The 72,089-nt window shown below is 39.9% G+C and overlaps 1 protein-coding gene across 4 annotated transcripts; it reads right to left on the bottom strand.

The window, feature by feature from the left end:
• Positions 1–19,769: 19,769 nt before the first annotated feature.
• On the bottom strand, positions 19,770–55,237 carry MYB (MYB proto-oncogene, transcription factor). 4 transcript variants are annotated; one of them, XM_043888488.1, is made up of 16 exons: positions 54,992–55,237; positions 50,499–50,616; positions 48,724–48,795; positions 47,120–47,212; positions 46,657–46,877; positions 44,744–44,978; positions 42,790–42,870; positions 42,243–42,347; positions 40,726–40,980; positions 39,305–39,667; positions 37,690–37,832; positions 36,541–36,655; positions 36,325–36,450; positions 35,347–35,457; positions 32,505–32,612; positions 19,770–21,091 (listed from the first exon to the last, which is right to left on the bottom strand). In XM_043888488.1, the coding sequence occupies exons 1-16, from the start codon at positions 55,012–55,014 to the stop codon at positions 20,975–20,977; spliced, it is 2,286 nt and encodes a 761-aa protein (XP_043744423.1). In that variant the 5' UTR covers positions 55,015–55,237; the 3' UTR covers positions 19,770–20,974. The 4 variants fall into 4 exon arrangements, with proteins under 4 accessions (XP_043744423.1, XP_043744420.1, XP_043744421.1 ...); XM_043888485.1 differs by lacking the exon at positions 39,305–39,667; XM_043888486.1 differs by lacking the exons at positions 39,305–39,667; positions 54,992–55,237 and adding an exon at positions 53,234–53,415.
• Between the last annotated feature and the right edge of the window lie 16,852 nt (positions 55,238–72,089).

The following is a 72,089-nucleotide window of genomic DNA, read 5'->3' as shown; positions in this document are numbered from 1 at the left end:
TCATGCCTGGCAGAATCTTCACTCTAAGATGGCAGTCATCTTCTACAGTTATAGGTAAATGTTCCTCAATTGTTTCCCAACAAAAGTTGGGGAACTTCTGGGGACCTGGGAAACTTTATTTCCCTCTGACTGTGTTATCTTCTGCTTTATGAAAACCCATCTTTGGAGTGGTGGAGAGGGTGAATTGGATGAAGGCAGCCAAAATGTACAGACTTCCATTTAGGAGATAAATAGGTACTAAGGATGTCATGTGCAATATATTAAATATTATAATATGCTGTATGTTATGTGGGAAAATTGTTGAGAGTAAATCCTAGGCATTCTTACCATAAGAAAAATATTTTATTTTTCTTTTATATATCTATATGAGATAATGGGTGTTCACTGAACTTATTGAGGTATCATTTCATGATGTATGGAAGTCAAATTGCTATGCTGAAGTGCTGTGTGTCAATTACATCTCAATAAAACTGAAAGGGTAAAAAAAGAAAAACTTTTGCAGGCTGCCATTAAAGCCCCGAGTCAGAGATTCTATTGGTGGGCCGGACCCAGACAGGTAAGCCCTTTAAAAAAAAAAAAAAAAAGAAAACTATCTTTATAATAAGCATACTTATATTTGCCTATCCCTCGATTTTACAAAAGGAAGAAAGAGAAAAAAAAAAAGAAAGGAGAGCAAGTCAGACCCTACACTTGATAATGGTGCCCGTCAGCATCTTTCTGTTGAACACATCATCTTCTCATTTTGACACGCATATGGCAAACGTTAAGGTTGCCTCCACCTCTGCGCCTTAACTGAAACTTGGTTTTGCCTGATGACAGTGTTCCTTATAACCAGTTCTCAAGAATAGAGTACTCATATTCCCTGTCCTCTTTAAACTTCACACCTATAAACGACAGAGTCATATGTTGCTGCACAACAGATTACCACAAGCTTAGCAACCTCAAGCAACGCCTAATTATTAGCTCACAGTTATGCGGTCAGCAGTTGAGGAGGTTCTGACTGAGTTCTCTGCTTAGGGCCTCACACACAGGCTGAAGTCAAGGTGTCCACCCAACTCAGCTTTATTTGGGGGTTCTGGGGAAGAATCTGCTTCCAAGCACATCCAGGCTGTTGGCAGGATTCAGTTGCTTGGGGGTCCTCATTTCCTTGCTGGCTGTCAGGTGGAGGCCTTTCTCAGCTTCTAGCGACTTCTCTCTCCTGGCGTGAGGCCCTGCTCTATCTGCAAAGCCAACAAGGAGTGTAAATCCCCATCACATTTTCTGACTTCCTCTTTTGCTACTTTCTGGAGAAAATTCTCTGCTTTTAAAAGGCTTACCTGTCTGGGTCCAGCCCACCAATCTCTGGCTTGGGGCTTTAATGGCAGCCTGCAAAATCCTTTCAGAGGAACACCTAGGTGAACGTGCGATTGAACAGCTAGGGCACAGATGTCCTGAGGGAGAGGTCGTCTTTGGAATTCTGTCTGCCATGGCTACCGACTTAGAAGCACTTTAGCCTCTTTGAGGGTCTTGTATTAACGTGGAAACTTTCGCAGCTGGGATGTGTAGTTTCTCATAGGACAACCTCAGCTTTTGAAGTTTATTTGTGGCTCACTGGATTTTTGTCTGCTATGCTTCTTCATCTTATTTATGTCTTCTTTGTGTTTTGCGGAAGGTTTAGAGATTTCATTTACGTTCTTGTGAGGCTAAAAAATTCTTTAAAAGTTATGTTTGTATAAATTTATATAGGATCTAGTTATGTTTTAATAGAAAGACATTTTAGAGTAGATAATCCCTTATAATGATGCATTCAATGCCCACAGATTCTTTAATTAAATGTGTGTGTGTATCAATGATACAGCATGGCTACTGAGCAATCAGAATGGATACTAGACATGAATGCCCAGTACAACAACTAAATAACAGTCTTGCTATGGTGGCTCTGTGGGTAAAGAACCCGCCCGCAAGGCAGGAAACATGGGTTCAATCCCTAGGTCAGGAAGACCCCCTGGAGAAGGGCAGGACAATTCACTCCAGTATTCTTGTCTGGAGAATCCCATGGACAGAGGAACCTGGTGTGCTACATAGGGTCGCAGGAGTCAGACATGAATGAAGCAATGGAGCGCACGCATATGCTCTAATATCAAGGAGGTATGTTATAAAGTGCTGTGAGAGACTCAAAGATGAATACAAAAAGATGTGACAAGTCTCGTGAGGAAGAACTATGTATGTAAAAGATAATAGAAAAATTTGTCTTAAAAGGGAGATAAAAATAAAATGCTTTGCGTGGGAGGGGAGAAAGATTGTTTCCAGCTAAAGCAATCCAGAAGATTCCATGAGAATACTACTCATGAGATGAGGCCTGTGGAAAACAGGCATCCCAGGCCTTTCACAATCTCACCTAGGGAAAAACCATTTTTCAAGACCTTGATGGAGTACCCCTATAACATATATGTTAATGTTTGTGCTGGCAAACTATTAAAGATAACTTTTGTGTCTGATGCAGGTATAATCCTATTTTCTGCATTAGATCTAATTTTGATTATTAAAAGATAAACCATGACAATAAGACATCGATTTTGTGACATCAGGAGACTCAGAGACTAGCCATAAGGCTATCTATTGCTTATTAATCTCTGTCTAAAGTAATATAAAATATCCAGATATCATCACATTGTTTTTTAATTGAAGTATAGTTGACTTTCAATAGTATCATAGTTTTAGGTGTACAACATAGTGATTTGATATTTCTATAGATTATATTCAATATAATGTAATTATAAAATATTGTCTATAGTTCTTGGGGTATACATTATATCCTTGTATCTTACTCATTTTACACAAAGTAGTTTGTATCTCTTAATCCCTTTCACCAATCTTGCCTGTCCCCCTAGTCCTCTCCCCTCTGGTAACAGCTAGTTTGATCTCTATGTCTGCTTCTGTTTTGCTATATTTGTACATTTGTTTTATTTTTCAGATCCTACATACAAGAGAAAAACACACAGTATTTGTCTTTTTCTGTCTGACTTGTTTCACTAAACATAATACTCTCCAGGTCTATCTATGTTGTCACAAATGGTAAAATTTCATTCTCTTTTATGGCTGAGTAAAATTCCACTTTATATATATATGTACACACACACCACATCTTTTTTATCCATTCATTGGTTCATGGACAGTTAACTTTCTTTCATATCTTGATAACTGCGTAATGCTGCTGTGAATACTGGAGTTCAGTTCAGTTCAGTTCAGCCGCTCAGTCGTGTCTGACTCTTTGCAACCCCCTGAATCACAGCACGCCAGGCCTCCCTGTCCATCACCAACTCCCAGAGTTTACTCAAAATCATGTCCATCGAGTCGGTGATGCCATCCAGCCATCTCATCCTCTGTCATCCCCTTCTCCTCCTGCCCCCAATCCCTCCCAGCATCAGGGTCTTTTCCAATGAGTCAACTCTTCGCATGAGGTGGCCAAAGTATTGGAGCTTCAGCTTCAACATCAGTCCTTCCAATGAACACCCAGGACTGATCTCCTTTAGGATGGACTGGTTGGATCTCCTGGCAGTCCAAGGGACTCTCAAGAGTCTTCTCCAACACCACAGTTCAAAAGCATCAATTTTTTGGGCTCAGCTTTCTTCACTGTCCAACTCTCACATCCATACATGACCACTGGAAAAACCGTAACCTTCACTAGACGGACCTTTGTTGGTAAAGTAATATCTCTGCTTTTTAATATACTGTCTAGGTTGGTCATAACTTTCCTTCCAAGGAGTAGCATCTTTTAATTTCATGTCTGCAGTCACCATCTGCAGTGATTTTGGAGCCCAAAAAAATAAAGTCTGACACTGTTTCCACTGTTTCCCCATCTATTTCCTATGAAGTGATGGGACATGTATCTTCATATTAGTGTTTTCATTTTCTTGGGATTTATATCCAAGAGTAAAATTGCTGGATCATATGATAGTTTTACTTTTAATTTTGTGAGGAACTTCCATGCTGGTTTTTTTTTACAGTGGTTTCACCAATTTACATTCCCACAACAGCGCACTTGAGTTCTCTATTCTCCACATTCTTGCCAACACTTATTCCTTGTCTTTCTGACAGTAGCCATTCTGGCAGGTGTGAGCACATTGATTTTTCATAGCTCAGGGCTCTCATGTTTTGATTGTCAGTCCTGAAGCAGAGGATTTGGTTCATGACTGCACATCCTCTTTAAAGAGGAAGATATGTTGACCCTTTCAGCAGCATCTTTCGGGGTAAAAGTGATGGATGTGTTGGTCGCTTTGATAGATTGCAAATGTGGCTACAATTATTTGGCTCCCTTTGCAATGTGACTTTGTAGCTCTTCCCATCTAGATGGGGGGCCTATTTCCCCTCTCCCTGACTCTCAGCTGAACTTGTGACCTACTTTGAGCAATAGAATGTGAAAGAGGTGACATCGTGCCTGCTCTCCAGAGAAGGTGCCTGCTGGTCTGCTCTTCTGGAACTTTCTGGAACCACAAGTAAACAAGCCCTGTACCCCATGCAGCCAAATTCAGAAACAGAGCTGGATTTCAGGTGCTTGAGGAAGCACAGCTGAGATCAGCAGAAGTGTAGGTTCCCAAGAAAAAAAATAGTGGCTGTTATTTAAAGACACTAAGTTTGGAGTTCCTTTGTTATACTATCATAGTTCCATTTCTCTTCTGAGGCAGGTTAAAAGGGCAAGTCACTCCCTGTTCTTTAGTAGCAATATTACATAGGGATCTGGGACAAAGATTTCTTTCAGGAGCTTTGCAAAAATATTTCATTTGTTTCAATAATGTGCAAATTTTCTTTCTGTGATAGATACACATAGATTCTGGGTAATTAAGAACTACAGCTAAACATCACAATATTTTATTTCCCTCTTTTTTTCTCTAAAAGTGGGGGAAAAAAAAACATTAAATGTGTAGTAAGCTCCAGGTACTTCAGAAGAAAAATGAAGTGTTTAATTAAAAGTCTCCTGAATGTCTAAGCTTCCCAAAGGCTCCAGCAGTGCTATTACATTACATGGCATTAGCCAAACTGAGTGGTCGGGAGGGGAAGGGGAGGGATGGTGTCTGAAACATCTGAAAAACATGAATGTCACTTTAGTTTTTGTGATGCTAATAGTGGATTTCTTTTTCTAAGTAACATTTATAACTTTTAAATTATAAGATGTGGGCACTATTCTTCACTCCTGCCCTCCCAGCTCATTTTATGCACAAGGATACAAGGCTCTGAGAAATTAAGTCACTTGGCTTAATGATACCGGTATGTTATTTTCCCACTACCATCTGACACCCAAACCCAAGCTTTCCCCACATGTTAATAAATGATCGCTGTTGTTTTGTAGTTTAGTTGCTTCAGTCATGTCTGACTCTTTTGCAACCCATGTATTGTAGCCCACCAGGCTCCTCTCTCCATGGGATTTCCAGGCAAGAATACTGGAGTGGGTTGCCATTTCCTTCTCCAGGGGATCTTACTGACCCAGGGATAGAACCTGTGTCTACTGCATTGGATTCTTTACCACTGAGCCACTTGGGAAGCCCAATAAATGATTAGTGGTTTGAAATTTGACAGTATGTTTCACTTAAGATCTTTAAAATGTTAATAACTTTTCTTCTTCCATAACATCCATGTTTTCATTTGGAAAATATTGAATAGAGAAATAACTGTTATAACAATATAACATTTAATTTAAAAACCGCCTCTACAATCTTGCAGCTAACCTCACTGCTAACATTGTGTTCATCTTCCCACCCACAACTTCTGATTTGTGAATATTTTAGACATTCAGAAAAGTTGAAAACATTTTAAAGGAATCACCCATTTTGATTCTATAATTTACATTTTATAATACTTGCTTTACTATGTCATCTACACAGTTATCCTTTCTTATCCATCCTCCAACCAATCTTTGTGTATTCCCCTTTAAAAGGATGGTTCTGGAGCCCAGGACAAAATGCTGTTAAGAACATTGCTTTGTGAGCAAAGGTTTGTCATCTCACCTTGGCACCAAGTTCTGCAGACAAAACCACTGATGATCTGAAAGCCAACTTCGAAGGAAGGCTGCCAATAAAACAGCCAACTGCAGTCAGTTTCAAAATGACTTACGTGGTCTGAATGGAGGCCTTACCTGCCCACTAATAGGAAGGGTTGGCAAGAATGCAACTCCTACCCATTGGCGTAGAGGATGTTTTTTTCACTGCAGCTCTAATCCTCAGTCATATGTTGGCTCTTTCCCTTTATTTCCTTCTTTTCTTCTTTTTTGTCTTTCTTTTTTCTTACCCATTGGGACTTTCTTCTCAAGAGTGATAGAAACAAAAATAAAAAGCCATGGAAGGAATCATGGAATCACAGGATATAGAAGGACAGGAGAGCACCTGACTCTGCCAAATGGGCCAGGTCCCTGAGATGAAGGGTAAAGATCACTGAACACAGAAAGCTGAAAAAAAAAAAAAAAAAGCCATGCACAGTGTTGGAGAAAAGAGGAGAGGCAACTCCAGAAGAGTGACAGAGCTGGAGGTTAAGGAAAAGTGGTCAATACGTGCTGCCAGGAGACTGGATGAAGGGCCCTAGAAATACTTCATCCATTACTGTTTTAAAACCATAATGCCCACATAGGCTGGTAACTGATTTTTTGTTGTTGTTCCTGGAACATGCTATTTATGCTTTGTTCCATTCATTAAATACAAGTATTGAACCAAAGGGAACCCGTCTTACAAATGGATTTGAAATCTCTGGCTTTGGGAGGCCCAGAAATTCCAGTGTATGCAGAGTGTTTTTGTAAATCTTGTGGGAAGTTTTGTGGCTGCGTGACCCTGGCTGCTGGGAACTTCTCCACCGTGAAGCCCACTGACTCCCCCCGCGACTGAAACCACAACCATCCTTTCGGGGGATAAACAGATAAGTAAATGTCACTGCTTACCAAGGGAGCAGTCAGAGGGGAGTGTTGAGAGGACTAGAAAGAGGGAACTCTGGAGGAACTCGAACAACTGTCCTACAGCATGAAGAGTAAGGAAAATCCTTCTTGACCTAAGGTTATCATAGATGTGGTTGTTATTTAAGGATTTCACCAAGCACAAGATTACTTGGACCCTAGCTTGTAAAATGAGTGTTTCCACTAACAGCAGAAAACAATTCAAAAATAAGCTTAGGACAAAAAAATCATGTCATTTTATTGTTAGAGATAATATGAGGCTCTATCTGTTGTGAGAAAAGTGGACCAGGGCTTGGAGAGACATTCATGGTAGGAAGGGCTATAGAACCAGAGTGGCTGGGAGAGAATAGACACTGAACCTTGGGAATGGAAGGCTACTTAGGGCAATTGGGCCATCACAACTGCCTTGACATCCCATAACCATCTAGCTCTCTGAAGCATCTGAGTCTGAATGTGTCTTTTTAAAAAATATTTATTTATTTATTTATTTGGCTACACCAGGTCTTAGTTGTAGCTCGGGGGCATCTAGTTTCCTGACCAGGGGTCAGACCCAGGTCCCCTGCTTTGGAAGTGCAGAGCCTTAGCTCCTGGACCACCAGTGAAGGTAATCTCTAGTCTTTATAGTCTTAAGCAGCTCAGACAACTGAAAAATGATGACCATCTCTCATTCTAAGCATTCTAGAAGATCTTTGTGTGTGAGAGGAGCAGAGAAATGAGCCGTATCACTCACACCTCTGTGTTTTTCCTCCTAGGAAGTATTAGGATCTCAGATATATTAGAGATAATATAATTTTATGGTATATTATAAACCTGTATTTGTAGTCAGTGGTTGCTATAGACTGAATCATGTCCACTCAAAGTTTATATAAAATTTATCTGTTGAAGCCCTAAACCCCCTTGTGACTGTATTTGCAGACAGAGTTCTTAGGAGTGAATTAAGGCCAAATGAAGTCATCAGAATAGGGTCCTAATCTGACAGGATTGGTGGCCTTTTCAGAAGAGGAAGATAAAGAGAACTCTTCTTCTCTTCCTGTGCATACACTGAAAGGCCTTGGAAGGATCCATGAGAAGGTGGCCACTGACAAGGCGGGAAGAGGACCTTCTCCAGATCCTGACCGTGCTGGCACCCTGATCTCAGACTTTCAGCCTCCAGACTGTGAGGAGCCTCTAGACTTCAAACAAAATAAATTTCTGTTAAGCCATCTCGTCTGTGGCATTTTGTTATGGCAGGCTGAGCTGACTAATACAGTGGGAACAAGACCAAAGTAGGAACCTAGATCTGACTCCTGGTCAAATACATTTTTTTGCTCTTTTAAAAAATTTATCCACCAGTTCTCTTTCATTTTTGTTCTCTTTCTCTGACTTTCTACCCCTCTCCATCTGTTTTCCCAAGTGAGTGTTGTGTTCTTGCATCTCTTCCAGCTGACCTCGGGATGACAGAACTTGGCAACATGGAATTTAACACGGGTTTTTCAGAGGTCCAGAAACCATTACGCAGAGAATTCCTGTGTGCTGCTACAGTAGCCCGTGTTTTTCTTTGTAGGACTCATCTTTGCTCTTGAAGATTTGTATTTTCCGTAGAGTGGAAGCTCCATGAGGACAGAGGCATTTTAACTTGTTCATTGCTATAGCTCTAGCCTCTAGCACAGAGAAAAATCATCATCTGTACCTTCTGTCACCATTCTCCCATTTATCTGGTTTAGCAAGCATTCACGAAGGACTTACTACAACCCAGGCTTTGTGTCACGGTAGATAGTAACAGTATGTGCTCAGTGGCCTCCGTCATGTCTGACTCTTTGTGACCCTATGGACTGTAGCTCTCCAGGCTCCTCTGTCTGTGTGATTCTCCAGGCAAGAATACTAGAGTGGGTTGCCAGTTCCTTCTGCAGGGGATCTTCCCAACCCAAGGGTCGAACCTGCATCTCCTGAGTCGGCAGGCGAGTTCTTTACCACTGAGCCACCAAGGAAGCCCCTGTCATGGTCTAGTGGTTTTCAAAGTGTGAATCCTGAACCCAAAGCATCAATATCATCTGGGACCTTGTTAGAAATACAAATTCTTGGGCCGGGCCCCAGACCTAGAAATCAGAAACTCTGGGTGTTGGGCATAGCATCTGTTTTTTCACAAGCCCTTCAGGTGATTTAACGCAGGTTCAGGTTTGTAGTAGTGGTGACATCAGTCATTCATTCCATTGCCCCCATTCTTCTATCTCAGTGGAAGAAGTCCTTAATGCCCAGCACCTGGGTATTGCCAACAGCCCTTAGTAACTCTGAGCTGCTAAAGCCTAACTCATTGTGCTCAGGCACATTGGAGTCATGCTGGGGTGTTTCCCAAAGGTACTGAACACCGGGCTCCTCTTTTAGAAGCTCTGCTTCAATTAGTTCTGCCTGTGACCTAGGCAATAATGTTTTAAAAGTCCTCCAGGTGATTGTAATATGTAGTCAAGCTTGAGAACCACTGAAATAGTTGGAAGACTAGGAAGGGAAAGAGGAATTGAAACTGAGCACACTGAAGAAGGTTGAAGTTTTAGATTGAGTCACATGAGTTGCCATAGTTATAGGTCAAACTCAGTCAAATATTGGCAATTATATGTAGTTTAACCTATTGAATGTTCTCAACCCCCAAACAAAAGCAGTCTTGGCACACCCAACCAAAGGGTCCAGAAATAAAGAAATTATTATAAACTCAATTTGTTCAACTGAAGCAAAATCCACTATGTTCACCACTAATAATAGAATTGCTGAGAATTCCCTGCTGGTCCAGTGGTTAGGACTCTGCATTTTCACTTCTGGGGCCTGGGTTTGATCCCTGGTCAGAGGAACTAAATTCTACAAGCTGTGTGGCGCAGCAAAAAAAAAAGGAATTGCTACTGTGATTTTTGATTACTTTTCTCAAGAGCTGAACTTTTCTGCAAAGGACTTAATAATAAATATTTTAGGATTTGCAGGCCACATGGTGTCTCTTACCTCTCCTGAATTCTGCCATTGTAGTAAGAAATCAGTCAGAGACAGTATGTAAACAAAAGGGCACAGCTGTGTTCCAAGAAAACTGTATTTACTAAAACAGGCAGATTTGACCAGGGGCCATAATTTGCCACCTCCAGTTCTATGTTATGAATTTTCTATAACAGTGTTAGATAAAAGTTGTCTAGGACTTTTGCATGATGAAACAGCTGCCTATTGACTTAAGTAAAGTTATACAAATTAGCTATAAGACACAAAGAGAACCTCCATATGTCAAGTAGTTTTCAAGTGCCACAATGGAGTGTTGTTGAGCTCCTTGGAATAGAAGGACTCCCATTTAAGCAGCAGTTGTGAGGTGTTGGGACAGAGATGGAGGAAGTCCCAAAGTGTGGGAAGCAATTTTCCCTTCCTATACAATTAATGTTTAGCAAATATTACTGTATTAGTTTGCTAGGGTCACTGTAACAAAGAGCCACGGATTGTGTTAAACATCAAAAATTAATTTTCTCACAATTCTGGAGGCTGGAAGTCTGAGAACCAGGTGTTGGCAAGGTTGGTTCCTTCTAAGACCTTGGCTTGTAGCTGGCCATCTTCTGCCTGGGTCTTCACATGATCTGTGTGTGTCCTCATCTCTTCTTCTTATAGAGACACAGATGCTATTGGATTAGTATCTACTGGGATGACCTCATTTAACCTTAGTTATCCCTTTAAAGTTTCTGTTTACAAATATTGACACATCCTGAGGCACTGAGAGTTAGGAGCTCAGCACATAAATGGGAGGGGAGGCATATGTTCAGCCCATAACATTTATCACATGCATTACCTTCACGACTAATACACATGTCAAGTAAGCTCTCCTCTAAAATCACTGTAGTCTCTAGACAGTGTCATACTGAGAGAAGTAAGTCAGAGAAGGAGAAACATCATATGACATCTCTTATATGTGGAATCTGAAAAGAAATTATAAAAATGAACTTACTTACAAAACAGAAAGAGATTCACAGGCTTAGAGAATGAACCGATGGTTGCCAGGGAAGGAGATAGTTAGGGAGCTTGGGATGGTCATATACACACGGCTGTATTTTAAATGGATGAACAACCTACTGTATAGTACATGGAACTCTGCTCAGGGTTATGTGCGGCCTGGATGGGAGAGGGGTTTGTGGGAGAATGGCTACATGTATGTATGGCTGAGTCCTGTCTCTGTTCATCTGAAACTATCACAGCATCATTAACTGGCTATACAACAATGCAAAATAAAAAGTTTAAAAAAAATCACTGTTGTTTCCCATCTGCCACATCCTAGTGACGTCCTACTCAGAGATAGTTACAGATGGAAGGAGCCTACAGCTGAGCTTATCCAAACTCATTTTGTAGCTAAGCAAACAGACCCAGAGATGTGCAGTGGGTGACCATAGTCATACCAAGGGGCCAGAGGTAAGATCGTGTCAGGATGCTGATTCATGTTCTTACATGGATTTTCCAAGTATTTCTTGAGCACCTACCACATGCTGGGCATTGGGTTAGATGCTACAGATAAAGGGAGTTCCCACCATGCAGTGGTTTAGACATGTATCCACCCGTGAGCCACAGTCAAGCATGTGCTGCTGAAGTGCCTGTGAAAAATGGACAAAGTTTGTGAGGATGTTCAACACCTGTTGTTTCATCTCTAATTTCAACTCTAAAGCTAGGGAGTTCTTTCTGAAACTTTTGCTTTCTTCCTTTATTTTATTATATCATCAACTATATGGCTATATGGATTTAATAGCAATGCTCAAAGAAAGAAAACAATCAGACATTGTGAAAGATGTATCCTGATGTAAAATGTTAAAACATGAAAAAAAGACATTTTAGATTTAGAGAAATAAGATTATGTTTATGAAGATTCAGAGAAGAGTCTGAAACAGGCCATTTTCTTAGTACTTTGGGGATATCCAAGATTATATTGCCCTGCCAGTAATTTGAAAACTATATATTTAAAATTATGTATAGTTTTGAACTGTGTCTTGCCTGAGAAGTTCCATAAATATTTGTTGAATAAGTGACTTAGATTGTTGGTGAATGTCTCATACCTGTTGTTTTTTATCCTCTCTGACTTGTATATTTATGCCCCTGTTTCGACACTCATTGCTGTCATTTGGTGGAGCTTCCTGGTGGGGAGTCATTAATTCAGGTCTTCAGTGCACTGTATTTAACCAGAACACATGTTTCTAGTGTCTTTTTATTCTGGAAGAGTTGAAACAGGGGAGGGAAATGGGTTTGGGGTGATCTGAGTAAAGCCAAGTGGCTACTACCTTACATAATAACTATTTTTACGGCGTGCTTCAGGCTGGTCATCCGTCACTGCTTGCACTGTCTCAGAAACTGAACAAGGACGGGAAGGCGAGAGAGGCTTCCTTTTGCTAGGTTAGATTCTTTAGGTGAAAAAAATCTTAGCTCTGTCCTTCACATCCGCTCCCAGAAACAGGTTAAAGGTGATTTATTAACTTTCAGATTCAATTCAGAGGATGTTTTCTAGCAGGAAAGCCTAACAATTCTATCCTAAGTGCTCCAGAGTCTTTGGGTGACTAAAGCTTTCTTTGAATTGTATTTGTCTTTGATCTGAGGACCTCTGTGTGTCTTGTAACTATATACAGGATTAAATACTTCCTCCATTTATACAGAAATCCCAAAGCACAGAGGTGTAAAGTGACTTGAACAAGAATTTTCAGTAAGTTGATTGGAGACTGGTTTAGAATAGTGTTGTTGTTTTGTTTTATTAATATGCTAAACTTCTTGAACTATAAAATTCCTTTTGATAGATTACATGCAATAGAATCATATTATTAAAGAGATTCAGATACACTGTGTATAAAATTATGCTTTCCTCCATGTTGTAAAAATCAAACAAAAGATGGATCTTGAAGGCCAAAGTTAGCCTTAATTAACAATATCTATCACATAGTAATTCTCTGGATTTAAGAAACTCTCATAGTTATGGGCTTAATATTTTTCTAATATTCTATAGACCAGTGGGAATCTTAATGAAGAATTATGGACTCCACTGGAATTGAAAGCTATGGGGAGGGTTAGAAGGAAAGCACAGGTTTGGGGGAGTAGAAGGCTTTTCCTAAGGTGGGGTTTTTAGTATGAACCCCTCAGACTACCTGCCTTAGAATCACCTGGAAGCTTGTTGAAATATTTCTAGGCCTACACCTGACTCATGAATCAGAATCCCTTTGGGTGAGGTCAAGAATCTTTATTTTAAATAAGTTCTCAGTGTGTTTCTGAAACCCCCAAAGTTTGAAAACCACTGGATTGTAAGAATAGGGAATTCCCTGGTGGTCCAGTAGTTAGGAGTCAGCACTCTCACTGCTGAAGACCTGGGTTCAATCCCTGGTTGGGGAACTAAGGATCCTGTAAAGTGTGTGGTGGGACATAAATAAATAAACTTTGTTTTTTAAAAAAGAATATGTTCTAGATTAAAGAGTGTAATAAAAGAACTGTAAAAGTGAACTGAAGACGCCCTCAAGAGAATATTGGCAGGATTCCTTAATGGGCAAAAATATCAGGTAAATCAAGGACTATGCCTTATTTTTAAAAGTCACTGGGGACTTTGTTGGTGGTCCAGTGGCTGGGACTCCACACTCCCAATGCGGGGGGGCCCGGTTTGATTCCTGGTCAGGGAACTAGATCCCACATGCCGCAGCTGGGGGTTCATATACCACAGCTGAAGATCCCTTGTGCTGCAACCACAAGACCTGGCATGCTGACATGAGGATCGAAGACCCCACGTACCACCGCTAAGACCCGTCACAGCCAAGTGGGTAAATAAGTAAAACAAGTATTTTTTTAAAAAGTCAATTGAAGTTTTGATGTTTGAAAACAGCAGGGAAACATTGGTTGGTTGAAAACATTCTGCTCTTAAAGGAGAAAAGTGTTTTATGCAAACAATTCTTTTGAACTACTTTTTGTATGATAAAATATGAAAACCCCTTTTATACACTTCAGATCAAAGGATATTTTTCAATAAGATTTTCTGGGATTAAAGCACATTCCTTTGAAATTAAGAAGCAGTAGGAAATGTACTATGTAAAATCCAATTAACTGGGTATAAAATTCAGACTCTGTTATCATTTGGCCCCAGCAAACCTGAGGTTTAAGTTTATACCATGTATGAAAAAGGGATCTGAACAGAATGATTTCTGTAAATCAGGTGTAAATTAATCACCTTATTTCCCTGACTAAAATCATTCGATGACCCCCCATATCTCTAAGGACAAAGTTCAAAGCCTTGAAGAATATTCATAGGACTTCCTTCTCCAGTCTTATGTCTTCCCCCCAGGGTTCCCCTTTCAGTTTCTGCTCATTCTGACCTCTCAGATCTTCTCAGATCACCATTCTTCTTCTTGCTGCCAGCAACATTCCCTTTTTCTCCCTTCTTCTCTAGCATGTAGTGAGCATTTAACACATACTGTATTATTACTAATAATATCGTTACTGACAATGAAGAAAAGTGCACATGTTAAGATATATTTTCAAGGTAAACTGGTCTTTCTGGGCCCATGGGTTTAAGAGGGGTGAGAAGGTATAGAGAGACATCTGGGATGATGCTTAAATTTTTACCTTGAGAAATGAAGAAATTAATTTAAAAGTTAAGGCTAATTGCTGCATATGAGGGAAAAAAAGAAGCCCTAAGTGATTACACATTTTGTTTTATTCATGCTAAATTTAAGACACTCATGGGTTGGGGGGCAGAGATGATAACATGGAATAGAAATCAGGAGTCTGGACTTCCAGAAGCAGGTAAGAGTTGAAGATAGAGATGTAGTTAAAGCAACAGCAATAATGGGATGTATTTGAAGATGTATTTAAAGGTATTTAAAGCAACAGCAGTACTGGGACTTCCTGGTAGGCCAGTGGTTAGGACTCCATGCTCCCCATGTAGAGGGCACGTGTTTGATCCCTGGTAAGGGAACTAAGATCCTGCATCCTGCATGCCACACAGAGAACCCAAAGGGGGAAAAAAGCAACAGCAATAAAGAAACCCCTTGGAGAGAGTGATGTAGAGAGAGGTGGAAGGGGCCACTTCAAGCCCAAGGGGAGGAGGAATAGCAGCCGAGGAAGCCAGTGGGGAAGGAAGAAAGCCAGAAGAGTGGTACCCTAGAGTGAGGGGAGGCAAGTGGTTCAAGAGAGTGGGGGTGTCGATTCTGTTGAAGACTGCCAGTAAGCAGAGTAAAATGAGACTTAAGTGACCTCTGGATTCGGCTACATGCAGGCCATTGGTGACAATGAACAGGAGTAGGGGAGTAGGGGCGACAAACATTCATGCTGCCTGGGCTACGGGAAAAGGCAACAAGAGGAAGTGGTGAGCAAAACCATATAAGATCCCTTAAGCAGTTTTGCTTGCTCCTTGGAAGAAAGGTCCGTCTAGTCAAGGCTATGGTTTTTCCAGTGGTCATGTATGGATGTGAGAGCTGGTCTGTAAAGAAAGCTGAGCACTGAAGAATTGATGCTTTTGAACTGTGGTGTTGGAGAAGACTCTCTGAGAGTCCTCGGACAGCAAGGAGATCCAACCAGGCCATCCCAAAGGAAATCAATCCTGAATATTCACTGGAAGGACTGATGCTGAAGCTGAAACTCCAATACTTTGGCCACCTGATGTGAAGATATAACTCATTGGAAAAGACCCTGATGGTGGGAAAGATTGAAGGCGGGAGGAGAAGGGGATGACAGAGGATGAGATGGTTGGATGACATCACCGACTCAATGGACATGGGTTTGAGTAAGCTCCAGGAGCTGGTGATGGACAGGGAGGCCTGGCGTGCTGCAGTTCATGGGGTCGCAAAGAGTAGGACACGACTGAGCAACTGAACTAAACTGAAACAGTTTTGCTGAGAAGAGGAGCAGATAAATGGGGCTGTGTGATGATGATGCAGGATAAAAGGAGTGTTAATTTTTACTGCTAGTAGATATACACCATGTTAATGCAGTAAGAATGATTCAGGAGTGAGAAGACACTAGCATATAGGTGAAAGACAATATCTGCAGGATGAGACCTGGAGGATACAAGGGTTACAGAGACCAGAGAGAAGGACCAGGTCATGTTTGCAGCCAGGAGTGTTCATCCATGTTAACAAGAAGGAAGGAAATGAGCAGGTCTGTGGATGGCTTTGGTGTGGGAAGAATACTTCTATTTCGTCACTGATGTATGAGTCAAGGTATCAGCTGGGAATTGGATGGAGATGTGATGGATGGAGACATCTGCAAGAAAGTGGTATGAAATGGTATGAAATGGTTGTCCAGAGGAAGGGAAGAATACATACTAGAGAATATCCTCAGGCAGTACCACTGCCTAAGTGCCCATCTGCAATTTGTCATCATGAATTTAAAGTAAGACAAGTCATATATTTGGGTGTTTTTCTCCCCCAAACACCCAAGCTTCAGAGGTAATCTTCAGATGCTACCCTCACCCGACTGGCCCTCCTTAGCTTGGCTTTGTCAGTCCTGCTAGATTCTTCTGTGGAAATCCATGTGGCTCCTCCAAGTCTCGATCAGGTGCTCTCTAATGGTCTCTGTTATTTACCTCTATTACGAACATATTTATGCATCTGTACCTCCCATCTGAACATAAGCTCACAGAAGGCAGATATTTTTTAACCTATGTTGTTCTAACCTCAACTTCAAACACAGCACTTAGCACATGATAGGTGGCGAACGTATACCAGTTGAATAAGAGAAATACAGTCCATAAGACAGATATCAGTCTCTGCAGTTTCCACATTAGCACCAAGAACATTTTTGTTGAATGTTAATTAGAAAGAATTCTCACCTATTTATTGCTAAAATAGTGACAAGTTTCCTAAGATTTACAATCCAGCTTCTTCTTGCTTCAGTTTCCAAAGTTAGTATTATAATTGTATACAAGTTTATTTCCCAGAAGAAGTTTTGCCTTTTAGCTGATTTCTTTCCTTTGCCTTCTAAAATGGTGAATAAGGAAGACTTTATTTTATAATAGCAAGATGAAAGGTGAAAAATAAGTACTAAACTTATATTTTAAGTGTAGTGTAACAGATCTGCCCACCACATTTTATCTGCTAGTTTTCTTGTTCAAATCAGAAACCTACATGTTTAAGGGAAATATACCTTATATTTCCCACATAATTTGTACAAGAAGGATAAACATATATTTAAATATGTTTAGGAATATTTTGAAAAGGGTATAATATATATTTAAAGTTTCCCTTTAAATATACCTTATATTTCCCTTGTGGCTCGGGTGGTAAATAAACCACCTGTAATGCGGGAGACCTGGGTTCGATCCCTGGGTTGGGAAGATCCCCTGGAGAAGGGAAAGGCTACCCACTCCAGTATTCTGGTCTAGAGAATTCCATGAACTGTATAGTCCATGGGGTCGCAAAGAGTCGGACAGGACTGAGCGACTTTCACTTTCACTTAATGCAAAGGACAGATTCAACACACAATCAACGATGTGGGCCTCACTGGTACCTCATCAATAAGAATGGCAATATTTTACAAAGATGCAAGAATACATTTACTATCTCATATAATCTTCACAATACTCCTCAACCTTGAGTGTATTTTTATTTTCAATATATGTAAAGTAAAGTTTAAAGAGCTAAAGTAAAACTCTTACCAAGTCACAGAGCTGTTAAAGGGCAGAGTCTGAACTTAAACCAAGATTGGTTGGCTCCAAAACTGATTTTTGTTCAAAAATGTAATGTGGAGAATCCCATATTGGAAGCCCCTTATGATGTTAAAGGTTGCTTGCAGTTCTAATTTTGCATAACTTCTAAAGAGAAAAAGAAGTTTCTCTTGTACATCTTACTTACCTTGAATTAGCAGCCCCACTAGTGGCTGGGAGATAGTTTAGAATATTCTCAATGTTTTTCCTACTCTCCAGATGTGGATCCAAGCTTTACACGTAGTGGCTCAAAGGGACAACCACTTTTTGGACAGTAAGTAATGCTGCTTCCATTTATTTTACTACTGGAATCTCTGCTATAGAGAACAAAAGGATTTCAAAAATGTCCAGGATAGATAAAGGTTTTAGAGATACTTACAAAATGGGTTTTATTTGTTCATAAAACCTGAATTTATACTTCTTTTCATTAGTTTAGATTTTTAGTCTCTAGTTATTGGGTTAAGTACTTATTGCAAAAGTAAATATTTATTTTAATTCTATATAATGCTGAGTTCAATCTTGCCACTAATTTATTTCAACAGATATCCACTGACCCCTAAGTTGAACGTTACAACTGCCAATGCACATTATGAACCAACTGAACATTTGACACATCACACAGCATGCATCACTTAATTATGGAAAGCTTATGTAATAACAAACTTTTATATAGTGCATTATTTAACAAGAGTGCATGTAGGAATGAACTCATTTTACAGATGGAGAAAAAAGGCTCAGAGAGGTTAGTGACTTGTCTAAGTTCAAGCTCCTAGTAAGTGGCAGAGTTAGCACCTGGAAATGTTCTGAGGGTGCATGTCTATAATAAGCTTCCTAACACTGGGATGATGTGTTATCATTTATTAGAAAGAGAACCAAAGAATACTAAGTAGTCTTAAAGACTAGTAATTAGGGGCAACAAATCCTTGGCTCTAGGAATACCAACTGCATCACTTCCTATGAGAACTCAAAATCTGAGTTGAAAAGGAGTGACTAAAGGAAATTGCAGGGAACATATATGAAAGGGATGTGGTACCACAGTGAGAAGACTGAGCTGAGAGGCGGAAGCCAGTGGAAATTCATCCATAAAACAGGAAGTTGCCCAGAATGGATGACTCAGTTGGGTGGCCTTGTCCTTATCCCAACAGGAAAATGTCCTCTGGTTCTGCCCTTGGTGACTGACCAGCTGTTACATCCAGGTGCTCCCATGCCTTCTGGCTTCTGGCTGGTTCTACCAATGCGGACCCTTGGCAGAGATGGGAGGGATGTGCTATGCTGTGCTTAGTCACTCAGTCGTGTCTGCCCCCACGGACTGTAGCCCACCAGGCTCCTTTGTCCATGGGATTCTCCAGGCAAGAATACTGGAGTGGGTTGCCATGCCCTCCTCCAGGGGATCTTCCCCACCCAGAGATTAAATCCAGGTCTCCCGCATTGCAGGCAGATTCTTTACCAATCTGAGCCACCAGGAAAGCTCAAGAATAGTGGAGTGGGTAGCTTATCCCTTCTCCAGGGGAGCTTCCTGACCCAGGAACTGAACCAGGGTCTCCTGTACTGCAGGCAGATTCTTTATCTGCTGAGCTACCAGGGAAGTCTGATGGGAGGGATATGGGGATATAACATTAAGGCTTACCCTTGGCTCTCCTCCTGTGAGGATTCCAAAGGTCACTGCTCCTCTTAAAGGCTCCTGCTTACAGAAATTCCCTGGTGGTCCAGTGGTTAGGACTTTTTTTTTTCACTGCCAAGGGCCTGGGTTTGACCTCTGGTTGGGGAACTAAGATACCACATGCCGTGTGATATGGCCAAATAAATAAGTAATACATTTTTTAAGAAGGGCTCCTGTTTTCCATGACTGCGCCCTCCACATGACATCACCCTTCAGGCCTGCATTCGTGTGCGGGCCCCGCCCATGGTGTCCTCCTACGCACTGCCCACATCCGTGGTATTGGTACCCTTGTAAATCAACTCTCTTTGCCTTACCCCAATTTAAATGCTTCTGGAGCCTTGACTGATGCTAGAAGATTCTGAACTAGATTCTGGAAGATTCCTCCCAGCTGTCATTCTGCACATGATCATTTGTGAACTAACTTGGCTTGCCTGTTCTTCTTTCTCCAAAGTTACAATTCTTGAATTCTTCAAGTTCAGATGGTGTGTTCACTTCATTTTCCTAAAAGTGTAACTACTGTCCACAATCAGAAGTAAGACAGAAGTCAAAAGTAAGTAAAATAAGGGCACAGCTTTATTTCACTACAAGGCAGTAAGTACACTGTCATATCAAAAGTTCAGTACCGGCCATCTTGCACCAAAGGTTCTTAAGGCAGCAACTGGCTATCGACCCCAGCTGCAAACACACAGGTTGTGTGTGGCAGTTCTGAGAGCATACACTTAAGGACTCTGGAGAATGCTGATTAAACACATAAGCCCTGAATTAAAGAACAGTCAGGCTGAACTCAAAACAAAACACAGGACATCAACAACACAGATCTCCCAATAAAGAAGTGCAATGCACCCTCTTATAAACCAACAAGAACAAAAAAAAAAGAAAACAAGAAACAACCACAAATGCAAAATCTCCCAAATAAGTTTTCCAATGTATTACAAAAGGAAAAAAGTATATATATATATGTATATATATATATATATAAAATAAAAACGTTTGACAATACTAGTGCATAGTCAATTACCTAACACCAAGTTTCTTTTCTCTCCCTCCCAAGCACTACTGCCCTTCTGATAACTAGCAGCATGTCTACAGGCTAAATCCATAGCAGCAAAACACATTTTTTTTTTCATTTGGCATGTACAAAATTAAATTACTGAATAAAAATATAATTTTTTATAAAACTATTTCATACAGTAATAATTTTTAAAGCAAGCTAACAACAACAAAAAAACCCTCATAAAATGGTTTGGTACAATAAACGTACCTCCAATGTTATTGACCATAAATGAGCATTTACAATATTGATTACTTATTCCACGGAGTGAAGCCAACATTTATAGTAATGCATTGTGTTTAGTGATTGAGAAAAGTGATATTGGAGTACCTTTTTTTTGTGTTAAATTTCAAAAACCTCATCACAGAAAAAATACTGGTCTGTTGGATCCTCTTAAAATACAGATAAATCATTTTATGTTTTTTTAAAAAAAATCTCCATTAAGATACTAACCACTGACTACAATCCATGACCTAATAATTTAGGTAAAACTGTTACACTTATTAATTTTTTAAAAAATCCGTTTAGGTGGGTGAAATCTCACACGATTTCACCCATCTAAATGCACTTGGTGCTTCTCTCAACTGTTGTACCACAACAAAAATAGGCTCTTCTCCCATTCATGAAAAGTTTCATGTAGAGGAATGCTATATTCCAAGTCAACTTGAAGTGTTCTGAAAACCATAATGCTTGTCTGCAAACGTCTCACATGACCAGAGTCCGGGTTGAGAAGGCATTCACGTATTTCCGAGGCTGACCGGAAGCTGTCATCTGATCGTCTGTCTTCCCACAGGATGCGGATTCCCAAGCACCGCTACAAGGCTAACAGGGGTGGGCAGAGAGAGGGTAAGGGCAAGGTCAGAGCGCCAAGCACATGCTTTAGCCCACGGATGGGCTCCCAACCCCACCTGGCCCAGCAGAAAAAAATGCCGACCTCCAGATAGCAAGTGGGAGACACGGGGGAGCCTTTGTCAGATAAAATCTTCACTCTGACAACCAGGAATTCAGCATTCTTAAGTGATATTAATTATCAGAAATTGTTTGTCGTGAAGAGAGAAAACCCACTCCAAGCAGTATGATAAGATCCAGCTGTATCTTCATGTTTGAGTGCTTTTTGTCTATTAGCAGATTTTACAGACTTAGAGACAGGAATGAGTCCAGTCCCCCACATACCTAAGGTGAGCTGTGGGCATTGACTCTTTGAGCAAACTGGTGAATGCTTGAGCTGCCCACGGAAGCAGCTCCCATAGGTGCCAGAATTGATCAACCCTTACTAAACACAGTACATATTTTTAATCAAGTTAATTACATTTAAATGTATCAACTAAAATGGATATTGATCAATGAAATACCAATTAATTAAGTAATTTCTATTTATTAGAATAGCTTACTTTTTAAAGATGCATTGAAAGATACAGGATGGAACTAATATCTCACAGGCAGCATCCGGATCCAGATTCTTCACACACATGATCTCATTTACACAGCACAGCCACCCTGGGTGGGGGTTCATTCTCTCTTTAATTGAGCAGGAAATGGAGACTCAGAAAATGCAGATAACTTGCCCAAAGCCAATCAGTGGGGAAGCTGTGGAATGGTTTTGAACCTGTGTCTGCTTTCTGCCTAGCCCTGCTCCTACCTGCTCTCCATGTGTGCGTGTTCAGTCATGTGCGACTCTTTTTGACCCCACGGACTATAGCCCACAGGGGTCCTCTATCCATGGGACTTTTCCAGCAAGAATACTGTAGTGGATTGCCATTTCCTCCTCCAGAGGATCTTTCCGACCTAGGGATCTAACCCCGGTCTCCTGTGTCTCCTGCATCCTAGGCAGATTCTTTACCGCTGAGCCACCAGGGAAGCCGTCTGCCCTCCATGTCGCTTCAAACCAAACTATTTAAGATTTATGCAAGGCCTCTGCTCTTTAGAGCATTAAGTCTGCCCTACTTAGCTCCCAAGAGTACTGAAGATGCTTACAAAATGAATATAAATGAACAGGATTTAAAACATAGATAAGGGTGGGTCACCAAGAAATGTGGAAAAAATAAACAATACAAAGAGCTGAGATTTGGATTCAAAATACTTGCCGTGAACTATAATGCACCAACAAGATGTAAATCTCAAAACTAACTCTGAGCTCTCTAGCAGTCAATGCAAAGAGAAACACAGAAACACAAGCAGTTGTAAGATTTGCTGTCCATAAGCTCAAAAGTAAGTCAGTGGTTTAGAAAAAGCACAGCTATTCCTAGTATTTATATCCAAGTGGGATGTTTCTCATGGACAGAAGAACAAGAAAAGAAAAGGCCTCTGCTCTTTAGAGCCTCAAGTGTCCCTCAGAACAGTGGTCCCTGACCTTTTTGGCACCAGGGATCGGTTTCATGGAAGACAATTTTTCCATGGACCAAGGGCGGGAGGATGGTTTCGGGATAACTCAAGCACATTACATTTACTGTGCACTTTACTTCTATTATTATTACAACAGCTCCACCTCAGATCATCAAGCATGAGATCCCGGAGGTAGAGACCCCTGCTTTAGAGACGAAACGAGCCCCTGACGCCGGTGAAGGGATGGCAGGCAGATGAAAGGTCTGTGGCGTCACAGCCAGAAGAAGAGGAGGTAGGACGCCCAGGAACAGCCAGGGCCATGCTCTGGGCAGAGGGCATGAATAGGCAGGATTGAGATCAACAGGTGGTAAAGAGGGTAACCCAGGTGGCAAAATAACATGAAAGAGTCAGGAAGCTGCAATTTGTACATTGCTTGTGGGAGGGACAGGGAGACAGAGAGGAAGGAATAAGAGGATTAAACATGAGTACCACTCATGTTTCTAAGTATTTTGCATGTATCATCTCATTTAGTTCTCACAAACACCTGTGGATTAGGCATGGCTCATTACCTTTGTTTTACAGAGCAGGCAATTTTACAGGAAGAGAGAAGTGGGCAACATCCTTAAAGTCATCCAGCTAAGAAGTGATGAAGTAGGAGTGTGAATCCAGGCTCTAATGAGTATGTATAAGTTGCTGCTTCGGAAATGTGTGGTCCGGTCAGCAGGGCCTCAGAATGCAGGAAGAAACACTGAGATGAGGTGTTAAGGTCATCAGACTATTTAACAGAGAGGTAGGATAATTCTGAACGAATATGGTGTTTGTGTGGTGATGGGACTTCTTTGCCTAGGGTCTGGAACAAGGTTTCAGTGGCATATGATTTACAGTGCCATGTTTCTAACTTGTAAACTTTCACAGGACACAAACTAGATTTCCCAGTTTCTGCCCAATCTGTTGTGCCAGCTCACTGCCAACGTAAAAGCACCATCCAAGTTTACACATGTTTACTCTCAAGGCTCAGAGGCTGAATACATGACTTGAAATACTACATAAGCAAGATTGATTATAATATTTTCCTGGAACTGTGAATCACAAAACGACAGGACAAAGATGACATCTGTTCTGGGCTGACTTCTGCCACTGAGTCACATTTAATGTTTTCTAAATAAAATCACCAGGGTAGTTTAAGCATTCTATGATACAGTTCTGAATAAATGGTGTTTCTGTAGTTTGACTCATTGGAAAAGACCCTGATGCTGGGAAAGACTGAAGGCAAAAGAAGGGGGCAACAGAGGATGAGATGGTTAGATAGCATCTCTGACTCAATGGACATGAATTTGTGCAAACTCCAGGAGACAGTGAAGGACAGAGGAGCCTGGTGTGCTGCCGTCAATGGGGTTGCAAAAGAGTTGAACATGCCTTAATGACTAAACAACACTGAACTCTAGTTTGAAGGAAGTGGATTAAATATACATATCTCTCTGGTGTAAATCTGTCCATTCAAATCCCATATTTTAGTTTAGTTGATTGCTCACATGTTGTTGCTAACATTTTTCAGTGCAGCACTGGAATACCAAAATGACACAAGAAACCCAATTAACAAAATAAAATGGAATCATTGTAATTATTGAGCTTGTGTTTGTAGTAACACACATAGAACATATATGATAATGTGACATATAAGAATGTGCCATCGTAACATATGACAACGTGAGACAAAATAACAATATGACATATAATAACTGCCATTGGAGAGTGGATAATCAAAGATGATGGCTGTCCACCACGAGTACTATGCAGGGCTTAGAATCAATGATGAACACAGAACAAAGTACACTGATAATAAAATCAGATGACTAAAGAAGATGCAGAATATTTTAATACTAATCTTATATATAAACATAAAATAAAGATACACACAAAACTAAAAAACGTATGTTTTGAAAGAATACAGACAAACAAATAAGAGGGAAAGGAGAAAAAAGTGAAAATGGAGGTAAAAGTGAGGAGCAAGGAAGAGAGGATGGTTTATGTTTTTCTCTAGCTAAGAATTTTTCTACTTAGCTATGCTTCAATTAATACAAAATAAGTTTCTATATTAAATGAAATTAAGTATCTTAAAGTACCATATAGTACAAGAATCTTATGCTTGCTTTTGGACTTTCCAGGTTGGCTGTGTGGTAAAGAATCTGCCTGCCAATGCAGGAGACCCAGGTTCAATCCTTGGGTTGGGAAGATCCCCTGGAGATGGAAATGGCAACCCACTCCAGTTTCTTGCCTGGGAAATCCAGTGGACAGAGAAGCCTAGCAGGCTACAGTCCATGGGGTGGCAAAGAGTTGGATACGACTTAGCGACTAAATAACAACATGCTTGCTTTTACAATGTCTCTTAGTAAAAGTCAAGTTCTGACACTTGACAATATGATACTTAATTCAGAATTCCCAGTGTCTGTTCAGGAGACTCTAAAACAATTATCACCCCCTAGTATATTTTCAACTTGAGCGTCGTGTTTTGTTGGCTCTCTCAGATGGCTCATCATTTTATTCATGTTTGGCTTTTCCTCCAGGACCAGATATTTAAAACAAGATCAATACAAAGAATGTACCCTATATTTTAAATTAATTTTTTGAAAAAAATTCAATCAGCCTCTCCCAAGAAGAAATGAAATTTATGAAGAAATATATCAAGTTAACTGAAATATCCAGATTTCAGAAAGCAGCGCATTTCAGGGACACCCAAGTCCTGAGGCTCATAGCAGAGAGCGGACAAGATGACTTGGAACACCTAAATCTCCCAGTAGACAGACAGCAGGGCACAGTACCCACTTTGTGCAAGAAAAACAGACCGGAACAAAAAGGAGAGCATTGAGAGGACAGCTCCTTTTCTGCATCTTGAAAGTATAAAGCTAATACTTTTTACAACCAAGAATGGAAAAACTGGTCAGAGCAGTCACATACCTACTTCACGAAAGCAAAGTAAGAGCAGAAGGTCAAGTACTGGGTAAGAAAAGAAATGTTGACGTCCACCAGCCGAAAGGGCAGCTGCCTCTTCTTGTAATTTCTTTCTCCCTCCTTACCTTGAAGCCTTAGGGTCCTAGGCCAACTTTTCAAGCAGACAGAATAGTTTAACAAAAGAAGATTTAAATGTCTTCATGCTAGAAGGATTTTTTTTTTAAAATACTGTCAAGTAGATCCTTGTGTATCTTCCTTATTCCCTCTCCATAAAGGTTAGTTTCACTTACACTGAAGAATTGGTGAGAATTTCTGCACATGAATCCCTGTTAAATGACTAACCCATGGGGCTGTTGCAGACATGTCACGCTACCCTAATTCATTTCAAAGTTAATAATCCTGCCACACATCCTCCTCCTCTTGCCCGCAAGTCATCTCACTTATCCATGATGTATCTTTGACCGCCCCTGGGCAGAGATGAACTGTAAACAGGCTGTCAGAGCTCTAACTGGGATATCCTGCTGAAGCACTTTAAATAAATACTCTGATCCTCGGCAGAAAACAGAAGAAATCAAATGAGACAAAACCATGTCCACAGGTGATTTTCTGTCGGAATTAGATTATCTTCATATTTTTCACTAAGAATATGAATGGTTTTTTTCATCACGCTGAACAAGAACCACTATTGTTGTGACATTCATAGAGCAACTTCACACAGTAACTGCTGATATCAACAGCCTTGGCAGGGTATGTGTTGTACAATTTACAGAGCTCATAAGAAACCTATGGAAGTCATAAAAGAATGATTTTGTAAAACCAAAGCAACTTATGAGATGGTTTTACATTTCTCTGTTTCAGTTTTTAAAATAATAGCAGACATAGATGGTGTCCAAAAGACTTAAGAATTATGTGATTATTCCATTTAATCTATCCATAGAAAAGACTTTTAAAGTGAAAGTGAAGTGAAAGTCATTCAGTCGTGTCTGACTCTTTGAGACTCCATGGACTATACAGTCCATGGAATTCTCTAGGCCAGAATATTGGAGTGGACAACCTTTCCCTTCTCCAGGGGATCTTTCCAACCCAGGGATCGAACCCAGGTCTCCTGCCTTGCAGGAGGATTCTTTACCAACTGAGCTATCATGGAAGCCCAGAACTAAAATTCTAAAAATCAGAACTCAAAGAGGCATCTTTTAAAATGTATTTGTTATAAGAGATAACGTAGAAATCTTTAGTTGTATCTTGAAAGTCAAGAATAAACCTGAGATGAAGGGTCACTGAGGTAAGGTTAGTTGTTATCAAACTTTTCCTGTGCATAAATGCTGCACAAAACAATCAAATGTGCCCAACTTCAGGATTGATAACTTTTCATAGAAAAGAGCCCTAAAAGTTAAGGGATCAAAGTTGCAGATGGTGCTGGGGGGTGCCCCATCCACCAGTGCTTCCACATGCCACCCAGACCTAAGTTAACAATTACTATGAAGAATGGTCTTTCTCCAAATTTGGAGTTTGTCCCCAGTGTCTCTAGGGATATTTTCATCTTACTTGTTGATAGATTCCCCAACAGTTTTAATCACATAACCTCAGGTGTCACAGTTTTTTGGAAGAAAACCTCTTTCCTTAGTAACGTATTGGTTTTAACTATTAAGATTAAAGCAAGTGCCAATTAAAGCAATTATACCTCTGTTGGTCCAAGGAAAATCCAATATCACAGTGTTTACCAAACCCAACCAAACAAAAAAAAATCCAGGTCTTGTACTCTCTGGGGTAAGGCACTCTGAATTTGAGCTCAACTTTCCCTCCTCACTCATTTAGCCTTTCCAGTTCATCCCAAAACTATACATGGCAAAGTTATTTTATAAGATATATTGAAAGAAGGCTGCTGAAATATTACTAACAGCTATATGAAACCTTGCCAGGGCAAGTGGAAAAAAAGTGACCCAAGGGAGAACTAAGTGAACACAGAGGTATCCAGGGAAGCAGGTCAACAACAGCATACCAACACTAAGAAATGCCCGGAAAGATCTATGTCACATGGAGACGGACTGTTTCTAAGTCTGTTGACATGCCAACACAGGCAGCAGAAAAATGAGAAGACCAGTAAATCAGTTGTTTGATCTCCATAATACCGAAGAGATCTGACTACCTTTTTTTCAGGAATCAGTTGAATCAGCAATCTCTTTTGGTGACCCACTGACACAGTTCTGCCAGAGTGGAAGAAGGAAGGAGAAAGAACATGTGGGAAGAAATGACGCCCCTCAGTGCAAGCGGACTTGGCTGCTGCTGAAGCCTCCCTGCGTACGTTTCTAAGGACAGGGACCATCTAAAAGAGGCCCCACCAATGCACGCTGGTGGGAGTGCTGTCATTCTGAAAGTAATATTATATCCATTTGATCTTCACAGCAACCCTGTATGATAAATGGAGGACAAACTATAGTCCCCAGTATACCGATGAGCATTTTCGTTTGAAGAAGTTCATGAATTAAAAACATGCAACTGGAAACTGATGAAGTCTGGATCAGAACCCAGGTGCCTGTTGTGTGCATGCTAGTGTATCACACTTCTTAGCCATGCCGATCAAGCAAAAAGGGTTTGCCTCATTCTTTGAAAAATTCATAAACAATTCATACTAAAGTTAGGAGCAATCCAAAGCACATGGAACTGGAAAAGTGAGTTTCAGCTGCTTGCAATAATACTGTAAGATTCTTTGATGCTGCGCAAATGTGTTTAAGTATGAATAGCTTGAGAAATTTACTTAAATTAAACTCACTTTTAAAAAAGTAAGGCGAAGACAAGCCAAGTCAGGAAATTAAAATTTAAGGCTGTCACTCTGTGGTTACAAAAAAGAGGAAAGAGAGCGAGTAAAAAGCATATGAACACATCTTTTACATTTGGGTTTTAAACAGGAATAAAAGCAAATTATAATTTAAGAGAAAAATACACAAGTTCAGAGGCTTTTAACTTAAGTGTAGTTTCAGATCTACCAATGAAAATGTCTACCTTAGGGAATGTTTATTTGGCAAAATGTTATTTATTTCAAAATGTAAAGCAAATCAAAAGCACAGGCAATTCTCTTCTCCTTACTGAGGGAGTTCTGTGCACGGCGCGTGTGTGTGTGTGTGTGTGTGTCTGTCTGTCTGTCTGTCTGTCTGTCTGCTAGTCTTGGCCCCTTTCAGAGTAACTTTCAAATAGCAGGATCCAGAAGGGTTCCACAGTGAACCTGCCTTTTCCATCCCAAACTGCAAGTTTTCTAAGCTGAGTATCTATTTCCTCATTCGTGATCATTTTATAACCTTCTAGACTATTCTCTACCACCATACAACATGGAGAAACTGGCACCATGATCTGAAAAGCTCACGTATTCTGAGCTACCTGAAAGACACAAATATCAAAAAAGTCTCAGAATATTTTTATTATGAGTCCTGTCCCTGTTTGTTTTTAAAGTTAAGGCAACTAAAAAAAAAGAAGAAGAAATCCAACTATACTATTATGCAGCTGCTGCAAATTCCTTTTTAAAAAAGATCAAGCATAAATAATTTCAAAAACAAATATAACATTGTTTGTGCATAATGGCTTATAGTTGCCTCTAAACATTATAGCTTATGGACTAGGGGATACATGGAAAGCTCAAGCTATTAAAATTCTTTGCTTCTCAATGACAATCCATATAACAAATGGGCATACCTAGCAGCCTGAGTTTGGTCTCTACATACCCTTTCCCACTAAAAGATCATGGCACTTGGGGAAATGGCTGGTTCCAAGCAGAGAGGAAGGAAATGTAGCTATTACACGTATTCGTGTCTAAGCAGGGCTTCCCAGGTGGCGCTAGTGATAAAGAACCCTCCTGCCAATGCAAGAGACATAAGAGACACAGGTTCAATCCCTGGGTCAGGAAGATCCCCTGGAAGAGGGCCTTGCAACCCATTCCAGTATTCTTGCCTGGAGAATCCCACAGACAGAGAAGACTGGCAGGATACAGTCCATGAGGTCACAAAGAGTCGAACATGGCTGAAGTGACTTATGGCATATGCATTTACATGTGCATTAGAATCTGAACTATAAAATCCCAATATTTGGGACCTCAAAACAATAACTGCTCTGCTTAAAGTGTTGTGGGTGTGATTAAGTCAGGAACCATTAACACTGAAATGACAGAACACAGAATTGCAGGGTTGGTGTAGTTGTCAATAAACTTCTCTTGTACCAAAGCAAGTGTATTTAGTCAGTTAGATGGACAATCATCTGCAGTATTCAACTGACAAACATTTCGTATTTTAGAAGTATCAGAATTTTAAAATATTTTAGGAGTCAAATTTAGTTGTTTTAATTAAATGTACTCTAACGAAATGTCTAGGTTGTTTGGATAAAATCCCATTTAAATTGATACGTTTATTAAAAGTACAAATTATAAAATTTCTAGACTATATAAAGTACTCAAGTTGAATGGCCAGGTCAGTTAACAAATGCACAATATATTCAACAGTACCATGGCATGAAAAATCTGTTCAATTAGGTCAAATTGAATTATCAATGGAAATACATGATAAATCATAATGGTTTTAACAAAAAGATTACTAAATTGTTTAAAAATCTATATAAATATTAATGAGCCAGGTTTATATGAAATATAGGCAATATATGCTTAAATATTTAGAATGAATGACCTGATGCATTTTCTAATATTTATCACAAAAACTTGAAACTTTTTAGAAATCATATATTTCTATGGTACTAGAAGCTAGGTTTCCATGACACAAAATGAAGGAGATACTTGGTAGGTGCCATTCACTCTTAAAATGAATTAGTTATCTATTATAGCAAGTTATTAAAACATATTTGAGTGGTGTACATCAGTAAAACCATATAGTGTACATGAAAGAATTGACTCCAAAATCAGCTTGTGGTGTCAATTATTTAGGTGGGTGGAGTTGACAACTGTTACCTTCACCATTTGATGTATGTAGGTGGCTTAATCTCAGTATACAATGATAGAATCTGAAGAGTACCAAATATGACTCATTGATATGCTAGAAAATACAGATTAATAAAAACAGAGCAACTACTTAATACTGAGCTTCAAGGATGAGCAATATCGGATTGGCCAAGAAGTTTGCTTAGAAGATGTTATGGAAAAATCTGAATAAACCTTTTGGCCAACCCAATAGTCTCATTAAATAAAATATAATGATAATAAAGTTCCATATTGATTATTTTTTTAATTCAATAGCATTAAAACATTTAAGGTAAGAATTAGCCAACCTATTTTTATAAACACTGATATTGTTGGCAACTTTTATATAATACATATTTGATATCTGTACTGTGTTTGGCTTAATATATTTTATCTTTGCATAAAAGTTTAGATTTAGGTTTTGCTGAACACTATCTGGTTAGGCCAAAAGCTTTAGGATTTAGTTTTAGGGAAAGAACTTAGGGTTCTTCAACTTTAGGGGTTTTCAACTTCATAATGATAACTGTCCCCAAATATATTTACATGTTGCAATTTAGCACTTAGAATGCACTTTTTCTTACTACTATAAGTCAGATCCTAGCCTAGGTTACAAAATTACATAAAACTTAATTAATTAAAAGCTTAATAATAAAGCTTAATTAATGCACTAATAGCACTAGCCAAATCCTATCCTCTGGAAACCCAGGGCCAAAAAATTCATGGAGGAAGAAGGCAAGAAAAACAAAGAAAAAAAGCGTTTTCATTCTGGATCTAGGAGCAGCTCTAGGTAAAATTTTGTAATGGGTGACCTTTGCTTTCTTCTAATCTCCTTTCTGGGTTCCCCCTTATGCAGAGTTTGTTCTTTTCCTCATCTCCCCATTCTGTGCCATATTCTGAGTCTTCTTCACACTTCTACCCAGGTCTGATCAACTCAGGAAAGACTCTGGATCCCCTCAAGGACTGTCTTTCCCTAGACCACACTCTAGTCAATGGTCACCTTTCATCAAAGCAGTAGGATCAGTCCAAGGAGAGCAATCTGATGGAATTAAGACACAAAGTGTGCCTACAGCCCTTCTAGCTGTATTTGCACTTCTTAAAAAGAATGCTAAGTATCACAAATGCTTTAAAGGGTGTAGTTTTAAGATTCTCCTAATTTGGAGAGTGCAGGCCGACCACAGTGACAAGAAAGCCCATTCCGGAACAGGACACTCTTTCAGATCACACCGTCTCATACTGTGCCTTCCCTCACAGGACAAATGTGACTTTTCACTTCTGAATCCAGGTTCTCTATGTGCTCCAGGGTTTATGGTTTTTCCCTCAGCGTGGCAAGGGGGAGATGAAGGGGGCTGCTTTGCAGGTGGCTGGGTACTGTGTTATTTAATGCTGGGAACCACTGTAAATAATTTAAGGGAGCAAATTTGCATTCTTATTTACATTTGGCTCAGGATTAATTTGGAATTTGTTGTATTTCATCAACATACACCTACTTCAGAAAAAGGGAAATCTCTTTTGATATTAAAACCCGAGAGCAGATGTTCAACCAGAGATTAGCCACATAACACTGACAGTTGACTTTCTCATTCTGATAGTCAAATATGTTGTAATTCTTTTCTAGCTATCTAATTTCAAACTTCATTGAAAATCTAAATAAGGTCTGAGCTTTGATGGCTTAGTGAGGGAATAGAAAAAGTAAAAATTTTGAAACTAAAAGTAAACTATACCAATTATTTAAGAAAACCTTTAAAAGCAGAAGAAAGAGATACTGTCACATGTGATTAACAATCTTAGTCTCAGTCACAGTAAGAAATGCTTCACTTCATCATTCTTTGGAAGCTTGCTCTAATAAAAAAATTTTCAGTGAGTCTCATATGAGTGGCAACAAGGAATCTTAGGAGTCTTTTAGACATTGGGAATTATTTAAAAGCATCACTGCACTACATCTAAAATGTTTTTTTTAAAAAAAAGTTTTATAGTGAATGACTTTTTAGATACCAATGCTGGAATAGTAATTACCTGCAAGGGACTTGCCAGGGACCTGTTTTTAGGTACTGTAAATGCTTTGAGAACATTGTCTTCATCTTCTGATACTGGCGTCATTAAAACGGAACTTGTAAGAATATTCTAAAGGGAAAGAGAATAATTTGAAATTGAAATGAGGTAGGATAATAAGGGGACTGACAGAATTCTAACACTTGAAAGAGTAGATTACTATGAGTTGACACGCATTAGCAGGAAAAAAATGCAGGTATCTGCCAGAAATTCTCTGCCCAATGAGCTAAATGGAGAACTCAATTCTGCACTAACCCTAATCCCACTGGGGCAAACATCACTAAAACAAAAAGCTTTGAGGTCCCACACAGTTCCAGGAATGAGGCAGGGCACTCAAAAACATCTGCTAAATGAGTTGATAAAGACACATCTTTAAAATGAAAGATTTACTAAGCTCTGGTGAGAGAACTGTTCATTTCATATAATGGTAAGAAATTTTTTCAAGTTACAGATTAAATGGTAGTATAGTTTAAAGGTGAAAAGAATGGAATTTAGAACCAAAGTTCTAACCCAGAACCACCCCTTATAAGCTATACAATCTTAAGCAGTGACTAAGCTTCCTCATGCCTCAGTTTCCCTGCTAGTATAATGGAAATGACAATGTTACCAGCCTTGTAGGGCGCTTGTGAGGGTTAGATATCTGAGTTAATGCATCTAAAGCTCTGAGAATATTAATCACCACTCTGTACACACTGAGTAAATATTAGCAATTGCTATTACCTCTGATTCTTCATAAGAGAAAAGGGTAATCATTCACAAATTACAAACTTTTAAAATAATGGTTAACTAAGAGGAAAACAGAAAAGGAAAACAAAACAACTACTACCAAGCTATGAAAAGACACAGAAAACATTTAAGAGCATATTACTAAGTGAAAGAAGCTAGTCAGGAAGCTTCATACTGTATGATTTCAACTATATAATATTATGGCAGATGCAAAATTATAGAGACCAAAAAGATCAGTGGGTGCCAGAAGTTGAGGGGGAGAGCAGGACAGAACACAGAGGACCTTCGGGGCTGTGAAACTACGCCCTATTATACTATAACGGTGGATAAATGTCAGTATAAATGTGTCCAAATACATAGAGTGTATAACACCAAGAGTGAACTCTGGGGTAAACTGTGGGTTTAGGGTGACGATGTGTCAATGTGGGCTCATCAGTTGTAACAAATGTAACCCCCTGGTGGGTGATGTTGCCAAGGGGGAGGCTGTGCATATGTGAGGGTGAGGATACCTGGAAAATCTCTGTTATCTTTTGCTCAACTTTGCTACTAACTTAAGACTGCTCTGAAAAATAGTCTGTTTTAAAAAATGGTCATAACCAAAGCAACGCAACATTGTGTATGATAAAGGGCATTTACTACATACACTATGATTAGCACTATGCCCGATACAAAGAGTCTGACAGGACTGAGCATGCACGCACACACAGATGCTACATAAAACCAAACAGGAGACAACTTACCAAGGAGGAAATACAGGTATCCCCTGCTATTCAAAAGTTCACTTCACACCACTTCACTCTGATGAAAGCCCTACGTTAGTATTTATTTTCATGAATGGCTAACCAATAGAAATCCAAAGAGAATTTTTGCTCTTGTTTTGCAGCCAACTATTACAGAGGCAGCTCACACCCTGAGCAGTGAGTGGCGCACCCCGTTCCCTCCCAGGCGGTCCTCTCAGCATCTCAGCATCAGGTGCCACAGTTTAGAACTGGTAGGAGCATCTTCATCTCAATTTACTTATTTTTATTCATTTTTGACTGAAGCATACTTGCTTGAAAATATTATATTAGTTTCTGGTGTACAACATGTACAACACGATATTTTTATACATTACACATCATACACAGTTATTATAAAATACTATCTTTCTCGTGCTACACATTGAAAGCGAAAAACGAAAGTGCTAGTCACTCAGTCATGTCCGACTCTTAGTGACCCCGTGGACTGTAGCCTGCCAGGCTCCTCTGTCCATGGGATTCTCCAGCTGCTATACATTATATCCCTGTAATATTTATTTTATACCTGGGAGCCTGTACCTCTTAAACCTCTTCACCTATTTCATCCTTCTCCCCACCCCTTTTCCCTCAGTACACTAGCTTGTACTCTGCATCTGTGAGTCTGTTTTTATTTGTTTCTTTGTTTTGTTTTCTAAAATTCGATTTACTTTTTGCACCTGTTAGTAAGATAAGTCCTAAGGTAAGTGGTTTCTTTGCTTTATGGTGGCTCAGTGGTAAAGAATCCGCATGCCATGCAGGAGACCTGGGTTTGGTCCCTGGGTTGGGAAGATCCCTTGGAGAAGGAAATGGCAACCCACTCCAGTATTCTTGGCTGGGAAATCCCATGGATAGAGGAGCCTGGTGGACTAAAGTCCATGTGGTCACCAGAGTCGGACATGACTTTGTGACTAAACCACCACCAAAGGTTTCACAGGAATGCTCTACTTTCAGATCGCAGGAGAAACTTGTACTACTTTTAGAAGAAAGACAAGTAAATTAAAAGATAATGTAAAAATTAGCATTGTTTTCATGGAAATATGTATTTACATGCCATAGATTTTTTTAAGTAGCCAGGACTCTCAACTCATGAGTGAATAAACAACAAACAAGTTTGCAGTAGAACAGAATCTATTTCCAACACGTGGACAAAATCTCACTGTATGTTCAACACTGATGACCATAAGAAAATAATGTGAAGAATACTGAGAAGTATGATGCACGAAAGAGTGCCGAAACCACAGTGGCCCCACGTGCCACACACAGAATTCTGTGAGCCAGCATCTTACAACACGGGGTGTACTTACTGGCACGTCTGCCACAGGCGACGCCTGCGTGAACAGCTGAGTGCTCAGACTCTCCCCTTCCCAGTGGTTTGAGCAGAAGAAGTTCCCTGCTTTATCGGTTGGAGATTCCACCTAAAAGCAAACAGGAAGCGCTTTGTTCTCTCTAGAGCTAGAACGTCCCCAGAAACAGTTACACTCAAGAGTCAGTATCAGTAAGATGAAAAAAGTCTGAGGGTCTAATGGGGAACATGGTGACTATAGCTGATAACACAATATTGTAGAGTTGAAATTTGCTAAGAGAGTAGAACTTAAATGTCATCACTGGAAAAAAGGTAAATATGTGAGGTAATAGATATGTTAATTAACTCAATGGGGGAGAATCCTTTCACAAAGTACGTGTATATCAAAACACCACATTGTACACTTTAAATGTCTTATAATTTTTGTCAATTATATCTCAGTAAAGCTGAAGAAAAAGTCAATCTCTGGCCAATCTCTCAACCTCTTATCCTCATATGAAAATAAATTCAAAAGGCCCGGTATCTAACCTGCTGGAAATGCTTCCTGACACCAAGCTAAAACTTTGATCTTGGCAAGTGAGATTCCCTTTCTTTTACACTATGAATTAAAGAAACCATTATTTTATTAGTTTCAACTCTCCATGATAGCCAACAATTAAACATCTATGTATCAGTCAGTCATCTATCCATCTCTATATTAGTAATTTTAAAAAGTACAATACAAAGTGGCTTCCTTCTCTTTCCTCTATCCTTTCTAGCATCTTTTCTGTTCAAACAGGAAGGAAATAGAAGTGGCTTGGCTTCCCAATTACAAGGTGGCATGCATATGCTGCCAAGCCTGGCGGTACCTCTTAACAGCATCTCATATGAAAATATTGCATGAAACATGATGTTCTACAGTGACCACACCAGACACGTCAAGCTGCCCACAAGGAACAAGGGGAGCAGGGTTGTTCTTTTCAAAGGATCCCATGTTTACCTCTTGTTTGATCTTCTTCAGTAAAGGCTGCCCATTTTCTTGAAACTCAGCAACAATCCCAGATTCATCAGATTCCTGTTTGATCACATCCTGTAGGTCTTCTACTAGATGAGACGGTGTCTGAGGCTGAAGGAAAGATTGGGTACATTTGCATCAGAGGAAATTTTCTATCTGTATTAATAAACCAACTAACCCATGAAATTTACTAGAACTTACTAGCATCTTCAGGGGACCATATTTAATTTCTTGAGCTGTGAGTGCATGTTTGAATGGTGTAGGAGTTCTTGGAGAGCTTTCTAGAATTGACCTTTTGATAGCTGGAGTTCTGAAGCTTTAAAAAGAAAACAAGAATTGGTTCAATATGAAAGATCATATGTCCCTTATGTTTCTCTACCTATTAAATGTAATATTCTTCTACTAAATACAATAAACTCTTAGTGATATAAAATAGGGTCTGCTGATGGATCACGTATGTATTATTAAGGAAAAGATAATATGGCTATCATGTATTTCCAAATATTTCAAAATATCATACCCAAAAACTAAGAGCATTAAAATATTTCTCATCTTTCTTTAATCATTCTGAAAATACATGTAGTGACTCTAAGCCTTTAAAATGAGCATAAGCATTATGAAGATCTGATGTCATTTACAAATCAACTTTATCTATTCAATATCTAACTATTCACAACAGAAAACATGCTAACCTTTGAAAACTAAAAGGTTTTTAAAACTGTTTTTAAAATGTATTTATGGTATCAGAAATAATAAAATTGCATTTTTTTTTAAATTGCATTTTTAAAAGGTTTATTATAATTTATATTGATGTTCGCTGGCATTTCTTGGAATTGGTTAAGCCCTTACTGAATATAAACAATGGCTTAATCATTCCTTGACTTTTAATTATATACTTTTCCTGGGGATGGCAAAACAGGTCCAATCTATAGATAAATTTCAGAAAGAAAAAATAAGATTTAAAAATATAAACTACATAAAGAACCATACTCATTCCAAAGTTTATAATTAGAGAGGAAAGGATGTTGAAAATCTTGTTTTCAATGAAAAAGACTTACTGAACAAACAGAAAAACTGAATGGAAAAGTTATATTAAAACTTCCTCTAGATATATAGGAAACTGTGAAGTGAACTACAAAAGATAGTTTATTCTCCCCCATTTCCACCTCTAGGTAGCTCTAACATGCCCAGGACAGACATATTCAATGTGGAAATACACACGATTGTGAACATAAAAGTGGATCAGTAAATTATGCACATATAAGTAGATCAGACACTTGGGGACTATTTTCTATTAATTAACTATAAGTAAATAAAACAAATAATTTTTTTCTTGAAACAACGACTTACATAGTATTTTCCTTTTGAATTTTCACAGTCTGGTCTCTATGAAATGGAGTTGTAACAGTCAATTTGTGACCATTTAGTGGGGTGGAAGTTAAAGAAGGCATTTCCAAGTCTAAGTTTTCATGGTTATTGGAAGTGTTTAAGAACTAAATACGAGAAGAAAGAAAAAAATACTTAAGTTAAACAGTGATTCTTTACTCAGCCCAATTTAAAAATCAATGTTAACAAGTAGGTATGTTTTACTGACCCACTATATGAAATAATGATGTTAACAAGCACATAGCATTTTATTTCAATTTAGCACCCAAGATTTGGAATACAATTTGCAAAAAAACTTCCAAAATCCTAAGAAAACATTCTCAATAAATGACACTTGTCATTAAGGAGAATGAGATGCACTTTTTATTAATGCTAAAAGTGTTGAAGTGACTTCTTTTGGAAAGTAATCGTTTTTCTTTCATACTTTTTTTTCTCTTTAGTCATCTAGGAAACATCATTGTATAAAATTGACATTATGTAGAAAATTCTTAAGTGATAACCTGTATCTCTCAAAACACTGATGTTCTGGGAAAGTAATAGGTGTTCCTCAAATGGCTTTAAGGTAAAACAAATTTGGAAAACATATTGTAGTCTCTTGGAAATTCACAATGCACATTAGTGTATTAAAAACTTTGAGAGATCCTGCAGTAAAGAAACTGCCTTAATTTTGTTCAATTCAGTGTTTCCCAAACTTATATACCTGTATATTTAGGTATTTTTCTGGAATATCATTAAAGTCTTACAGAACTAATATACTCCAGAACAGAATCTGGAAAATACAAGTGAAAAATAAGATCAGTTTTTTAGTGGGCATATCATTTGCTCACACTTAGAGTTGTTCTTAAAACAGACTCAACAGACATAACTGGAAAAATGTTTTAAAGTGCCAAATTAACTTCAAATGTTTACATAGTTAAGGAACACAATCTTTGATAAGAATTATAATTTCTATGCCTTAAAAATGTATATGAAACAAGAACATTCATTGGCAAAAAAAATGTGCTAATAAAATATTATGGCATGACTCAGAAGAGCCAATGTTGGGAAAGTGAAATTAAAACGTACGTTATTTTTCTTAAGCATTTGTTCCTCATTTTCTTCCAAAATTTTTTCACTTGAAGATGGATTGGAACCTTTAAATTTTCTAGTTGCACTTCAAATGTTATCTAAACATTTGGTCCCCTCCTCCCCTGGGTCAGTGAATCATGTAATAATAAGTGAACAAAGAGACAGAAAATCTGTTAAAGTTTTTAAAGGGAGGGAAGGGATGGGAGATAATGAAGAGATAGAAATGTTAAACTCCAGTGTGGAAGGAAATAAATGCACATTCCATGCAACTAACCATCCTTCAAATCACCAGAAAGTCAGAGAGAGAACTATGACAAAATCATCAGTCAGTCTACAGACAGCCTAAACTCTCGGAGGCAGTATGACTTAGCAGCAGCTAGAGGCAACGATGGAACGAAATCAGTGAAGACAACAGTAATTAGTCATTTGTTCCAAAGGATTAGTTTCTAGATTATTAAGGCTCAGGTGTCTGTTGAAAATTAGTAACAGCTGTGCAGAAATTGCGCTCTACCTGCGAGGGGGAGAATGGTAGGCTTTTGACAGGGGAACGCTTGGGAGTTGAACTGCTGACGTCAGCAAGTACCAAGGAACTAGAGTGTCCAGAAGCTAAGGGGCTGGCCTGGCCCCGCTTTTTTTGAAGGATGACCCGTGGAATTGTGCTGGGCCTCGCAGGAGGGAAGGGCTTGGGCAGGTCAAGTGAACCCTCACTCAACTTGCGTCTGCTCGCCCTTGCGCTAGGCTCTCCTGCAGGTCTATTCACACTGCCTTCTCTCTGCTGAAGCTGGAGGGCTTTGCCTGCATCGTGTTGGCTAGGTGAAAAATCTGCTTCTTCAAAGAATTCAAAACTGCTGAGATCACCCCACGATGAAGCATCCTGAAACAATGTGGGAGGCACAGAACTTTGAGAGAGTGTGTGCGTGGTGTGTGCCATCACCTGAAACACAGCACTGAGAAAGATGCTGAATGCAAAGAAAACACCTGGCCCCCTTGCTAGACTTCCTGTGAAACAGCCTGGAGATTGAAACAGTTGTTCTGGCACAGAGCATGGTGTGTCCCACATGCTGCCTCGAGGCTGGCCCTCCCGGGCGCTGCAGGGAGCTCCCAGTACTCTATCATTTGCATGCAGTTCAAAGCAAAAAGAAAACCTCTTGGGTGGCACATCTTGGCAATGTTCATCCTCTGTCTGATGGGGATGCAGTAAATGCGTTTTAATCAACTGGGAAACAAAGAAAACGAATTGTCAGCTTTTCTGATGCTGAATTCAAGTTTGTTTCACCGGAGATGGTTTGTGTCAGTGAGCTAGCTGGGACCAGTAATCAGTAATCAATGTTTGTGGAGAAAGCCATGTACCACCAGAGAACTTATTACCACTTCAAATACATTGGAAGATTGCTTTAAGTTCTAAATATTTCTTAAGTGAAGTGAAGTGAAGTCGCTCAGTCGTGTCCAACTCTTTGCGACCCCATGGACCGTAGCCCATCAGGCTCCTCTGTCCATGGGATTTCTCCAGGCAAGAATATTGGAGTGGGTTGCCATTTCCTTCTCCAAAATATTTCTTAACGTAATTCTTAATGAGCTATCCAAAAGCAAAGCACAGTTCTAGGAAAACACAAAGGAATAAACAAAGTTTAAAAAAAAAGAGTTTAAAATAATCCAAATATTCCTATAGCCCAAGCTCTACTTAAAGGTCACTGACTTTACTATTTTTATAAAAATACATTTTGAAGGAAATGTGTGAAAAGCTACCTTTTATGCGGGTAGCCTAAGAAACCAGATATTGAAGAAACACACGAAAACTAAAGTCACACTTACACGTTTACATTACTATATGCTAATAACACAATATTCGCTACAGAAAATGGCCACGATTTGAGAAGTGGGTTTCCTAATTCCTCTTCCCAAAACATTAACTTGCTTAAAAATTCTACTTACAGAATCTATAAATTGAAGTGTTTCTGCAAATTCTAAGAGGTTCTTAACATTGTCCAGGATGGTGCCTTGGTGGACGATCATGCACCTGGCAGGAGAGGCGCTTTCTTCAGGTAGGGAGCCGGGATCCGCGGGCAGAGATGGAGTGGAGTGGTGCTCTTCCAAACAGGAAACAGGTGCACTGTCTCCATGAGGTCTGGTGTGGTCGCCAATGGTGGTGCTGTGCCAGCCGGTGTAGTTGCATGTGTGGTTCTGTGTCTAAGGAGGGGGGTGGGGGAATAAAGAAAGAGCGGGGAGAAGAAAGGGAGAAGGAACTTAGCAATGAAGTTGCATAAGGTATCAGATGCTGTTAGAGGAAAGATAAAAGCCATTGCATCATCCAGAACTTGCGCCTATGAAACAGTTGTCAAGATGTTTCCTTTTATCAATGCAAGACCCCACTTTTTAGTAGTGGTATATAGGCTGTCATCTATGGATGACCTTCATTGTCATCATTTTGTTAAAATTGCAAACAGAGGGACTCTGTTACAAGGAACAACTCTCACGTGGACTGTCTTAAAGATCTACTTGAACATAATTTCCAAAAGGACCATGAATGTTTGTTAGGAATTAAGTGGGCTATTCTTCTCACCCTAATCTACACAAGGGCTGGAAGGAAGATTCAAAAGTTAGAGTTTCTTTTATCTGCGTATATCCTTGTGGCTTCTATTCCTTTTTAATGCTACAGATTGCACCGATGCAGTAAAGAGCTGCCAAATCAACGTGGTTACAAAAGCAGAAGAGCAAATTAACAGAAGTCTCCTTTCAGCATGACCACGCAACAGGAGAAATTGCAAAACATTAACTAAAGTTAAAAAGTGGTCGAACTATCAAAGGCACATAATCATTTTATTATTTAACCAAAAAGAAATCTACTCCTGAGGATACCTACTGGGTATCGTATCTTTTATTCTCTTTGTTGGTTAACTACATATGTTACAAAGTACAAGCTGCTTTCCCAGTTTGCCGTCCAGTCACTAGAAAAGATGTCAAAGTTCAATAATGGTCCACATGGCTTTTGTGCATGCAAACAAAAGAGGGTCACTTATTTATGGAGAGATTTGATATATACATATACATATATTTTACATGGATATACTGGGCATACACCAAATCATGTTTGAAATGATAAAAATGAAAATCTAGCTTAAGAAAAATAATAGAAAAAAACTCAATGAATAGGCACCAGACACACAGCTTTGTAAAAAAAAATTGCAAATGTTCAGTTTTTTCTCTGCTACTCACTAAACTGATTACAGTCCTTCTGAAGAAAAAATAAATTGAGTAAGAGACTCACAAATGGATATTGAGTTTCTACGGCAACACAAAAGGACGACTTCCAAGTTAGTCAACACATATTGTGATACCGATATAGGGAGTCTTGATTAGTGTGATAGTTAGAGATAAAGGAAAAGATATAGAAGAACCCTGGGGTCAACCCATTATCCACCGCTCTGATCAAGCACGCAGAGACAGCTTACTGGAAGAGCCTGCTGTCCTTTGAGTTCATTCTCAGTTGACATTAGAAGCAACTCTAACTCCTTTATTCGCTTTTCTTTCTCAGGGTCTTCATCATTATAGTGTCTCTGAAATGAAAAGTTAAGCAAGAAAAAAAACACAAAGGCCTGGTTGGTAGCTGTAAATACAATGGTCATGGCCTGCAGTTCACAAGGGACCACACAGAACCCAAAGAACCCTGGCATGGAACCAACGCCAACCGAATCTGGCCACTATAGAAATCTCTGTGAGTGTTATCCCAGACATAAGGGAGCGATGCGAAACGTGAGGCTCAAGGAGATGCTGACAGAGGGGTTGTTTCAATTTCTAACATCAGAGAACCAGAGGTTCCGGCGCTAATTCAATCAGGAAGTATAGGCTGCTGGCCAGAACTCCGCCCGTCTTTTCACTGTCCCGCATTTTTTTAACTTCAGTGGATCAGGTGGAAATAAGTGTTTGGATGAAAGAACCAGAGCGGTGCCTTGAGCAACTAATGAGCTTCTTTATGAAATGATCTTACAGTGGGCTTACCTGAATAGCCGCAGCAGCTGGCTGAGGGACATTGACTATATTTACATGTAATGCTACAGGATATGGGACGTGACTGGAGACCTACGTCAAAAATGAAAACAAAGGCCGAGTCATTCATGGTTACATGCTTCAGGGGACTTGGTGGCTTCCTCAAGTTTCATGCTAAGACTAAGGAAAAAAAAGCACTTTTCTGATAAAATTCACAAAGCAAAATAAATAAAATCCAACTCTAATTTGAAATTTTAGCACAACATTTAATAATATTAAAGCAACACAGTGAAACAAATTTAAAATGTTCATCAATTCTGACAGGAAGTAATCAGGAAGAAAAATATAATCTAAAATACATTCATGAGTGTATGAAAGAAGTTTTGATGCCAAAAACAGCTGCCACTAGCTGTTTATAAATAAAAATATTTTTCTGTGAATTATAATGAGTTTTAGCAAAGAGTACAGCAGCTCTTAGGATAGTTCATTCATCTGAGACTTTTTAGGAAAGTCTGCAGTCAAATTTACAGACTAGACAGAGAAAGTAAAAACTACTTGGGAATGTTTTGCATAGAATTTGCTTATGAGCTCTGAATTCTTGGATAAATTTCACCATTTATTATTGTTAATTTTAAGATTCAAGTCTTGCAATCTTGATTTTTTTCCTCTTTATTCTTTTCCTACCTATTATGAAAATTTATTTCCATAGATATAAATATCAAGAAATGAAGAATCTCACTGATTCAAAGGAGGATAAAAAACATCAGATGTCACTTCTGGGCATACACACTGAGGAAACCAGATCTGAAAGAGACACGTGCACCCCAATGTTCATCGCAGCACTGTTTATAATAGCCAGGACATGGAAGCAACCTAGATGCCCATCAGCAGATGAATGGATAAGGAAGCTGTGGTACATATACACCATGGAATATTGACTCAGCCGTCAAAAAGAACTCATTTGAACCAGTCCTAATGAGATGGATGAAACTGGAGCCCCTTATACAGAGTGAAGTAAGCCAGAAAGATAAAGAACATTACAGCATACTAACACATATATATGGAATTTAGAAAGATGGTAACGATAACCCTATATGCAAAACAGAAAAAGAGACACAGAAATACAGAACAGACTTTTGAACTCTGTGGGAGAAGGTGAGGGTGGGATGTTTCAAAAGAATAGCATGTATACTATCTATGGTGAAACAGATCACCAGCCCAGGTGGGATGCATGAGACAAGTGCTCGGGCCTGGTACACTGGGAAGACCCAGAGGAATCGAGTGGAGAGGGAGGTGGGAGGGGGGATCGGGATGGGGAATAAGTGTAAATCTATGGCTGATTCATATCAATGTATGACAAAACCCACTGAAATGTTGTGAAGTAATTAGCCTCCAACTAATAAAAAAATAAAAAAAAAAAAAACAAAAACATCAGATGTCAGTCATGAAACTGCTCTTGATTCTCAGTAAGAAGGTAAACACTTATTTACTGAATGAATAAATTAAGACCTTTCAGCTAGATCACTACCAGAGCTGAACTTACAATCATCTGTTAAATTTCAATGTCAAACTATTTCCCCTTTAAATGTAATATTACACTCTTTATTTTGGCAGAGAAAAGTACTAGATACAACTGCACCTCCATGCCCTAATACTTCTTCAGCAATACCTTGTTAAGTAAATTTACATTCAAAAGCTAACTTCAAATTAGATTTGAAGCAGCAAGTTAAAACCAAACAACCTGGATTCTAGTCTGGACAATCTCTATAAGCTGTGTAACCCTGGACAAATCACTTAACATCCTCATTTCTGGATTCATATTAGGGATGACAATACCTACCCTTCTCAGCTGATCATGAGCATGTTTGTGAAAACTAAGTATTCACTAGAAATAATCATTATTACCTGGAACTAGTAACAAAATAACCATCTCTCTCATTAAACTGAATTCTCAGGAACAGCTTACATTTTGTGCTTCAGAAATGTGGTAATAGGAATAGTCACTGTTAACTGAGGGTTGGCCAGCTGGAGGGAGTTGAGCTGAAGGTGGAGCATGCGTAAAGCCCATCAAATGGCTGTTCTTCTGAAAGTTTGTGGTCACTGGTGGCTGGCTGGCTTTAGAAGACTCCTGCAGATAACCTTCCTGCTCAACCTTACGACGCATTGTAGAATTCCAGTGGTTCTTGATAGCATTATCAGTTCTGCACAGAAATATATCACATATTCATTTTACAAACAACAATTTCAACTCAGATTACAGTTAATTGACAGAAAACTGTTTCTAACAGAGACCTTTCTTTTGGTCCAGTACTAGTGTTTTTGTATTCCTCTCTTCTCTACCTCTTTAAAGCATGCTGCCCCAATTAACTAATTAAAAACACAGAGCTTTCTCTAAATTACATTAATATGGAAATTCTATAGTTTTATACAAATTTTGAAATCTTTTAGCCATTTGTTTCCTTGTTAAGTGTATTTTCAATACAATCCCTTTCATGCTTATTCTGATTGTGGTACAAGACTCTAATACAACTTAACGTCCTGGTTGTTCCAGAAAATTACTCCTCTGAGTTGTGGACCCACATACCCATCACAATAGGCACTCAGTAAAGTTTGGTGAGCAATAATGATGTTGCTGCTGCCTCAATGTCTATTCTTTATCTAGAACAGTATTAGCTAGAGATTTTGAGTAAAAAAATCCTCCCACATTTCAGAAAACATCTAAAATTGTTCCAAAAGCAGGCAGAGGTGATATTTGTAAAATGGCATCCAGAAAGAAAAGAGGCTAACTCCCAATATATTTTTAAACTGCAAAGCATTTTTACTAAAGTTTTTCAATTCTCAGGAAAACAGTTTCTCAATTCAAAAAAAAAAAAACAAAAACCGTTTTAAGCCTCTTTTTTACTATTTCAGTGGGGGTGGGGGAATGCATGCTAAAGAAAGAGGAAGTTCAATCGCCCCTTAAAACTTTAAAAGAATCAACAACATATCCTCTGAAACCATATGGGATAAAAGGCCTCCCTTTATCAACCTCTTGAATTCTCTGAGCTTATACTGGACCAGGAGAGAGGAAATGCTTCAGAACATCACAGGAGAATACTGAAAAGGCCGTCTGAGGCAAGGCCTTCTTTGAACGACCCTTTCTCCACTTTGGGTCACAAAGCTGAAGAATAAAAGTATTTAAAATATTTCATATCTTATGATATTTTTAAGAAGATTTATAATAAATAGTATCTCCCCAACTAAACATCTGTTATAAACTGTTTAAATGGGGAAAGTGGGACAAAAATGAGCTTCCGAAGATATCCCTCAAAATGAGGTCATTTTCATGCCTTGTTCATGAAAAAGAAAGCATAACAACATGATTTAAAAACCTGGAAGCAGTATGATAATTCTAGAGATACAGCCTTTCTTTATTCAAAAGAAAAAAATTTAAGCCAAGTGGTATAATGAAATGAACATGGTATCAGGAAAATGGTACCTGAACTCCTTCTGGTCACAACCAGCTGTATGAACTCAGACCAAACTGTTAACCCTTGGTTTCCTTCTACGTGTTTAGAGTTTTGAAGTTTACAAAGTGCCCTGATATATTTCATTTGGTACTAACATTGGCCCCGAGAAGTAGGTTATAACCCCTTTTGCAAATGGGTCAATTGAGGCTGAGGAAACTTGGCTCAAGCTCACGGTTGGGTGGATTCTGGAAGTCCTGAACCAGATAACCTCTAAAGTCTCTTCCAGTTTTAAAAGCTATGGATCTGGTCTATCTAGTGAAACATACACCATCAATAAAACGTAATTCACTCACCATACATTTTAAAACAGAATGTTCCACACCCGTTCCCTCATTCTTCCCAATCAATGTATTTTTTGACATGTTATTACCGTCCAGGCAGTAGCTTTGCGATTTCTGCCCATCTGTTCCCCAGTCTCTTGTGTGCCTGGTAAATAATTCTGTCTTCCTCTTCTGTCCAGGAGGTTTTCTTAACTTCTGGATTCAAGTGGTTATGCCACCTCTCCCTACATTGTTTTCCAATTCTCCCCTTTAAGTGCTTGGCAATAACAGACCAACGTTTCGGACCGTATTTCTGTACAAGCTCTATCACCTTCAGATAAACACACAAAAATAACCTATGTTTTAATGTTATGTAATGAGTCAGTGTAATCATTCTTCATGTTATCTTTAGAAAATTTCTAAAAAATCTTCTTTCATTCACGGGAAATATGGGAATGGAGACCTCAACTTCCTGTTTGCACACTTTACCTGTTTCTTCAAGCTGGGAAACATTCAACAATGTTGGGGGCTACTCGTAATTGTGATTCACATACCAACGAGTAAAGAACTTACTCTCTGATCTTCCTCTTTGGTCCAAGGACCCTTGATGAGCTCAGGGTTTAGTACTTTCTGCCATCGGTGCTGGCACTGCACATCTGTTCGATTCTAGGCAAATAAGATGAAGCATGCACTGACACATCAGACATGATGTGATAAGCACATGAATACTGTTGTCATATAAACCCCACGTGGGCAATACACCACGAAAACATTCAAGAACATCTTAGGGCCTGTTTGGAAAGCCCATTACTTATAGCTAAAGAACATACAAAAGAATACATCAAAGTTGTATCTAAAATTGGAAGTTCTCCCTCCTGAGGGAAACAGTCCTGCTATGTGATCTAAAGGATCACCATACAGCATACTTGGCTGTCCATTTAACTTAACCTTAACCTCACTGTGTTGCTTTGGAAGTACCCACATGGATTAAGACTTCTTAGAGATTTTATATTGATGTTGGACCTTTATGTTGACGTTGGACCACTCTAAATGGCATAAGTTTGATTCTCATTCAGGCTAAGAGATGTGCTTCAATTTAGGACCAAAGTGTTAATATTGCAGAAAAAACAAAGATGAAAAAAAAAAAATGAGCCCTATTTTATAAGAGCTTATAATCATGTAAGTAGTAAAAGACAAACATGTAGTTAACTAAGAAGGTGAAATTTGATTCATAGGCAAGAAGAGACCACAGCAAAATTATATTGGGGTGGAAAAAAGGAGTGTCTCCTGAGAAGGAGAAATTATGTTTCCTTAGAAATAGGTCTGGAAAAGCTCTTGGCATAGACTTTGAAGGATGGATGGAACATTTTGAGAGGTGGCATCACCAGGGACACAAGTTCTCAGGAGGGAAGCAGAAATGAATTCAACCAAACCTGCTTACAGAGAGGAAGTAGGAAACAGAACTGTGGCTATTAAGTTGAGGCATATGGAAGAGCCTCCATGTGCCAGGTCTAGGCAGTTTACTTAATGTGTGAGACTTGAAGTCACTGTTGCTAGTTTTGAAAAGTAAGGTAAAGCTGCATTTTATGAAGCTCCATTTACCAATGGTGTCTGGGATATGTGAGAAAGTGAAAAGCTACAAGCTGGAAAACCAGTTATGAAGGCAATGCAGTTGTCCAGAGAAGAGGGAAAGGGGCTGAACAAGTAAAACAGTGAGCAGAATGAACAAAGGCATCCCAGATCCCTTAATCCCAGCTTTGTGTAGGGGATGGCAGGCCGGGTAAGTCTAAAACAGCTCCAAAATTTTAAACCAGGATACCAAAATTATGGCTATTGAAAAGATACGAAATTGAAGAAAAGCAGACTTGGGGGAAATATCATGAGTTTAGTCATCTACCATACAATAAATTATCAAATTGCTAATTTATTATCCTAAAAATGAAAAGATAAAATAAAAAGGAAGCATTTAAGATCTACTATAAAAAATCCATTAATAATATCTTTAGAAATTTAATTATATGCATTACAATAGAAATATAAGTTATGGATAAGGCATTTCTCGCTTACTTCTTACATATAAACACATGTGTAATGTTTTAATATCATCTCCTAGGATATCTTATTTAAATCTTTGGGAAAAGATTTCCTTTTACAGAAAGAAAAAATTACTAACTTACCGGGAGATAATTAGCGATAACTTTCCAGTCATCTGTTCCATTCTGTTCCACCAGCTTCTTTAGTTTTTCATCCTAAGATATTTAAAGGTAATCCTAGGATATTAGTCATTTACTGTAAACTCAGATCAGAGTTTGAATCTTGACTCAACTACTGTTGAGTTATATAAGCTTGGGTACATCATTTAGCTTTTCAGGGCCTTAATATTGTCATCTGTACAATGGGAATGATAGTGTCTGCCAACAGGATTATTTGAGAATTATATGAGTTACTTAGGCAAAACATTTCGTATAATGTCTAATACATTTAATGTTTAATACCTGATAACTTTGAAAAGTCCTACTTCATGGGAAAAATATGAACTCCACTGTTTGATTTAATAGACATTGAACTATGGCATTAGATAGGATCTCAATAAGAAATAGTTCAAGTTCTAGTCTAATGTTTACTAAGTTCAATATCTTCATTTAAAAAAGTGGAGGATCACTTTTCTTAATTAAACTTGAAGGTATGATGTAAGAAAATCATTTAGTTTTTGTATCAATATATTCACAATTGAAATGAGACCAAACTTCTCAGAACACAGGAGACACTAGACATCAGGGTGAAATCTTTCTGTTCACAAGTGTTTTTCTAAACATATTCAAGCAAAAGAGAATACCCATGTTGCTGCCCAGGTAACTTTCACACATGATGTGACTCTCCTGGTATAACACAGGCATTGGAGTCAAGAAACCAGGGTTACCGTCAGAACTCCTGAATCTCTAAGAATAATCCATGTGCACTAGTTCCACAGGCAAAATGTACATTTCCTATGGACTTCATTGGAAATCCTGCCTGCCTGTCGATGAGAGATCTGGTTTAAGTAAAGGAGGGCAGAATGGAACTGAAGAAGAGTCAATATCATTTATTCTAACATGAAATCCTCTACAATCAGTTGCAAAATTTGAGAACTTTAAAGAAAAAAGCAACTTTTCTCTTATATTAATAATTTTGCCCCCTAGGCATTTTCCCATTCCTACAAAGATCAAGCTTTTGATGAGCTCACAGAAAAAGAGAGGTGAGAAGAAGACACATCTCCATCCATTTCTGAATGCTCTCAGAACAGACTGAGCGACTAACACTTTCAGAACAGACACCCAGGTATATTTCTCTGTGTAACATTATATGCCAAGAATGTTAAATGAACCTGTTGCAACAAGTTCTATGGGTGTTGCTTTATTCTTTGGTTTTGTTTTTGGAAATAGCAATTCATTCATTGGTTCAGGGAACATTTATTAATATTCCACCTTGTGGAAATCAATTCTGGGTTCAGGAACACAAAAATGAATAGACATTTAGCCCTGCCCTGAGCAGACTCACAGTCTACAGGGAGAGGCATATATGTTACAGCAATAATAAATATAAACATGTACCCAGTGGTTGGAGGATGCATCCAACGTGTCTAGGGAAACCAGGGACTGCTTCACAGAAGAAGCCATGTCTCATAAGTGATGAAGAAGTAGTTGTGGAGTAAAATGACAAGAACAGAATAGGAAAAACAGATAAAGTGAGAAGACAAGAACATTCAAACAACTGCAAAAAGTTTGAAAAAGGATGGTACGGTGTCCACATAGGGGAGTGGTGAGGGGTAAGCACACTGCACATGCAGGCTAGGGTAAGAAATCAGAGAGCCTGCTAATACGTTTGAACACCTGTCGTTTAGCTGAAATTTTGTTTTTCACAAGTGGATGCACTCCATGTTTTTTCCCCATGTTTTGATTACATAATTAGTTACCTCTTCCCTGGTCCACCTAGTTTTCCCCAAGTGACGCTTTCCAGACTTGGGAAGCAGTCCATCATAATCATGGTCACACATCTCAATGTCTTCATCATCCTCGTCACTACTGTAGATGCTGCAGAAATAAAAAATGGGAAGATGTGTACTGAAACAAGAGGATCCAATCTACACCAAGCAAGACTTACACCAAAACTCACACCAAAGCTCCTCAACAATCATTTCAAAGGTTACAAAGATAAAACTTTGAAAAGTTGCACAAGAGTGTTTTTGGCACTTTGTTGCTCTGGGATTGTAAAAGAGTTTTGCTGTTATTGGTATCCACAGATACGGCAAAGGACCTGGCCCTTTCTATTGCGCTGCATGTTTAAACCTGCTGTTAATGTTAGACCAGTGACAAATTACACAATTGGCAACCTTCCAACCAATGAAGGTTTAGGTTTAAAACTTAATGTTAAAGACAATGAAAAGAACGAGCGCCCACATCCTTTATATAAGTACACTCAAAATCCTTGGCATACGTCACATCGTTTAAATGATATTTCCCAAATACAATAAACAACTCAATTGTGTTATCTTAATGGGACTGGTATTTTATTAGGAGGAAAAAATTCAAGAAGTAATATACACCCGACAATACAATTATAGTCATCTCTTAAAGATTAGAAGATTAAGAGAATCTAAGAGGAAAAGATTTAAAAGCCTGAGAAAGGATAAGTGATCAAGTGATCAAACTGCATTGTAAATAACATTAATATCAAACAGTTAAAAACTCCAGGCCAGGTTGATCCAACTTGTGGCCATGTTTACAATCCTCAGTTTCCAGAGTAACCAAGTGAATAATTTAGGCCACATGATAGTCAGAATCTTACTTACTCATGTTTTTTCTACCTCAGACTGAATGGTATTTGAAAGATCTTAAAATGTACCTAATTCAAAACTGAGGGATTTCCCCAGATGAGTTTAAAAGGAACTCATTACTGTTTTCAAAAGAACTTTTTCTTTTACCTACTTGACCAAAACTATAAATTTTGATGTCCTTTGAAGTAACTCTATACTTAATATTTATTAAGCATATAATGATGAATGTATCCCTATAATAGATATGTCATTTTAAGCCAGTTTACTTTTAGTTATTATTTTACTTAAAAAACTTAATTTAGAAGGAAAAATTATACTATCTTTAAAGAGTTACTAGAAATTTATCATTGCAATATTGATAATTCCATCAAATTAAGAATAAAAGTAATTATATAAAGCAGTATTGTAATACAAATCATTATTCTAAAAAATAAAATGTATATTCATATCTGGTCTTTCAGAAGTAATTTACAAGTATATATTACCCATCCCTTACAAACAAGCAAAATTAATTCCCCCAAATTCTGAATTTGAGGTTCTTATAATTTAAAATTATTATTCTGGGAAACAACGCTAAGGTCCAGGATTCATGGTGTCAAGCAGGATGTTATCCAAACTTAAAATGCCATCACACACAAAAAAAGACGACTTAACTATATTTATAATCTATAACCATCTTTTATTTAGGGGCTATCCTTTTAAAGAAGAGCCTGATCCCGTTTCACACTGTCAACAAAGGGCTCTAAACAACTTCTGATTAATAATTACAGTAGCTTTCCTTTAATGAAAAACACAAGCATCTTAAGTTGAAAAAAAAAACGTTATTATAATCCCAGGACTTCTGAAAGATTCATAGAGAACTCCTTGGAAAGCCCCCCCAGATGAAGTGGCACCCTTGTGAAATATCCGGGATACCAAGAAAGCCTGAGTCATCTGCAAGTGGAGTAATAGATTCAGCTGAATTTAACTTTGGGGGTCTCGCTGGATCTGGAGATCACGTTTTCAGAACTGAGGACTACAGTTCCAAACCAGTAATCCGACACCACTGTCTTGGCAACAGCTGAACACTCAGGAATAAGCAACAAATTCGGCCGCCCATAGGGGGCAGCCTACATCAGGTGAGCGAGCACAGACGCTAAATAGGACTAGGCTTCTGGAGCGAAAGGTGCCAGTCCTAGCTCTGCCCCAACCTAGCTGCGTGACTTGGACAAATCACTTCCCCTCTCTCACGACCTCAGTTCCTCGCCTATACAGACGGGCTTGGATTCTACTTCTAAGGTACTTTCCAGTGCTAATAAAGGATCATTCCAGATCTTCCGTTGAGTCTAAAAATTAAGCAGAAACGTGCAAAATCAGAGATGTGTACAAGCAAAGGCTTGGGGAAAACTTGGTGTGTGACTTCCGCAGGTCCTGAAGAGGCCCCTGAAGAGGGGAGCAGAGCTACTAGCCCAGGGCTGGTCACACTATCAGCTCCAGGGTCCATTAGCACGCGAGGCACGGGTCTTGCCTTGGAGCTTTGCATGCGATTTCCTCGCTCTGAATGGTCCCGGTCGTCTAAGTAGGATGATTAATTTCTACTAAGGACCTGAAATAACTTTTCCTTTATCTGCTCTGACAAGATCTCAGACCCAACAGTCAGAAGACTTTCAAAGGCTGATTTCAAGCTTGATGCACCCGGCTCCCCACCTGCTAGACCTGGTGTGGTTACAAGAGTACGACTATGAATGTTACATTCTGTCAAGGAAACAAACCGTGCAAAGAAACGAAAAAGAAAAGAAGTGTTGGGGGTTGGGAAAAAGGGAGGGGAGCGGGAGGAAGTGTCTTGTGGCCGCTACTGTGATTCTAGAAAAAGGGTTCAGACTCATTTCGCTGACCTGGTTAATAATCCCTGCCGAGTCGATGCTCGCCTCGCAAGAAACGGCTTCGAGCCCACAGCCCGGTTTCTCTTCCCCCTGAGGCAGGTTGAAGGCTCCCGCCCATCCCGGCCACCTCCCCTCGCCGCTACCTAGGAGCCGCCGGGAACCTGCGCGGCCCCGCCCCGCGGGGAAGGTCAAGATCTCGGCGCGCGGAGCTTGCCCCGCGCCTCCTCCCAGCATCGTTTCCTAGGTCCCTCCTTCTCCTCCTCCGCTCCCTCCTAGTTTCTGCTCCCGAAAAAAAAAAAAAAAAAAGATGACCCCGGCTGCTCTACAGTTAAGTCCCAAAGGCGAAGGTGAAACCACTCAAGAGGCAACACCCTCGCCCCGCGCGCCCGGACCTGGGAGAGGCAGAGGGAACCAGCGGCACCCCCAAGTCGTCTCCCTTTTTTTCTCCAGCGCCCGGCCTTGCCTGGGCGCCGCTCCCGGGCCCGGCCAGGCCCGGCCGAGGGTGCTGCTGCAGGGCCCACACCCACGCTCTTTGCAACTTCCTAGCTCTGCGAGAGGATAGGCGACCTCCGGTGCAAAAACGAATAAGTAAAAGAAAATCAAACAACCCGAGGAAAACAAACCCACGCTTTGCCTCCAGGGACTTTTTCCCCCAGAACATCTCGGCCAGGGTCTGTCCCCGCGACCCCTTCTCCGCCCGGGGCGACCGAAGGCTGCGCGAGCGGGGCGCCGGGAGGAGCGGCGACCTTGGCTGCGTCCACGTGCGCGCGCCGCGCCGGGGCCTCCTGCACACGGGAAGCGCCCGCGGGGACTGCGTCCCTGTTGCGCGGCAGCGGCCTTGGGTGCTGCCCGCCTCCGTCCCTGTCGGTTGAGCTGCAACCCTGGCTGCGGCCGAACGAGCCCCCGCACCCGGCCACTCGCAGGGAGCGCCGCCGCGTCCAGTCCGGAAAGTCCACAGACTGGTCGAAGCAGGAGGTCCAGCAAGTGACAGTTCGGACCATTCTCTCCCCGCTCCTCTCCCTGTTTCCCTCCGATCCGCCAAAATGTAACAGCACTTCACTCCCGACACCCGGCGAGCCTTCCCAAGTGCACTTGACATGTGCGGCGCGGGCGCGTGGGGGTGGATGTACAATGTTTGCGTTAGAAATAAGAGCCTCCCAGAGAATATGGATTCGAACCTTCAAAACCAGGACTTAAAACAATCTGCAAAGGTAGAGACCCTTTCCTCCCCCTACAAGCGTCTTTCTAGCCGCCTGTCAGCTGACACTCTTCTTCGCCTCCATGAAGAATGAATGAAATTAAATGAACTACCTGCAGCTACTAAACAATCCGGCATTTCCCCTATATCAGCCATACGCTCTGCACTTCCATGTCCAAACATATCGCAATGCATCTAGCAATTACGCTGCGACTCGCTCGCCGACACCCGCTGCATCAAGCCAGGAACGTAGTGGGCTCCCCGGGGCTGGTGGGCACTGCTCTGCCCCTGGCTGGGGCGTGCTGCTATTTTCCCCCCTAGAGAGAAGGTACCCCGTGCAACTTGCAAAATGAGCCGCAGGGCGTGCTTCCCAACGTCCTAATGGATTTCCAGCACCGACTCTTCCATTCATCCGTCCCTTGAGTGGCTTCTGCTGCCGAGGCAGGGACTCCGGGTCCTCGCAGTATCTGACAGCCCCGCAGAAGATCCAGGAACGAATTCCCACCTGCTCCCGAAGCTCCTGGAGCCCAGCGCGCCCCCGCCCACGGCCGCCCATCGGGGATCCCCGTTACCTGTGCCGGGGTCTCCGGGCCATGGCGCGGCGGGCGCGGGGCTCCGCTGGGAGCCGCGGGAACCGCACGGGGCTGCGCTTCCCGCTGCCCGCCTGCGTCCCTCCCCGGCTGCGCAGTGGCGCTCCGCACCGCCGGGGCGAAGTTTCTCAGGAGAAAGAGGAGGAGGAGGAGGAGGAGGTCGCGGAGGAGGAGGAGAAGGAGGAGGAGGAAACAGGTTGATATTAAAGTGTAAACTCTGTAAACAGAGATGCCATCAAACAAAGAGCTTTGGACACTCCCCCTCCCGCCAAATCTGGCGCCCCTGCAGTGCGCACGCGCCCTGTCTGCCGCCTCCGCGGTCGCCTTGGCTGCCGCCCTCCCGGCTGCCTGGCCCGCGGGGCCGCGGCTCCCCTCCGGCTCTCGCGCCGCGGCGCGGCTCCTGGCGCGCTGCGAGGCCCGGGCGGCGCGCGGGCGGAGAGCCCGGGGCCAGGGAGGGGCGAGCGGGGGCCGCGGCGGGCCTTTTCCCGAGCAGACCCCGCTCCCTGGTACCGGCTGCGCGGGCTCGCGCCGCGTCCCACTGATGCCGCCTCCCCTTCTCGGCGGCCGCACTATCGTCGTCCCACTCGGCTTGCTCCAGGGCCCCAGAACTGAGCTCGCCAGCCTCTGCCTCACTGTCGCGGGGGCGGCAAGGAACGGGGTCGGGGGGGACGGGACCTCCCGCATTCGAGATCGGATTTAGACAGAGTGTAAACTCAGCTCCCTGGAGACGGCGGAGTGTTGGGTTGGGGGGTCGGTAGTAGGGGATGGGAGCATACGTTTGCATAGGATGTTTGGCTAGCTGTTTTGAGTTTGTTGTTGTTGTTCTGCTCTGTTTTTAAATAACATCTCTAATTTAACTTGATAACAAGAGACACTTAAGTTCGAGTGGGGTTGGAGCTATCACCGCGCACACATGGGGCACCCCAGCGGAGTTCTCACTCTCCACCCAGATCCTGGAGCCGACTCGCCACCTTCGCTTTGTGACATGCCCTCAGTCTCACCCGGGCACACGCCCGGCCCCACCCACCCTGCCCAGCCCAGGCGGTGCCCACCACACACCTCTGTCCATGCAGAATGCCGCGCGCGCCCTGGACTACACACCTGCAAAATCCACAGGGTTCCCAACCGCCCAGCAGCCCCCAGCAGAAGTCAGGAAGCCCCACGTGTGCTTGCATGGTTTTAAAAGTTCAACAGTTTGTGATACGGAGATGGGCACCCACATTTAGGGTACTTTAGGACTCTTGTTTTACCAGATAAAAATCACGAGAAGACTAGTGTTCACTTAACTAGAGGCTCCCAAACAATTAAAGGGAGAAGATAAATGCTGAATTTATAAGGATCGATGATTGGGGGATTTTAGGGGAGTTTTAGTTTTACTTCCGTTTATACACTTGTACCATTGGGGACTTTTTTTTTTTTTCTCATTCTCTGTACACACTAATTTATTTTTCTTTTAATCTTATAGGAGTTTGAGACTTCTGCTGACTGGGTTTTGTGGGTGTCCCATGTGCCCTGGCAGTTCAAACTTAGCTCAGAAAGCATTTTTTTTTCACTAAAAAAGCATTTTCTTACTGATATGAGTCATAATTTTATTAAATGGTGAGCATGCTTGGTTTCAAGACTTTATCTGGTGTTTTACACATTGTTTCTTAACATTGTAATATAGTTTAAAACCTTATCAAAAAGTATTAGTTTCTAGTTAGATTTTAGCATTCCTTTCTCCATGGGGAAAAAAACAACCACTGAAACAACATTATTGTGAGATACTTCAGGTCACAATCTTGAAAGACAAGTTAATATATTTTTGAAGACAATATTCATTTCTAGATTCTATAATAAAATTTCTTTCTCCATATCAAAAATAAACAATTAAAAAAAATCTAGATCAAACATCTAGAAACCACCCTTAAAGTAATTGCATCTGTCTTTGGGATTACTTTATGAATTTAACTGACATGATTCCCAAATGCTCTTTGGCACAGTAAGAGTGTCTGAACCCTTCTGGAAGTCAGCTCATAGTCTCTTTTCCAAGATTCTTAGGAGATGGAAGTGCTCTATGATTCTTTAACTCCACTTAAGTATGAAAACACCAAATTCAATTTTATTTCCTTTATTCCCTTTGTGCATCATTTTCCTAAATGTTGTTTTGAGAGTTTATAACATTTTCATTTCCCAGACATTTTGAAGTTTACATTTTTTCCCTCATATGTGTGACAAAAATATGTATGGGGACAAGTATAGTCTGACAAAAAGTATACACACAATGATTTTACTAGGCTAATTTGGGATATATTGCCACCTGATAAGTATATAAAAGGATGGACTCAAATGGAGTTATAAGTTCTTGTATGGATGAAAATATATTTTCAAAGACATTGCAGAATTTTTACTATAATTATATTTGTACATTTCCTTCCTTCACTTATAATTATTACAAATGCGTTTTTAGATGAGAGCATTATATATTTCATTAGTATCAAAGTCTTTTTTTTTTTTTCCTTAAGTTGTACTGCATCAGTGGTTTTAGTGTGGCAGGCCTGGATTAGAGCTAAAATTTCAGATGCAGACTTTTTTTGCAATGTACTAAACAAGGGTTGAGCTTCCTTGGCGGCTTAAGAATTTGCCTGCCCATGTAGCAGGAGCGGGTTCAATCCCTGAGTAGGGAAGATCCCCTGGAGGGGGGCACGGCCACCCCCTCCAGTATTCTTGCCTGGAGAATCCTATGGACAGAGGAATGTGGGCTACAGTCCATGGGGTTGCAGAGTCAGACAGAACTGGGTAACTAAACAATAAGAAGACAGGGGTCAACAAACTTTTCTGTAAAGGGCCAGATAATAAATGTTTCAGACTTTGTTGGTTGTGTTGCTTATTCTTCCAGTTTCCTTTTTTTCTTTTTAACAACTCTTTAAAAAATGTAAAAACCATCTTTAGCTTGAAGGCCATATCCAGTCTACAGACCATAGTTGGCAATTACTAATCCAGTGATCCTCAGCCTTTAGAATCCGAATCACTGTGTGTACCCGTGAAAAACGATTGTCCCAGGCCAAGCCACTTAGAGACCAGATGATTCAGTAAGCTTGAGACAGGGCCCAGGAAGCTTCGTTTTAAACAAGCATCCAAAGGGTTTTTTTGTTTGTTTGTTTTTTGTTTTCATGGAAGCTGTCTCTGGATCAGTCATTGACAATTTCAATATTAGAGTGAAGGCAGGCTGTTTCGAAACACTTTCCCCCCGGCACCCCGCGACCCCAGTCCCCAGCCCATTGCTTCTCACAGCCTTCCTCTATCTCATTCTCTTTCACCTCTCCTGGGCTAAGAAATCAGAATACTCTCGAAAACCTAAGATGACTTAGGTCCATGGGAACGTTGGTGCCCGTGACTGCTGGGCTGCGGCATCCTATTCTTTCTTCCTTTGCTATTAAACTTCAGCCTCATATTTGCAACTTGAAAGAAAAGGAATCTCTTGATTGCTTACTGATCATCATTATGATTCTCTACCTCCAGAAAGCCAATCCTTAAAGCATTTTATTTTACTGTAAACATTGGAGAAGGGCTGACAGAAGATGTATATTCTAGCATTTTTGCTCTGACTGCTAAGAAACTCTGGGCCCATGGTAGATCTTTAGTACTTGTGAACAGTGTCCCAAAGATGAATGAGGATTATCAAGGGTGGTGACAGACCAGGCCCCAGGGGCCCAGTGTCTCTAACCACCCACCTTCTCCCACCCCCTCAACCCAATTTGGTTCAGAGCATTAAGAGGGAAATAATTACAGTAAACACCAAATGGTAAAGTACAGACAATTCTTGATCATTTCAGCTAATGAGTGACAGCTGTAACATGTATAATTGAAATCCATAGGTTTGAGATAAATCTCATGTTGGTTCACAACAAACCTTCTAGTAAGAACAATGGGGCAAGTGCTTAATGTAATATGCTTCATAGAGCCTCCATATAGGATGGCCACCAGAACATCTTTATTGTTAAATGATTTCCTGTTTGTTGTCATTCATTTCCTATTTGTTGTCAGCCTCCAGATTCTCATAAGCTTATATATGTATTCCCATGACAACCAACCTGCATATTTTCATTGTCATTTGAACTGAGGATGGAATAAAAGGTGTGAGGGGTTTTTGTGTGTGATTAAAGAAGGATATTCCAGAGGAATGTATAGGAATCGTGAGCAAAAGCACATGATTGTGAACCACAAGATGTATTCCAAGCACAGGGAATAAGGAACTGGCCAGATTTCCCGGAGCAAGGAAAGCTCTGAAGGCCAGAGCAAACTGTATGTGTTTTGAATGGAAGATCTACATTATCGGAGCGGTGCATTTGGAAGACTAACCTAACAGTATCACAGATAGATTGGAGAGAGGAGTACGGGGAGAGGCCAGTTAATTGGGCTGGATTAGGACAGTAACCCTATTTGGAATGGAAAGGAGTGGGTGGATTTGAAGAACATTGAGAGGCAGAACCTTCGAGACTTAGCAACTGATTGGATGGCTATTGGAGGCACCATTAATAGAAATAGGGAAGTCAAGAGGGGAAGAGAAGTGTGCACTAAGGAGATTCAAAGAGGAAAGTGAGTTTAGATTTCAGTATGTTAAGTTTGTGGCTTCTCATGGAAGAGATCCGGGTAGGACTGTTGAGCAGGTGTGTGGTGTCTGTGCCTGAAGGAGAGAGGTTGAGCTGGGACAGTGGTGTGCTGCGAGGAAACTGGGAGCCTTCTGTTAGACACAGACATTATCAAGCCCCGAATTATATAAACCTACAATCAAATAGATTTTAAAAGGTAATGCATATTCAAAACTCATCATTTCCTAATTGTTTTACCTCATTTCACTGCTAGGTATGCTCTTGAGGTCATTTATCTTTATTATATCTGCATCACAGAAATACTATGTAATGTATGTGAATGTACATCTCTTTCCAGTTTTGTGTTCAGCTAAGTCATGTAAGCAGCTTGAAATTGGCTCTGGTTGGAGTATTTGCCCCACAAAAAGTGGCAAATACAAATAAGGGATTTCCCCTACCTTGGAAAACTGGTTGTTAAATGTTTACCAGGGCAACACTGTATGAATGCCATATTTAAGAGTTATCTGCATGAAGACAATAATTGTGCTATAGCCTGGCTTTACTAATAGGTGGTTGTAGAGAGAGGAAGGAAAAGTCTTTAGAGAATATTTAAGAGGTTGGAAGATGAGGTTGAGACTCAGTGTAGGAGCTAGGGGGAGAGACCTGTTGAGAAGTAAAGAAAGTTTCTAGATATATATATATATATATAAATCAATGTTTTTGTCTTTTCTTCTTTTATGATAGAATTCTGTTTTTTTGTCAACTGATTTTGAAAGGTTTTTCTTTACTTTGAGAAAAAAATATTTATTAGGAAGTGACTTTCAAACATTTTGGATCAATGAATTATTCTATTCATTCTATTCCATTCTATTCTAAACACATCCTGGTTAAGGACTCTTATGTTGTTTTTGTACCCTGCTCTATGTTGAAAAGACAAAGGCCTCACCTCTTTCTGCTTTAGAAAAATCTGCTCTATGGAATCACTACCTTTTCCCCAAGTGACAGTCCTACCTTTTCAAAGATTTTAGGGAAAAGTCCTCCAAACCAGTTTATAGAAGTAATCTTTCTCCCATCTCTTCTCACATCTATTCTTGGCCAGTTCTTGCTTCTTTTCCATACTTCCCCCACATGTGTAACAAATGTAAAATAGCAAGCTTTTATTAACAGAAATTGTAATCAAAACAACAACAATAACGCTTAGGGGCTTCTTGGAGTAATGAAATGACAAGGTGGGCAAGGCAGGTTCATCAAACATACAGCAGACAGCAACTTCTCTGAGCCCCAAATTCTAAACCTTCAAAAGGCAGAGATTGCAAGAGAGAGCTTGAAAGATGCTTCCAGTCTTTAATATTGTTTTTCCCCAAAATGCTTAGGTCTCCCATTTTACCTCTACACGCCTGACAATTCCTACTGTTTGTTTTTATTGCACTCTGCGAGGCCGTGAGCTTGCAGAAAGGACAGGGCCTTTTGCTAGATGATTATTGCTCATTTTCAGCCTCTGTTCCAGTCCTATTGCCCCCACCTTCTCCTAGAGCATCATGCCTTCACCATGATCTACCATACTGGCCCCTGACTAATTTTCCCTTCTATGATGTCTCTCCCCCATCCATTCTCACCTCACCGCTGGATCAGCCTCACTCTAACTAGTCATATGTTATGATCCCGTCACTGGCTCCCTAATGTTGAGAAGGTAAGATCTGAACTCCTTCACTTGGCGTTCTCTGCCTTGAGCTTGCTCTGGCCTCTGTGTCTACACAGCCTACCCCGAGGGTGATGGTATTTAATATTGACGATGGCTCGTGTACCAACCAATCAGACCGGGCTTGGCTAAGCCCAACCTATGTAGCTCCAGCGGGGCGCAGTGTCATACTTTACAACACACCACCTTTCCAACCTTATCTCCTGGTGTTATGTTCACTCTGCTTCCTCCTCATAAAACCATTGGCAATCTCAGGGCCTTTGCTTACACCATGCCTCCCGTCTGCAATGCTTTCCTTCCTCCTTTCTGCTTACATAAGGGCCTGCCTCTATCCCTCAAGCCCCACTGAAGCCCAGCCTTTCTTCTGAAGTCCTCTTAGACTTCCCTAATCCACAGTCAGCCTGCCCTCCTGTGACTTGTGTTCATGCCTTTTATTGAGCATATGGCCTGCATTGTCTTCCCTCTGCTATTTATTTACTTATCTCTTTTCTCTGTCTTTATTTTTTATAATGTGCCTTATCTCATCTTGAGTTTTGATTATAAACTAGAGGAGAGGGGTGTCTGCCTTTCTATATACTCAATTAATGAAGCAGGATCTTGAGTATAAGGATGCACATAAATGTTGACAACTGATGAGGAATTAGCTGGAGCTGTTAAGTCTGTGTGTGTTGCTTTAAAAAAAAAAAATATATATATATATATATATATATATTTATGCCTTGTATTTGGGCTTTAGAGTTTACAAAAGGCTTTGCCATATATTATCACATTGAATAGCAGTTCTTATCTTTCTGCCTGTGTTTTTCCCCTCCTAAATATTATTTTCCCCATTTTCGGGTGGGGGGTAACTGAGGTTGAGAGATGTGAAGTGATTTGTTCAAGGGCACACAGATAATAAATTGAAGAGCTGGGATTAATTAAACCCAGATTCTTTATTCCAAATTCTGAGTTCTTTCTACCACTGTATGGTAGCCTCCAACTTTTAATTCCCACCCCTCCTCTTTACATTCCTGTAATTCTTCTCAAATTGGAGTCTATCACATGGATTAAATTCTGTGCTCAAGTAAAGGCTGATAACCTTACAAACTGTATCGATACGATCATTCTTTTTTTTTTTTTAATACCATCATTCTAATCTTAGTAGTAGTGCTTTATTTCTAGTGTTTGTACGGTTTGTTGTCCTTTGGGTAACTTGGTTCTGGAGCTCTTTCAAAGCTGTATTTGTTCACATATTGTGTCTCTAAATTTTATTTCTTCCATTTTTACTCTACCATTCTATATTTATCTTAATTTATTTACTTTAATATCAGTTCCGTTCAGTTCAGTCACTCAGTTGTGTCCAACTCTTTGCGAGCCCATGGACTGCAGCATGCCAGGCCTCCCTGTCCATCGCCAACTCCGGGAGTTTACTCAAACTCATGTCCATTGAGTCGGTGATGCCATCCAGCCATCTCATCTTCTGTCATCCCCTTCTCCTCCCACCTTCAATCTTTCCCAGCATTAAGGTCTTTTCAAATGAGTCAGTTCTTCCCACCAGGTGGCCAAAGTACTGGAGTTTCAGCTTCAGCATCAGTCCTTCCAATGAACATTCAGGACTGATTTCCTTTAGGATTGACTGGTTGGATCTTCTTATAGTCCAAGGGACTCTCAAGAGTTTCTCCAATACCACAGTTCAAAAGTACCAGTTCTTCGGTGTTCGGCTTTCTTTATAGTTCAACTCTCACACGCATACATGACTACTGGAAAAACCATAGCTTTGACTAGACAGAACTTTTTTGGCAAGTAATGTCTCTGCTTTTTAATATGCTGTTTAGGTTGGTCATAACTTTTATTCCAAGGAGCAAGCATCTTTTAATTTCATGGCTGCAGTAACCATCAGCAGTGATTTTGGAGCCCACCAAAATAGAGTCTGTCACTGTTTCCACTGTTTCCCCATCTATTTGCCATGAAGTGATGGGACTGGATGCCATGATCTTAGTTTTCTGAATGTTGAGCTTTAAGCCAACTTTTTCACTCTCCTCTTGAACTTTCATCAAGAGGCTCTTCAGTTCTTCACTTTCTGCCATAAGGGTGGTGTCATCTGCATGTCTGAGGTTATTGATATTTCTCCCGGCAATCTTGATTCCAGCTTGTGCTTCATCCAGCCCAGTGTTTCTCATGATGTACTACTTTAAAATATCTTTATGCAATATTGAATTCTACTCTTTTACCTCAAGGAGATGTTCATTTTGAAATTATTCATAAACTCAGTGAGTGAGTGAATGCTTAATTCCAGCAAATGTGAAGAGCTTTCTTAGTCTTTGTGAAAACCATTTGGCAAGAACTGGCGTCTTTTCTAATCACTAGTATGTCTTTCCTCTCCTTTCCTTTCCTCCTCTCTTACTTCTTCCCTCCCTCATTCCCTCCCTTCCTTCTTTCTATCTTAATCCATAGTCTAAGAAAATGAAGTTCTTTCCTTTACCAGAACAAGGACAAGGTAATAGCTTTAAGGTAGTTGTTATTTTCTTTGGTCTTTCAAATCAAATGGGCTACATAATTTAAAATGTGAACCCTGTTGGGATAAAGCATACCATCACTCTACTCTTTCCATTTAAATTTATTGTTAGAGATATTAATGTAAAAATTTGTGGAAGCATAAAACCAATATTATAAAAGTCATGACATCTATAGAGATGATTTATTCTAATTTACTTTTCCATGTTAGTAACGGTTCTAAAGAAATTGGTAAAAATAGTCAATTGGCTTTTGAAAAATATCAATTCCCAGAATTATCTTAATTTGGTTTAAATACTCGTGTCAAGCAAATATTTTACTTTTTATAAAGAAAATAACCTCTAAAGAAACTATATCAAATCATTTATAATCTTTTGTACTACAATTATGAGGAAGTTCCAAAGTGCTAGCTTTGCTCAGAGCTTTGGAAGGCTCATCTGATTCTATTTTAGTTTAGAGCCTGATGGAGAACACTTTTACAACTGAAAGGCAATATTTTGTTTGAAAAATGTTAGGTACACAAAAGTTAGCCTATAAAAATTCTAATTTATGTTTTAGTTTAGATTACATGTAGTTTCTTTTCTGAAAGCCCTATTGATGCTTTTTCTTTCTTTTAAATAAGTAAAAGAATTGGCATCCTCATAGGGTAATTAAAGAGCAATATTTATGCAAACACTTTTAGGGAGAAGATACTTCATATCTTCAGACTATTGTTTTTTAAAATTCACAATTTGCTATATATCAGTATATGAAGTAGGCGTTACTAATGTTTAAAAAGTTTTTTTTTTAAAAATCTCACTGCTATGTACTCAAAGATACTTTTCAGTATGTAAATATCAGAATTTTCATGATGATAATGTTGATTCATATCCTAAAAGCATTTCACAGTAAATAGGTTCCTTTGAAAATGTAATGTGGGAACAATTTATTAATGCAAAACCTGATGCATTTCTGGCATAGTGATATACAATTTTGTGCCATGTTATGGATTTATTGGTTTCTTTTGAAGACTGTCAACAGGATTCGCATAGAATGACTCATTCCAAAGAACATGCCAAGCGAAGTTTTGAAGTCAGAATAGGCTAAATTGTTGGTGTTCTCTCTCAGTGAAAGGCATCACCTCCATTTCAGTTAGACAAACCAGGCACTTGGAAGTCATCCTAGGCTCTCTCTGCCCTGGCATTCAATCAAACACAAATTCCTGATAAATGCACGTCTTTAACGTTTGTTCAATAGTTCCCCATCTTTTTATCCCTTTTACCACCCCTTCAGTTGAGACACTTGTCAGCTTCCTGTTCTGAGTTAGAGTTAGGATGGCTTCAGTCTCATTTATTCACATTTGCTTAAAGTCCTACTTAATAGCAGTGTCTCTGGACCAGAATATCAGTGCCATCTGGAAACTGTTTCCCCCTACACATGCCTCTCCTACCACATCCACCAATGTGCTCTTCACCCTAAAAAGCAAACTACCTACAGGGTAGGGAGAGAAATCCTTAGCATTCTATGTAAGACTCTTTATAGCCTCGTACCTTCCTGTGCCCTCCTAACAGGCCACTGCTCATATGCCACCACATGTGCCGGGAGGATCTATGCCAGGTACCTTGCTCATTCTGATCCTCTGCTTAGGACTCTCCTCTCATCCCTCTCTGGTGACTAATTTCTGCTTGTCATTCCAGTCTCAGATTAGAAGCCTTCTATTCAAGAAAACCTTCCATGGCACACAGTGAATCAGTATCTTTACCTACTGAGCCGCCTGCAAAGCCATCAGAGTGCTCACTTTATGTTTAACCTTTCTTTCATTTTGTCCGGTCCTCTGAAACAGTGGGTCTCATATTTTAGTGACTTAAAGATTGCCATTCAATATGTATATTCCTAAGTAACTGTATCCAGAGGTTCAATAGATTCTAATTTGATAGGCCTCACTGGAATCCAGGAATCTGCATTTTTAATAGGCAGAATCTGATGATGCTGATTCGATGGTTTATGATAAGCACTTCAGAGACCATCATTTTGGTTTCTAAGAACCTGCATGGAACAAGTCACTTTCACTTTGTAGATATTTCATGAATATTTGAGCACTGAATGAAACTGAACATAGCCTGTAATTCAAGAGTTATGTCAATTTCAGGATTTTAGGCCTGTCTCTCCATTCCCACCTCTCTTTCTCTCTCTCTCTCTCTCTCACATACACAGAAAGCAAACAAATAAAAAACCACTTTCTTGCCTTGTGTCTGGCTGTCTCAGAGAGTAGCATCTTTCAGAGAAAGCAGCATCCCTGAAAGATCTTAGTAATGAATGATCTGAGACTCAGTCCAGTCAAAATTAAAATTTATCAGTAAAATGAAGAGCAATATTTTCTGTATATCATCTGTAATTTTTCCCAGATACACAGATCATTGAATTTTCTGTAGGTTAGTGCTGACAAAATTTAATGCCAGCCACATGTGTCTACTCAAAATTTTTCATGGCCATATTTTTAAAAAGAAAAAAGAAACTGACACCCTAACTGCAACAATATCTTTACTTAACCTGATATAGCTAAATATTATCATTTCAAAGCAAAGTCAATATTAAAAATTATTATGATATTTTACATTTATTTTTGGTATAACATCTCAATTCACATATTGAATTTTTATCAGAAGTATTTGATCTGTTATGAGACTTCACAAAATGAACAATTGAAAAGGTAAATTTACATAACCAAATTGTTTCAAACATACTTAAAAGTTTTCCATAACTGAAGCAAGTGTCAGGTTTTAAATGTAATGCTTAGTTTTAAAATAACTAAAATTTAAAATTCATTCTTCAGTCACACAAACCAGTTCAATTAATCAGTGGTCACATGTAGCTAGTAGCTACTGTATTAGACAGTGTAATTATAAAACATGAAAATTTTCGAGATCAGATACTTATTAATAAACTGTCTTCAAGCCTTTCATGCTCACCCTCATCATTGTTTAAAGGATCAGATTTAAGAATTTTGAATGCTGAAAATAAGGAAAAATTTCCCAGTAGGTTCCTTTTAGATTATCTAATATTAGAATTTTACCTAAATAATTAACATTTTACTTTATTAAATGAATGCACAGGTGATGGGGTCAGTGATAGAAGGCAGGGTAGCATGACAGCGGAAATACATATCTGATTTAGAATCAGAGACCCTGAGTTGTCCTAGTACTCCCAATTAGACTGTGTAACTTTGGGCAAAATGCTTAACACTTAAGCCTGGGTCTTCATTTGTCTAATAGAGATGGTACCCATTATAGAGAATCTAGGTGAGAATCAAGTGGATAATATGTCAATGTGTTTTACAAACTGTGAATAATATAAGAACACAAATATGATTTACAGCTGTTAAATTAACTTTCTTTTCAGTCACTAAGTCATGTCTGACTCTTGTGCGACCCCATGGACTGTAGCCCACCAGATTCCCCATCCGTGGAATTCTCGAGGCAAGAATACTGGGGTGGGTTGTCATTCTCTTTTCCAGGGGATCTTCCCAACCCAGGGATTGAACCCTTATCTCCTGCATTGGCAGGCAGTTTCTTTACCACTTAGCCACCGGGGAAGCTCAAGGTGCATGAAGTTCTGTGGGAAAGAGCTGAGGTTATCCATAATTATCCATCAACAAGAGAAGATGTTGGTGAGAACTTGGCCTATATCACCTCTATGTGAACCAATGTGTTCTCAGTAGACTGTCCTGTCCATAGACACTGTCACTTATCTACCTGACAGTTAGTCACCCTAGGGTAATATCAGATTCCTGTTCAAAGGATTGCTTTGAATTAAATGACCACATGGATCCATTGATAATTATTACCTCTGAGGTACATTCCTTTTTGAGTGGGGTTTTGGTTGAGAACAGGCCCAGATTAGATAGTGGAGTAAGAAACCTCATTCAGTAGGAGAAAATGCTAGTGAGAGTACTCTATTTGGTGGACTTGAGAAGAAGCCTAGAATTAACCTGTTTTTTTCAGTCTGGTCTGGTTCTTCCTCTGCCTGTAATTAACATAGCACCCCAATGGGCACATTCTATTTAGCATGTTGTAAAATGTTTTAAAATGTAAAATGTGGCAGCAGTGGCCACAGGACTGGAAAAGGTCAGTTTTCATTCCAATCCCAAAGAAAGGCAATGCCAAAGAATGCTCAAACTACCGCACAATTGCACTCATCTCACACGCTAGAAAAGGAATGCTCAAAATTCTCCCATCCAGGCTTCAGCAATATATGAACTGTGAACTTCCGGATGTTCAAGCTGGTTTTAGAAAAGGCAGAGGAACCAGAGATCAAATTGCCAACATCCACTGGATCATCAAAACAGCAAGAGAGTTCCAGAAAAATGTATATTTCTGCTTTATTGACTATGCCAAAGCCTTTGTCTGTGTGGATCACCACAAACTATGGAAAATTCTGAAAGAGATGGGAATACCAGACCATCTGACCTGCCTCTTGAGAAACCTGTATGCAGGTCAGGAAGCAACAGTTAGAACTGGATATGGAACAACAGACTGTTTCCAAGTAGGAAAAGGAGTACGTCAAGGCTGTATATTGTCACCCTGCTTATTTAACTTATATGTAGAGTACGTCATGAGAAACGCTGGGCTGGATGAAGCACACACTGGATTCAAGATTGCCAGGAGAAATATCAATAACTTCAGATATGCAGATGACACCACCCTTATGGCAGAAAGCAAAGAAGAACTGAAGAGCCTCTTGATGAAAGTGAAAGAGGAGAGTGAAAAAGTTGGCTTAAAAATAACATTCAAAAGTCTGTTCTATACATCTGTGTCTCTTTTTCTGGCTTGCATATAGGCTTATCATTACCATCTTTTTAAATTCCATATATATGCATTAGTATACTGTATTGGTGTTTTTCTTTCTGGCTTACTTCACTCTGTATAATAGGCTTCAGTTTCATCCACCTCATTAGAACTGATTCAAATGTATTCTTTTTAATGGCTGAGTAATATTCCATTGTGTATATGTACCACATCTTTCTTATCCATTCATCTGCTGATGGACATCTTGGTTGCTTCCATGTCCTGGCTATTATAAACAGTGCTGCGATGAACATTGGGGTACATGTGTCTCTTTCAATTCTGGTTTCCTCGGTGTGTATGCTCAGGAGTGGGATTGCTGGGTCATATGGCAGTTCTATTTCCAGTTTTTTAAGGAATCGCCACACTGTTCTCCATAGTGGCTATACTAGTTTGCATTCCCACCAACAGTGTAAGAGGGTTCCCTTTTCTCCACACCCTCTCCAGCATTTATTACTTGTAGACTTTTGGATAGCAGCCACCCTGACTGGTGTGTAATGGTACCTCGTTGTGGTTTTGATTTGCATTTCTCTAATAATGGGTGACGTTGAGCATCTTTTCATGTGTTTGTTAAACTTTTGGACTCTGTGGGAGAAGGCAAGTGTGGGATGATCTGAGAGAATAGCATTGAAACATGTATATTATCAATTGTGAAAGAGATCGCGAGTCCCAGTTTGATGCATGAGACAAGTGCTCAGGGCTGGTGCACTGGGATGACCCAGAGGGATGGGATGGGGAGGGAGGTGGGAGGGGGGATCGGGATGGGGACACATGTAAATCCATGGCTGATTAACATCAATGTATGGCAAAAACCACCACAATATTGTAAAGTAATTAGCCTCCAACTAATATAAATAAATGAAAAAAAAAACTAACATTCAGAAAACTAAGATCATGGCATCTGGTTCCATCTCTTCATGGCAAATAGATGGGGAAACAGTGGAAGGCTTCATTTTTGGGGGGCTCCAAAATCACTGCAGATGGTGACTGCAGCCATGAAATTAAAAGACGCTTACTCCTTGGAGGAAAAGTCATGACCAACCTAGCTGCTGCTGCTGCTAAGTCACTTCAGTCGTGTCCGAGTCCTAGCTACCCCATGGACTGCAGCCTACTAGGCTCCTCCGTCTATGGGATTTTCCAGGCAAGAGTACTGGAGTGAGTTCCCATTGCCTTCTCTGTGACCAACCTAGACAGCATATTAAAAAGCAGAGACACTACTTTGCCAACAAAGGTCCATCTAGTCAAGGCTATGGTTTTTCCAGTAGTCATGTATGGATGTGAGAGGTGGACTATAAAGAAAGCTGAGCACCAAAGAATTGATGCTTTTGAACTGTGGTGTTGGAGAAGACTCGTGGGAGTCCCTTGGACTGCAAGGAGATCCAACCAGTCCATCCTAAAGGAGATTAGTCCTGGGTGTTCATTGGAAGGACTGATGTAGAAGCTGAAATTCCAGTACTTTGGCCACCTCATGCTAAGAGCTAACTCATTTGAAAAGACCCTGATGCTGGAAAAGATTGAAGGTGGGAGGAGAAGGGCATGACAGAAGATGAGATGGCTGGATGGCATCACCGACTCAATGGACATGATTTTGAGTAAACTCTGGAAGTTGGTGATGGACATGGAGGCCTGGCATGCTGCAATCCATGGGGTTGCAAAGAGTCGAATACGACTGAGTGATTGAACTGAACTGAAAATGTTTTAAAAAAAAAAAGTTTCTTCAAAGACATGTGCTTTCTTGCGTATCATTTAAGTCTTTAAAGTTGCATACTAGATTTTTATTTTCCCTAACGTAAACAGTCATGTTGAGGCCACTATATGAGAACAACTACCTCCCTGAGGTGAGTTAATTCACTGAAGGTGTCAGAGACTCCATTGGTTGTTCGGTAGCCTGGGATAAACTCTGTGGCCAGGCATGTGATCCTTAAGTCTTATTTACTGTGGCTGATCAAGAGATTAGCTCCTGCAATTGCTTGCCAGGAGGCATAAAACTTCAGGACAGTATGAAAAATACAGTTTTCACATGGCTTTTCCATCTGGTTATAGATCTAAACCTTGATTTGGAAAGTTGCATTGCACAGCTTAACTGAGGGCTTTCGAATAAGATCACGGCTTGACTGTCACCAAGAGGAAGAGGAGTAGCAGACAGTTTGCAGGGGACTCAGATCCCTTCTCTGAGGCCAGAGCAGTATCTCGCTCTCAGATGCTCTGTTTACTGAGTTGTGACTTTGGGGATGATGCTCCTAGGGAGTCAGAAAATGGGAAAGGGCGCTTCTATTTCGTTTTCTTCTCACAGCCTGTGCCCCAACGTTTACTAGGGTTTATTTGGAAAGGAATCTGTGTTCAGAGCTATGCTTTGCCTTGAGAAGACCAGATTGCTCTGAAGGGAGGTGAATCCTGACGTGAAGACAGGAGTTTACAATCTGGGGCCAGTGGAGAGAGATGCTGGGACTGCCTTACTTGGGGGCAGTGGTGGGGGGCAGGTAGGAGATGGGGACAGATATGACAACACTGTAGGGTCAGAGAGATAATGTTACCTCAGGAATATGTTGGAAAACATAAAATATTCTGAACCCTATGAAAATTCATTGAAAGAAGGAAGGATGAGGGAGTGGAATAAGCCATATATGTAGTGTTTTTGTACTAAAGTTGGTTTGATTTCCTGACCAGTGTTTGCACTAAAATATTGCCAGTATTTTGTATTATACATTATTATCAACCATGATTTTCTTTCATTTTGGTTGAAAAAAAGACTTTTGGTTGACTTTTCACTTTCGTTCAGAGGTCCTAATAGGGAACACTCACAATTCAAAAAATATTAAAAACTCAAAGTATATTTTGGGGGTTCTCAACCTGGGTCTGTGAGCAGACTTTAAGGAACACTTTGAATTGCATGTCAGTGATAATGAACGTAGTCATTTTATTTTTAGAAGGGAGAATTTCGTGGTAATCATTAGATACATTAAGTCATTGGTGGACCCAAAAAGTGAGGTGTTATTATGTGTCATTTTGTGGAATGAATTTAATTCTGCCTCAGGAAATGAAGTTGAAAGAAGGCAGAAATTGTAATAACTCAAATCTAGTTTTTAAATATCTGTTCAGTCCATAAATGTCAATTTGGTGGAAACTTAGTCAAGCACATTATCTGCTACATACAAAGATTAGAGACAAATGGAAGTATTATATCTTATAATTATTAAAGATAAAATCATGTGTTTTCTTCCAAAACTTAGCATTTTCTACTTCAAAGAATTAGAACTTTTAGAATGTAGATGTTATTTCCAGAAAAGATGAAAACTCATGTAAGATTTTGGTATAAGAACAAAGTTAACCTTTTCCTCTCCCCAGAAATAAGCATTAAACTAAAGAGAATCAGAATTCTAGTCATAAGCTTTTATTTTTTGCACTTGAAGAACTGAAAGCTTTCTCTGTTTGTTATTTTCTGAGGGAGGGGGTTTCCTGTGTGTCTTTCTGAAGCCCTGGGGATCCCCTCATCTTTT

The sequence above is a fragment of the Cervus elaphus genome, chromosome 26 (genome assembly GCF_910594005.1).
Source record: "Cervus elaphus chromosome 26, mCerEla1.1, whole genome shotgun sequence".
Classification (NCBI taxonomy): domain Eukaryota; kingdom Metazoa; phylum Chordata; class Mammalia; order Artiodactyla; family Cervidae; genus Cervus; species Cervus elaphus.
Note: the sequence above shows the minus strand (reverse complement) of the source record. Positions and strands in the feature narration are given on the sequence as shown.

Coding starts and splice junctions, on each gene's coding strand:
- MYB (XM_043888488.1), bottom strand. CDS start 55,014: ATGGCCCGGAGACCCCGGCACAG. Junction 46,878..47,119: donor CCAAAGAGGAAGATCAGAGA/GTAAGTTCTTTA, acceptor GTTTATCTGAAG/GTGATAGAGCTTGTACAGAA. Junction 37,833..39,304: donor TACCATTCTCCCCCTCGCAG/GTAGAGCGCAAT, acceptor TCTCGTATTTAG/TTCTTAAACACTTCCAATAA.